At 34.4% G+C, this 72,089-nt stretch overlaps 1 pseudogene; it reads right to left on the bottom strand.

The window, feature by feature from the left end:
• Positions 1-16,076: 16,076 nt before the first annotated feature.
• On the bottom strand, positions 16,077-44,950 carry LOC149563423 (aluminum-activated malate transporter 14-like; annotated as a pseudogene).
• Between the last annotated feature and the right edge of the window lie 27,139 nt (positions 44,951-72,089).

Below are 72,089 nucleotides of genomic sequence, written 5' to 3'. Positions count from 1 at the left end.
AAAGGAATCCCCAAAGAAACAAACACCAATGGGGAAGAGAATTCCCAAATGATGAACAAAAAATGCCTATCCAAGGGGAGCTATCAATAGTAAAACCCTAAAAAATGAAAACCCATCTAGGGAAAATAGCCCATTAATGGAACTAGCACCAAGGACATGGACCATAATTCCCCTACAGACCAGACCATCAACATCCAAGCCCCTACAAACCCTAGGGTTCACATGGGCCCCATGAGCAATAACAGGAGGCTCCAAGGGAAAGAATTATTAATGAAGCCACTACACATAACCCTCCAAACCAAACCCATCTATATTCTCATCTTTGAGAAACTTCAAATGTAAGAGAGTCCATTGGAGGCAGAGACCAACAACACACCTAGGACAAAAGACCCCATACATCCAAAACCCAAAGTGGGGAACAAGGGTTCCAACAAAGAACACCTCCACCCACAAACCCCAACCCCTTATAGAGGTCCGACCAGTGCACAACCCAACATCACCCCAAGTACCAACATGGGACCTTCCATCTCCAATCACCACCCATCAGAGCCAAACCCCTCTGGAGTGTGGAGAAGAGCCATTGTAAGAAAACTATCCTTCAGCAAAAAATAGCCACTAAACAACATAAAAGCCACTTCACCATGCACCACTAAGATCTACACCCAAAACATGACAGCACTCAACAAAGCTAGAGGGAACTAGCACAAAGAAGGCCCCCCATCCATCATCCTCATTCGCTTTAGACTCCTCACCCTCAACATTGTAAGCATCTGAGCTAGAAACCCTAGCCCCTTTGTTTCCCACTCTCTCGCTCATCGTATTATTATATAATTCTTTTGAAGTTAAATAAAAAATGAAATTTTGATCAAATTATGGTATTCATACATGAGAGGTTTTAAAATTTTCCTTTATAGCTCATTAAAAATTAATAATAAAAATATTTTTCAGTAAATAATTAAGGAAAAATATACTTATCAATCTTGGTGTGTTAGGTAACTTCCTTTAAAAGTATTTACAAAAATTCATTTATTTGTTTCAAATTATGTTTTCCATACACGAGTGTGGTATGGTCCTGAAACAAGAATTTTGAAAAGGTGGTTTTTCAAGATCCATCCTAGAAAAAAAATCCTATCATATGGGTACACAAAAAAATTACATATTCAAAAAGTAGTTTCTGGACACTACAATTTTAATTTCTAAAGTTTTTTATATATTCAATCTCTAAATGCCTCAAATTCTGACATCAATTGACAAAAAAATTCAAAAATAGGAAAAATACTTCAACTTTTTGCCCAAAAGTGAGACCCAACTTCTTGCACTTACCAAAGTGTCTCACTTGACTCTAAACCTCTCATCATTTTCCAATGTTGTTATACTAAAGCATGGAATATTGATGGGCTCTCTTAGGTTAGAGACATCTCGATGGACAATTAGTTAGAATCTAGGGAGGAGTTGTGTATTTTGTATGTCTTTCCATTTTCTCAAAAGAAAACATTTACTTTGATCTCCATAGCAGTTAATCCATTCTTTCCTAGTAAAATAATGGAAATTCAAGCTTTTCTTCTACAATTAAAGTCAAACAATGGTATCAAATTTAATGAGATATCCACTAAGGAAATTTACAATTTGATGATGTGGGATGATGAAATTATCTTGGAAATTAACCAAAGATGGGACATTAATTGGCCAATTATTGTACAGAAATTATTTCTTGATAATTTGTCGCATTCTTGTGTTAAAACCTAAGAAGATGTGTTTTAGCTGGATATTTACCTTTTAAAAACTTGCTATTGGCTTTGTGATTATTTTTTTTGGGTTTCCATCCATTTTTTATTGAATGTGTAATTATCTTGAATTTTTTGACCATGTGTTCTTTCGTTTATTGTAATGTTTCCAATTAGATATGGGATATATTTTTTGGTAGCCTTAATGTGCGTAGTAGGTATTCAAGTCTACATTGGAAAGAAGTCTTTGCTATTCATGTAGTTAAATTTGACAATGTGCTTGATAAGTTCTAGTTTTTTCTATCTACTAAAGTGATTTTGTATCTTAAGGAAAAGAGGAATGATGAAGTCTTCCAAAATATCAAGAGGGAACTTACTAGGTTTATGCTTAAACCCACCTTCTTCAATATCATGTCACAAGTATCTATGGTTGTAGAGTTCCTCAAGGACCACTTCATGATCTAGATTAATGAGGGAATAATGATTGTATATAAGGATGGTACACAACCAGTCCATTTCTTTGACATTTATTCAAACATGCTAAATTAGGAAGAATGTGAAGCTTTAAGATAGTTCACTAAAGGGAAAGTCATTGATATCCAGAAAGTGAATGGGGCCATCCAACTGAAGTGGGACAAGGTAGGCCCAAGTTGGGAGACTACCACTTACATTCCTCAAGGTGTAGATCCTCTCATTGGTGCTTTTGAGACAAATAAAGAAAAATCTAGCAAGATTAATGTTGGTGCATTGGACTAGTCCTTCATGTGAAACAATATCATTTTGTTAATTCTTTGTTATTAGCAAGATGTTTTTTTTTTGTATATGATAAGCATTGTAACTTGTCATTATTTATTTTCTGATTCACTCATGAGATTGCATAGCCTGGTTTCAAATTTAATATTCTTACATGATTGTTAGTAATCATTATTTTGATGTTGTACTTCAAGTTTTTTATGCTCTATATGTAGTTTATCCTTTATCTTACTGTTAAAAAAATTAGATCAAAAGTAAGCATGAGTATAACTTTATCAATTTTTGTGAAATTTTTGAAATGAAAATTTGTACTTTTCATTTAGTTGACAATATATAGCTCAACCAATTTGAGGTGGTCCCTAAAATTGGTAACAAAGTACTTCAAATAAGTATTTAGAGTAGACAGTGCATGATTTAGATATCTAATTATATATATAAAAATAAGAATACTATATGATAGTTAAAAATACATATTAATCATTTTTATTATTTCTAGGATAAATATTAAAAATAGGTAAAAGGATAATATATATGTTCTACAACTTTTTGAAGTATATAAAATTTAATTTAATTTAAACACAACTTAATGATTAATTGGAGGAAGTTTATAAACATGTGTGAGTGAAGCGTAGTGGAATTAAACTCTAATAAGTAAGCCTAGATTTAAGGAAAATACCAAAAATAAAAACCAAGAAAACACATTAAACAAAATTTGACTTATGCACAATGTCATTATAGAGAGAAAAAAAAAGACATGTTACATAATTGTATACATGAGGTGGATAGTATTCTTAGTTATTTTAATTTTATTAAATATAGTAAACCTAAAAATAATTCTAACTTATAATCCTAATGGTAAAATCTAAGTGTTGATCATAATTATAAACACTAACCTTTCCACTAATATTTACTATGATGCATCCCTAATAAGAATCATAATTCATGCTATAATCTAAATACAAAACCCTAAATTTTAATTCCAATCTTAAACACTCAAGCAATAATTGTAGTGAGAATATTAAATAAATTTGGGTTACGATTTTTTTATTACACTTACAATTAAAGGTGAAATTTATGTAAGCATAAGGATTAATATTTTTCATTAAAGTTTATGGTTAGAATTTTTATTATAGTTCAATTGTAGTTAGGTTTATGATTAATATATTTTCTTTAAAATTATATATTTAACCTTAACCTAGGTCTAAGTCTCTCCAACCCTAAATCCTATTTGCTAAAACCTAATCCTAATCCGACCCTAAATAATGATCCTAAATCATAAGTCCTAATCATTATTATCAAACACTAATCTGTCATGTCCACTTTTCAAATAATTAAAAATTAATAATCTTTGCTAAGGCAGGCAGGCCCAGGAAAGTGAAGTTTCGAAAAAAGGGGGTTAATCTTTGGAAACCGTTGGAATAATAAATGAAAATTATTATTAAAATATGTTTCATTAACCTCTCTTGGACGTGAGTTAAAGTTATGCCCTCTTTTAAGGGGTTTGGAGGCATTTTGGGCTGATTTCCATAACTTGATTTTTGCTCATTCTTTGTTATTCTTCAGAGGCTGCCAAACCTGTGGAGAAGGAGACCCAAGAATGGGAGTTTGCAGGTTTCCAGGGAGACCCAAGAATGGGAGTTTGCAGGTTTCCAAGAAGGCTAAGGATGGGAGTTTGAAGCCATTCCATGTGCATGCTCATACAGAGTTTGCCTTTGTGCTGAACAGTGCAGATTTGTGGGTTTTCGGGTGTGTTTTTTGTATGAGTTTGGTGTTTCCAGTTGAGTATTTCATATCAGTTTGGGTTTTTGCTGTATTTCAGACTTTAAGGTGTTAAAATAGAGCTGAATATATGTATTGGGATGTCATTAAACTTCTGAGATATATTATTAGTGTTTTTGTGGTGTTTTCGAGCATTTTGTGTTAATTTCGGGAGCCCGATGAGCATAGTTTTTGTCCTACATTTGAGAACTGTTGTGTAAAGGATATATGGATCTGGAAATGTCATTTTGTAGGCTATTATGCTACTGAAATTTCTGTAAAAATTTCCACTTTCAGATTTATTAATAATAGGTGAAGTTGTGAAGCTTTTGGCACAATTTCAGGCATACCCGATTTGGGGTTTCTTAAGAAATTTGGTGGATCTTTGTGATATTAGTTGTTTGATCTTGAAAATCTGATTAGAGGTTGGAAATATAAAAAAAAATTAGAAAAGGGACATTTCAGTGGTATCATAGCCATGATCTTTCCAGCCTGAGAGTTTGTAAAAGTTTGCATGTCAGTTTTGACAACTACCCAGATCTTGCATCTCAGTTTTGAGAACTACCCAAATCTTGCATGTCATAATTTATGGTTGCATGTTGCTTCTAATCAGATGCATGAAAAAATTTATGGTTGCATGATACTTCTAATCATGTTTATATTAGTTCTTGGTGAATTTGGTGGTTGTAAAAGTTTGCATGTCAGTTTTGACAACTACCCAGATCTTGCATGTCAGTTTTTACAACTGCCCAGATCTTGCATATCAGTTTTGACAACTACACAGATCTTGCATGTCATAATTTATGATTCCATGTTGCTTCTAATTAGCTACATGTCAAAATTTATGGTTGCATGCTACTTCTAATCATTTGCATGTTAGTTCTTAGTGAATTTGGTGGTTGCATGTTGCTTCTAATTAGTTGCATGTCAAAATTTATGGTTTCATGCTACTTCTAACCATTTGCATGTTAGTTCTTGGTGTTTGAAGAAGTTATATCCTATTAGGGTTACACTCTACTTTATCCAGAATGGATAGGTATAGTACAGAGTCTCAGAGGACATGATCTTGGGCAATTGATATCCAGAGTCAAAACAGTAGAAAGGATGGTTATTTAGACATTCGAGATAAACTTATGAAAATAAGCGATGACATGTCTGAACAGTTGGTTGAGCACCACCGTATAATGAATGAAATGTTGTCCGGCCCAACTAAGGTGGATAAGTTGACTGGATTTCTATTTGGCAAATTTTCTCACAGGACAGATGACACAATTCCCAAGAACTTGCATGAGGAGTTTGAGAAACTAACTGATAGCCAGGTAGAGGTCTCAAATTCTACTCTGCCACAGGAGGTGGTGGGAAAGGATATTACAAAGATTGATAGTAATGGTCAACCTAATACTCAAATTGAGACAATTGTTTACAGGTCGTCAAAGGGTGATGCCATAGGTATTCAGGATGGTATAGCTACAACAAGAAGTGACTACAATATAGTGGGCTCAGATGATGATTATGAGGATGTTGTTGTGCAGGATGGTGAGATACCTGGTAGAGATGAACAGACATTGAGCATTCATGACTTTGCTGAGAAAGAGTACCAGGCACAGTTAGATGCTTCATCACATGAGATTGAGGTTGGTAGTACTTCACATGATTTGTCCAGCCAGCTGAAGGTGAACAAAGATAGTATTGTGACTTCATTATCTCATCATGAAAGGTATGTGGAGTTAGTTGGTATTGGTCATATTACTCAGGTGAGGAGTTTTCTTGAGTTACCAGTTGATTCTAGTTTACGGATATTGACTCGAGATTGTTATATTGGCATTTGGGATTTAGTTGACTGGAGATCTTTAACACTTTTTGGTAGCAGTGTTTGTTTGGGTGCTATCATGGATTTGATTAGGAGATTACATGGTGTTGTCTTTTCTTGTGCCAGTATCTTGTCTGATGTTGGTATTAGTTTTTATACATCGATGTTGGGTTTTGTTCATATATCCAGTCGACCATACTTGCTGGAATGTGTTGATGATATTTCATATTTGGCAGTGTGTATAGATGAGTCCCAGGATCATATTGGCATTGATGACATCCAGGAGGATGCAGTGGGCAGTTTTGAAGACTTAGTTTCCTTGGGTATAGAGGAGTTGGACAGTAATGCTAATGTTTTTGATACTCTGTATGTTGATATGAGTTTTAGATTTGATTCACAGGATATGGATGGTAATACTCTAGAGACTAGTAACTTTGAGGATACTCCTTTAGACAGTGCATTAGAGGAGGTTTGTAGGAGACAGTCAAGCCAGTGTCATCATGTGTCTAATCAGTTGAGAGTTAGTGACCGAGACATTGCTATCACTTGCCATCATTTCGATGCTTCTCGTTAGTTGTTAGCAGTTTATGGATGGGGTTCTCCTACTAGTGATGAGTAGGGAGGGAGTTATCTTTCCTTGACAGAGTTCCACTCTTTATGGGAGGCTATCCAGATTCTGAGATAGGATTATATGAAGTGTGTAGCCGACAAAGATTATCTTATGAAGTGGGGCAGTACAGCATATTATGCATTGTTGGCCAAGGAAGATGAGGTGAGTGAGCTTACTAAGCATCTTGAGGTGACTTCTGAGATTCTTGAGAGTACACAGTTGGCTTTCAAGGAGTCACAGTTTCATTTGGCTAAGGTGACCATGGAGTTAGAGCGACTACAATCTTTACCTGATTCTATACAGTCACAAGCTGTGGTGTTTGGTGATCCGAGGATGTCCATGGCTAAGATTGTCAGAGATAGTGGAGATGGGGATGCATCCATTCTTGATACTAACATTTTCATATCAGGTTCATTCCCATAGAGTCAGGTTCAGTTGAGTTGGGTGTTGTAGCAGATTGTTGTATGCCTGACATGGTGGTGGTCTCTAGTATTGATGGCATAGAGACTAGAGATGTATCAAAGATCATGTGTGATGTTGGTGAGTCGACAGTTGGCATGGTTCCTGCTAGTAATACTACTCCCTTGGTGATATCTTCGAAGGTAGTAGTCAGTTCCAACATCGTTAATGATCAATTGCAGTTAGTTTCATCTAGATTACAGTCTGAGCCACTAACTGAGATTGGCGCATTCTATTGGCATTACATTGTGAGGTGCGCTCATCAATTTACCTTTGATGACCATGTTGATGAGATAATGATACAGAGATGTACTTTGGTTCCTAGTGTTTATCATCAGTTATGGGAAAATTTGATGCCTCAAGATGAGAGTTTTGATGGGCATGACATGGTGATAGGTTTTGCAGTTGACAGCTTGATAATATGTGACTTAGAGCAGGAGTTTGGGAGTGATGCTTCAGTGGGTGTTGTTATTGATTCTACTCCTTTGGCTATGACATCTCCTGACTTAGCTAGTGATGAGTTACAGTGGGTTGTATCACTTGTTCATGGTGAGCTGTTGACTGAGGTTGGTTTTTTTAATTAGCATTATATTGCAGGGTATGTACATCAGTTAGCATTTGATCCTTGTTTTGAGGAGTTGATGGAAGGAAAATTTGGTTTGGATTCCATTTCTTACTCTTTATCTTGTAATTTCTTTTCACCATCAGTAGTGCATGGGAGTTATGGTTATGAGATAGTGGCTAGTGATTTGAAGAGTTGTGTTGACTGCAGGAGTTGTACAGTGTGTGGATTATCCATACTTGGTACAGTTTCATTCGAGAGTGTTCACCATTATTGCAGAGTTGGATTGTACATTTCGTATAGGCCAGTGGGATTTCGTTGATGGTATTTACTGTGTTGGTAGTTTGATTTGTCCACTTTACTTGGGTTCTAATTTTCTAAGAGTTTGTGTCTCATGGGTTTTTGACTGTGGTAGTGGTGATTTTGGAGTTTGGTTGAGCTATAATTGTTAGTTTGATTATGGATTCCTCTTGGTCATATTGCAGAGGATATTTCAGGAGTCTGTGTTAATTGGTAGTAGTATAGTTCATGACTACATTTGGGATCTAGGTGGATTGATTGGTTTATTGTTCAGCCATTTCTTGAGGACAAGTAATTTTTGGGAGAGGAGGACTTGTCATGTCCCCTTTTCAAATAATTAAAAATTAATAATCTTTGCTAAGGTAGGCAGGCCCAAGAAAGTGAAGTTTCGGAAAAAGGGGGTTAATGTTTGGAAACTGTTGGACTAATAAATAAAAATTATTATTAAAATATGTTTCATTAACCTCTCTTGGACGTGAGTTACAGTTATGCCCTCTTTTAAGGGGTTTGGAGGCATTTTGGGCTGATTTCCAGAACTTGATTTTTGCTCATTCTTTGTTATTCTTCAGAGGCTGCCAAACTTGTGGAGAAGGAGACCCAAGAACGAGAGTTTTCAGGTTTCCAGGGAGACCCAAGAATGAGAGTTTGCAAGTTTCCAAGAAGGCTAAGGATGGGAGTTTGAAACCATTCCATGTGCATGCTCATACAGAGTTTGCCTTTGTGCTGAACAGTGCAGATTTGTGGGTGTTCGGGTGTGTTTTTTGTATGAGTTTGGTGTTTCCAGTTGAGTATTTCATATCAGTTTGGGTTGCTGCTGTATTTCAAACTTTAAGGTGTTAAAATAGAGCTGAATATATGTATTGGGATGTCATTAAACTTCTGAGATAGATTATTAGTGTTTTTGTGGTGTTTTCGGGCATTTTGTGTTAATTTCGGGAGCCCGATGAGCATAGTTTTTGTCCTACATTTGAGAACTGTTGTGTAAAGGATATATGGATCTGTAAATGTCATTTTGTAGGCTTTTATGCTACTGAAATTTTTGTAAAAATTTCCACTTTCAGATTTATTAATAATAGGTGAAGTTGTGAAGCTTTTGACACAATTTCTGGCATACCCGATTTGGGGTTTCTTGAGAAATTTGGTGGATCTTTGTGATATTAGTTGTTTGATCTTGAAAATCTGATTAGAGGTTGGAAATATAAAAAAAAATTAGAAAAGGGACATTTCAGTGGTATCAGAGCCATGATCTTTCCAGCCTGAGAGTTTGTAAAAGTTTGCATGTCAGTTTTGACAACTACCCAGATCTTGCATCTCAGTTTTGAGAACTACCCAAATCTTGCATGTCATAATTTATGGTTGCATGTTGCTTCTAATCAGCTGCATGAAAAAATTTATGGTTGCATGATACTTCTAATCATGTTTATATTAGTTCTTGGTGAATTTGGTGGTTGTAAAAGTTTGCATGTCAGTTTTGACAACTACCCAGATCTTGCATGTCATAATTTATGATTGCATGTTGCTTCTAATCAGCTACATGTCAAAATTTATGGTTGCATGCTACTTCTAATCATTTGCATGTTAGTTCTTGGTGAATTTGGTGGTTGGATTTTGCTTCTAATCAGTTGCATGTCAAAATCTATGGTTTCATGCTACTTCTAATCATTTGCATGTTAGTTCTTGGTGTTTGAAGAAGTTATATCCTATTGGGGTTACACTCTACTTTATCCAGAATGGATAGGTATAGTACAGAGTCTCAGAGGAAACGATCTTGGACAATTGATATCCAGAGTCAAAACGTCGTAGAAAGGATGGTTATTTAGACATTCGAGATAAACTTATGAAAATAAGCCATGACATGTCTGAACAGTTGGTTGAGCACCACCATATAATGAATGACATGTTGTCCGACCTAGCTAAGGTGGATAAGTTGACTGGATTTCTATTTGGAAAATTTTCTCACAGGACAGATGACACAATTCCCAAGAACGTGCATGAGGAGTTTGAGAAACTAACTGATAGCCAGGTACAGGTCTCAGATTCTACTCTGCCACAGGAGGTGGTGGGAAAGGATATTACACAGATTGATAGTAATGGTCAACTTGATACTCAAATTGAGACAATTGTTTACAGGTCATCAAAGGGTGATGCCATAGGTATTCAGGATGGTATAGCTACAATAGGAAGTGACTACAATGTAGTGGGTTCAGATGATGATTATGAGGATGTTGTTGTGTAGGATGGTGAGATACCTGGTAGAGATGAGCAGACACTAAGCATTCATGACTTTGCTGAGAAAGAGTACCAGGAATAGTTAGATGCTTCATCACATGAGATTGAGGATGGTAGTACTTCACATGATTTGTCCAGCCAGTTGAAGGCGAACAAAGATAGTATGGTGACTTCATTATCTCAGCATGATAGGTATGTGGAATTAGTTGGTATTGGTCATATTACTCAGGTGAGGAGTTTTCTTGAGTTACCAGTTGATTCTAGTTTACGGATATTGACTCGAGATTGTTATATTGGCATTTGGGATTCAGTTGACTGGAGATCTTTAACACTTTTTGGTAGCAGTGTTTGTTTGGGTGCTATCATGGATTTGATTAGTAGATTACGTGGTGTTGTCTTTTCTTGTGCCAGTATCTTATCCGATGTTGGTATTATTTTTTATACACTGATGTTGGGTTTTGTTCATGTATCCAGTCGACCATACTTGCTGGAATGTGTTGATGATATTTCATATTTGGCAGTGTGTATAGATGAGTCCCAGGATCATATTGGCAATGATGACATTCAGGAGGATGCAGTGGGCAATTTTGAAGACTTAGTTTCCTTGGGTATAGAGGAGTTGGACAGCAATGCTAATGTTTTTGATACTCTGTATGTTGATATGAGTTTTAGATTTGATTCACAGGATATGGATGGTAATACTCTAGAGACTAGTAACTTTGAGGATACTCCTTTAGACAGTGCATTAGAGGAGGTTTGTAGGAGATAGTCAAGCTAGTGCCATCATCTGTCTAATCAGTTGAGAGTTAGTGACCGAGACATTGCTATCACTTGCCAGCATTTCGATGCTGCTCGTCAGTTGTTAGCAGCTTATGGATGGGGTTCTCCTACTAGTGATGAGCAGGGAGGCAGTTATCTTTCCTTGATAGAGTTCCACTCTTTATGGGAGGCTATCCAAATTTTGAGATAGGATTATATGCAGTTGGTAGCCAATAGAGATTATCTTATGAAGTAGGGCAGTACAGCATATGATGCATTGTTGGCCAAGGAAGATGAGGTGAGTGAGCTTACTCAGCAGCTTGAGGTGACTTCTGAGATTCTTGAGAGTACACAGTTGGCTTTCAAGGAGTCATAGTTTCATTTGGCTAAGGTGACCATGGAGTTAGAGTGACTACAATCTTTACCTGATTCTATACAGTCACAAGCTGTGGTGTTTGGTGATCCGAGGATGTCCATGGCTGAGATTGTCAGAGATAGTGGAGATGGGGATGCATCCATTCTTGATACTAACATTTGCATATTAGGTTCATTCCCACTAGAGTCAGGTTCAGTTCAGTTGGGTGTTGTAGCAGATTGTTGTATGCCTGACATGGTGGTGGTCTCTAGTATTGATGGCATAGAGACTAGAGATGTATCAAAGATCATGTGTGATGTTGGTGAGTCGACAGTTGGCATGGTTCCTGCTAGTAATACTACTCCCTTGGTGATATCTTTGGAGGTAGTAGTCAGTTCCAACATCGTTAATGATCAATTGCAGTTAGTTTCATCTAGATTACAGTCTGAGCCACTAACTGAGATTGGCGCATTCTATTGGCATTACATTGTGAGGTGCGCTCATCAATTTACCTTTGATGACCATGTTGATGAGATAATGATACAGAGATGTACTTTGGTTCCTAGTGCTTATCATCAGTTATGGGACAATTTGATGCCTCAAGATGAGAATTGTGATGGGCATGACATGGTGATAGGTTCTGCAGTTGACAGCTTGATAATATGTGACTTAGAGCAGGAGTTTGGGAGTGATGCTTAAGTGGGTGTTGTTATTGATTCTACTCCTTTGGCTATGACATCTCCTGACTTAGCTAGTGATGGGTCACAGTGGGTTGTATCACTTGTTCATGGTGAGCTGTTGACTGAGGTTGGTTTTTTTAATCAGCATTATATTGCAGGGTATGTACATTAGTTAGCATTTGATCCTTGTTTTGAGGAGTTGATGGCAGGCAAATTTGGTTTGGATTCCATTTCTTACTCTTTATCTTGTAATTTCTTTTCACCATCAGTAGTGCATTGGAGTTATGGTTATGAGATAGTGGCCAGTGATTTGAAGAGTTGTGTTGACTGCAGGAGTTGTACAGTGTGTGGATTATCCATACTTGGTACAGTTTCATTCGAGAGTGTTCACCATTGTTGCAGAGTTGGATTGTACATTCTGTATAGGCCAGTGGGATGCGTTGATGGTATTTACTGTGTTGGTAGTTTGATTTGTCCACTTTACTTGGGTTCTGATGTTCTAAGAGTTTGTGTCTCATGGGTTTTTGACTGTGGTAGTGATGATTTTGGAGTTTGGTTGAGCTATAATTATCATTTTGATTATGGATTCCTCTTGGTCATATTGCAGAGGATATTTCAGGACCCTGTGTTAATTGGTAGTAGTATAGTTCATGACTACATTTGGGATCCAGGTGGATTGATTGGTTTATTGTTCAGCCATTTCTTGAGGACAAGCAATGTTTGGGAGAGGAGGACTTGTCATGTCCCCTTTTCAAATAATTAAAAATTAATAATCTTTGCTAAGGCAGGCAGGCCCAAGAAAGTGAAGTTTCGAAAAAAGGGGGTTAATATTTGGAAACCGTTGGAGTAATAAATGAAAATTATTATTAAAATATGTTTCATTAACCTCTCTTGGATGTGAGTTACAGTTATGCCCTCTTTTAAGGGGTTTGGAGGCATTTTGGGCTGATTTCCTGAACTTGATTTTTGCTCATTCTTTGTTATTCTTCAGAGGCTGCCAAACTTGTGGAGAAGGAGACCCAAGAACGGGAGTTTGTAGGTTTCCAGGGAGACCCAAGAACGGGAGTTTGTAGGTTTCCAAGAAGGCTAAGGATGGGATTTTGAAGCCATTCCATGTGCATGCTCATACAGAGTTTTCCTTTGTGCTGAACAGTGCAGATTTGTGGGTTTTCGGGTGTGTTTTTTGTATGAGTTTGGTGTTTCTAGTTGAGTATTTCATATCAGTTTGGGTTGCTGCTGTATTTCAGACTTTAAGGTGTTAAAATAGAGCTGAATATATGTATTGGTATGTGATTAAACTTCTGAGATAGATTATTAGTGTTTTTGTGGTGTTTCCGGGCATTTTGTGTTAATTTCGGGAGCCCGATGAGCATAGTTTTTGTCCTATATTTGAGAACTGTTGTGTAAAGGATATATGGATCTGGAAATTTCATTTTGTAGGCTGTTATGCTGCTGAAATTTCTGTAAAAATTTCCACTTTCAGATTTATTAATAATAGGTGAAGCTGTGAAGCTTTTGGCACAATTTTTGGCATACCCGATTTGGGGTTTCTTGAGAAATTTGGTGGATCTTTGTGATATTAGTTGTTTGATCTTGAAAATCTGATTAGAGGTTGGAAATATCAAAAAAAATCAGAAAAGGGACATTTTTAGTTAATATATTTTTAGGTTTATGATTAATATATTTTTTCAGAAAATTATATATTTAACCTTAACCTAGGTCTAAGTCTCTCCAACCCTAAATCCTATTTGCTAAAACCTAATCCTAATCCGACCCTAAATTATGATCCTAAATCATAAGTCCTAATCATTATTATCAAACACTAATCCTAGCCCTTATTATTGAATCATAATCCTAAATGTTGAACTTTAACCCAAATTTTATCCTAATTCAAATTCTACTCATAACTATAATACTAAGCAAGATGTAATATCATATCCTATTTCCATAAATGACTAAATAAATCTTAAATTATAAGCCTTAATTGTAATCCTAGTTCTAAATGGTACACCCTAAATAATAAACTCCAATCCTAATCCCAATTACCACATCATAATCCTAAAAATTAAACCCTAAATCTAAATTAAAACTATAATCCTAAATGATAAACCCTAAATCATTATCCAATCCTTATATTAAACCCTAATCGTAATTGCTAATCATCAAGTCTAAATATATAGCCGTAATTCTAAATCCTAGCTCTAACTATTAAACCTAACCTTAATATAAATCTGAATCTTAACTATGATGCATACCCATACCATAACGCTCAACCTAATAATAACCATAAATGTTAAACCCTCATACCAAACGCAAAAGATGAACCTTGAATCCTAAATCTTAAGATAAACACTAAGCCTAAATGGTTAACCCTAATAACTTATTATGAATGTTAAACCATGATCCTAATCCTAAATGTCAAACCCTAATGCTCACCCTAACCCTTAAATCCTTACTTTAACCCTTGTCCCAATAAAAAATAACCCTAACAAAAGTCCTAATAATGTAATTCTAGGTATTAAAATTAAATTTTAATTTATAAAGCCTTCAATAGATTTTAATTAATTAATTAATATAAGATTTAGTATTATAAAAATGAGGTTTGAAGACTTGGAAAATAATTTTAAGAAAAATATTATTTTACATGAAACGTTAATCAATTACAAAGGTATTAAAATAAAAATAATATTTTACTCAAAGAGATTATTATAATTAAAAATAATAATTATGTCTTTCATTTTTTTATGAATATCCTTGTTGAGGAACCTATTCAATTTCTTATAAGTTTCAAATAAAACTATGACATTTTTCAACATTTCAAATATTTTTTTCTTCTTCTTTTGGACCCATGAAATCATTGGCATACACACTAATAATGACTTACTTCAACATTTGTAAATGTGTAAATGTAAATATTTATGTGTGTGCTTTATATAGTTATAAAATATGAATCCCTAAGTCCTTAGAAATCTTTCTATTCAAATCATTCATAATATTTAAAACAATTGGTTTCAAAACTTGAATATTTACTATTTATTTAAGGTTTTCCATTGTCTTGTTTGTAGGTGGATGTAGTTACATTGCAAATCTTTTGTTTGTGCTAAAAAAGTGTGCCCAAGCACTCTACACACCAACTTTCAAGTAAAAGGAAAGTTTTGAGATTCTCTTACTCTTTTCTAAAGCAAAAATAATAACTAATAATAAATATTAAAATAATTAAATTTACTTTTAAATATAGCTAGATATAATCATAAATGAAATATAGAAGTACATATCATGAAACAATGATGATATAAAGCAAACATTTGAAGGAAGAGTGATATTGATATATTTAGAGAAAAGCATATGAAAGAAGAGAACAATGTTTTATAATCTGAAATATTTTCGATAAATATTGTTGATTACTACAAATATTTTTGGTCATGAATTAACATATATTTGATATTTGGAACATAAGAGGTAGTGGTCCCAAAGAGGTAATATCAAGAGTTATAGAGATGTAGATATAGATAGTGGAAACAAATAAAGAATAATCATGATATAAAAGTATGTGATGAGATTATAATTATAATAATAAATAAGAATAGAAGGTATTATAGATTGATATTAGTAAATTAGAAAGAAGTGAATTAAAAATGTTATTTGACATAGAAGAGTAGGGATTGATGAAGGAAAAATCAGCTCCAACAAGATTGGAAGTAGGTGTAACAACTACAGTCTTTAAAAAATTTACAAAAATTTACCAATGTCATAATAGTGTATATTGTTTTTAAATTGATTATTTGGTATAATTATAATATTATTCAATTAGACATGCATAGTGAAGTTAAGATATGTGCTCCTCTCAGATAGATTGGGATTAGGAGTAGCTCATGGTGTCAGCAAGATGATATGACAATTGTGAGAGAGACAAAAATGAGACTAGTGTAAATCATTAATACATAAAATTTAATAATGCAATCATAGCAATATAATAGTGGACGGATTTTGACTTTTTTTTTGGCAAGTTTAATTTTTCCCTTAGTGTGTGATGTTAAAAATTGACTTCTGTATTAGAGTGTGAATTGAAGGGGAAAATCAGTCGACATTGTTGATATGTACACGTCTTTCTGGGATTCTTGCAAGACTGGGTCTCTGGATATAACTACGGGGAGAAGTAGAACTAGTTATGATTAAAGCCTCTTGATCTGACGTCGAAGGATTGTGAGGCTTGAATTTTGCCATTGCCGCGAGCTCTTCCACAGCGTGTACCACGTGCTCAGGCCTCGCTATGATCTCCACCACCAACCATGCAAACGTAGCCAATGGAAGTGCTTCTCCAAATTCAACACCGTGTCTCAGCATTAACCTCTTCTCGTCACTACTTTCTCCATGCCATGATCTTCTTCTCGTCGCCCACCTTACCTCCTCTTCTCTATTTTCATTCTCAAGTACGATTTTTTGACTAGGCGTTCTTCTTGTTGAATGTAGTAAGAGCTTTGGTTGAGAATTCAAGGAAACTTGAAGATCCTCCAGTGCATGTTGAACTTCTTTCAATATTGGCTCGAAGTCGTATATTCTCATTTGTTCAATGCAGCTTGACAGCTCTGCCAGTAATTTGGCTGCTTTATGGGCGACGTTGGTGCATGGCTTCTTCAATAGTGAACGAAGGGAATGAGGGGTCTGAAACGTATGCAAAACAAAAATTCATCAGCTATAGTGCATGCATTGAAGATAATTTGTAAATTGAAGGTAATGATGCCAAATGAGGAAATGTATACGAATATACCTCGATTTCAGATCGAAGGCATCCGTGCAAGGCCACAATAGAATAAGCCAGATAACGAAGCTTCACTCCAATTTTCACATACTGCTTCCATGGATGTCGGCATCGAAATCGACCATGCCTTGGCTCTCACCTAGCAAATGCCTCCTGCAATTAACATGTACAATCACTGCTTTCAGACGATCCATTTAACATTGTTTAATGTCAAAAGTTTTCATGGCTACCACTTGATTAGTTTCTTCTAATAACTATATATTTTTTTGGTTTACCAAAGAATCGTCGGTAGCCTTTGAGTCTAGCACAGACTTGTATCCGCTATATATGATATCTTCTGACTCGTCTTCCACCTTCTCATCAGATCGGAATCCGCTAAAATATTCATCCACGCATCCTGGCATCAAATATATCATGCCGATTACATTAGTTGGATATTTTAACAAGTTAATCTACCGAACTGATAACAAGCCACACCAATCAAAGCGTACTAGTAGTTCATCTGTAACAGCCCATTGGGAAAAACACACATTTTACGCTGAAGAAAACGTTACGTTTTTATCACAATCAAAACAAGGATTTTTAACCTCAATTGTTTTCGTTCGGTTTTCGTACCCTGCAGAGATTTCCCCAAGCCTTGTAACTTCCTGACAGTGGAATTGTGAAGATCCTGGCCAGCCCACGCGGGGAAGATGAGCAGACTTACAACCAAACAAACTCCACATCCGATGAGTATGGTGGCGAAGCGTTCGTATGCCATGCGTGATATATTCTCCACTCGATATCCAGAGACCGTTATCATGCTGAATGTGACCAGGAATATAAGCACTCCATAGTCAAATTTATTCTTGAGGGAAGGAGAGAAACGGGCATACGTGGCAGCCGCTCCTGCAAAATGAGTGTAGTGGAGTACTAATTGAGATTTGATGAATGCAACAAGGTGATTCCAAGAGAGCACAAAAACTCACCCACGATGAAGAGGGAAGATCCCACTACAAACGCCTTTCCTCGCACTACCTTCTCTGACACGTGGCAAACGAGGAAGGCAAGAAATGCAGCCACCGTGGTTCCAATTCCTCTGTTGAGGCCTTTCTTCATGGTAGCCCCTGCTCAAGCAGCAACAACAGCCATTCTAAATGTTAGTCGATTAGGGTGAAAAAGATGGTCGCGTTAGAAACAATCGAACAAGGGGTAAATTAAATTAAACTAACTCATACCCGCAAAGAATTCGAGAATGACAACGACAGTCATGACTACCCAAATTGCATGGTTACCAAATCCCACCCTGCGGAATAAGCGATCCCACAGAAATAACAGCGAAACCGATGACAATGCCAACCCAACTTTTATAGCATGCGTAATCCTTCTGGGATCCTCTCTTCCAACATCCATTATGTTTCTACACCACTCCATCACAACATTGCTTATATTTAACCAAATTTTTAATAGAAATCCCCCGTTTCGAGACTGATTGAATCTAATTTCTTCATTAGACGTACTGATGTTAATTCTGCATTCGCCGCTGCAAGAGATGCCATGGTACACAAAATTCATTCGAACCGAAACCTGAGAAAGAGAGATGGATGACAATTCAATCAGATTTCAGATACAAGAGCTTAAATTTCAATTTGAGGAGATCCAGCCAACCTGATTTATAATGTAATTTAATCTTTGTCTAAACAGTTACACAAGCGCTCAGAAAATCCAAAGAAGAACACCCTGGCTAAAATCTTGGAGCACCTTATAAATGAGCTCAATTGTAGTAAGGAAGCAGATCTTATAAATTCTGAGGATTGGGCAAACCGTTCATTTCTTCTTGCGGTTGCCTTACAAGATGGAAGAGAGAAAACTCGGCTGCTCGAATGAATGAGCCTATGCATTTCTTGTTTTACAAATGGCAGAGATAATACTTGTCATGGAGAGGGAGAGGGAGATGATTGAGTTACTTTATTTTCATAGAATGGAATTAATTTTTTTTATGATTTATCAATTTGATAAGTAGGAGATGATTTCCACAGCTAGTCAAATTGTGATGTGAATATCAGGATTTAACTGTGTGATTTTGAGTCAAACTCGATGACCCATGTTTCATGAGTAGTGATTCAACATGAATCCATCTCTCATGAGAATAAATGGAACACTTAGCACTCATTGGATCTAGGTGATGCTCACAGGGGTGAAGCACCGGGACTTCCCAGGAGGTCACCCATCCCAGTACTACTCCAGCCTGAGCGCGCTTAACTACGGAGTTTCCTCCATAGTTAAACCCAAAGCTTGCAACCCCAGGCTATCAATCTAGTTAAAATACATTACCGCCGACTATCATAAAAAATAAGTACCTACAAGAGTTTATCAATCTAATATCAATACCATTATAGTCTATAGTGCCATACAAGTTACCAACAAGAACACTAATTAGGCTACTAGCATTAAAGTTCATATAAAAAGTTTAACTAAGGGGTTGCAAGCTTTGGGTTTAACTATGGAGGAAACTCCGTAGTTAAGTGCGCTCAGGCTGGAGTAGTAGTGGGATGGGTGACCTCCCGGGAAGTCCCGGTGCTTCACCCCTGTGAGCATCACCTAGATCCAATGAGTGCTAACTGTTCCATTTATTCTCATGAGAGATGGATTCATGTTGAATCACTACTCATGAAACATGGGTCATCGAGTTTGACTCAAAATCACACAGTTAAATCCTGATATTCACATTACAATTTATCAATTTATTTAATTTTATATGCAAATATATAGTCTTATAAAATTTTAAAAGTATAAACAAAAGTTACTTTAGTCTTTAATCTAAATAACGATTGAATATATTCTTATCAATCAAAGATAATAGAGTCTAACTTCATATGATTAATTTAGGAATTATATGATTTATTATGTCTAAGAAGGCGATCATCCCCTTAGCATCAAATATTATTATGTGGCTAAAAGAGTTGCATATTTGATGTTGCATTTATTTTGTATAAAACTAGCAGTCCAAAATGGGTGACTAGCTCAGTAGGAACAACCATAGTGCAAGAAACACTATCACCTAATAGACAACTCACTTACTAGGATCATAAAAAATACATTACTGCCGACTATCATAAAAAATAAGTACCTACAAGAGTTTATCAATCTACTATCAATACCATTATAGTCTATAGTGCCATACAAGTTACCAACAAGAACACTAATTAGGCTACTAGCATTAAAGTTCATATAAAAGGTTTCCGTATTAGCCATGCAAGTCCAAAGTTTAACCATCATAAAATATTAAAAAATTAACATTGAATGAGGCCAAGTCATCATTCTTTCTTCTCATCAGGCGGTTGGTTTCTCTTGCAGGATGTTCAACCTGTCATCTGAGAGGAACCTATAGAGTCTCTTGGTGCTCTCCTCATCTTCCTCCACCTTACCTCTCATCTTCTCCTACTGAAGAAGCTAGAGAATAGCTACTACAGAATGCATAACCTTTATGGAAAAATCCACCTGAGTGGTGAACCTCATGTTCATATCAATTAGCAAGCTCTTTTTCTTTTTCATCTCAATCCACAAATTCTTCAATTCAGCTTCAACATGTTTGAAAGAAGTTTGATCCAAATTGGGGAGTGGGAGGGGGTCCTAAACAAAGGGGTGCATGGGAGGAGTAAAAGGGGTTGGGGTTTCGATAGGGGGTTTCTTAGAGAGAGGGGAAATAAGGGGGACTTCCTTAGGCCTCCTAAGATGGGAAGTAGTAGTCATGGATGAGTTATCATTTATGCTCAAGTTATCATCCTTTCTCATGAGATCCACCATGCCCATACTAAGGGTAGACAAAAAATGGGTGTCTATATTTTGGGAGGCTTATATAGTATCCTGGAGTATATCCTATTGTTCCTTAATATAGAAGTTCCTCCTAACTAGCATCATGGGTTCCTTTTTTCCCACTCTGCTTAGACTTAGAATCTGAGTCTATTTCTTCTAGGCTATCTTGTTTTTCCTCTCGCTTTTCTTCCACATGTCCACATTTCTCTAATGTAATACTAGAACTTTCAATTTTGTTATTTTGGGCATTTTAGGATGTGGATTTGGAGGTTAGGATGGAATTAATTAGGGGTGGGAGACATTCCCATAGAATTAATCCTTTATAAGAAAAAAAGAGTGGAAAAATATGAGAGCCAAAAAGGGTTGGATTCTAACTCATAGAAGTTTAAAGAAAGTGAGGAGAAAGGGAAACATCTGAGACAAGAACAAAAATCTAGGATGATCAAATACATCGATGATGAGGAGGAGGAAAATGTTACTAAGTCCCCAATGAAGATGGACAAAGTTTCTCAAGATAAAGATATATGTCATGTTTAGGCTAGTTTTAGTTTGGACAAGATGGATCTCATAGCCTTTTATATGGGTGGCTAGGTTGGACAAACTGTGAGATCCAACTTGTCCAAACTGAAACTAGTTGAAACATGAGATATACCTTTATAATGGGAAACTTCCTCCATGTAATATTTTTCTCCTCCTCATCATTGATGTACTAGAACCTCCTAGTATTTTATTTTAAATCCTCACATGTTTTCATTTCTCATCACTTTCTTTAGACTTAGAGTACAAATCCAACTCTTCTGGGCTCTAATATTTTTCCACTCTTTTTTTGTTATTAAGGTTTGGGATATTTCTATGAGAACATCTCCTATCCCCAGTTAATTCCATCCTAACCATGTCCACTATAGTCAAAAGTAGATCATTGCTTCTAATTTCTAATTAATAGTTCACAATTAGTGAGGGAAATTTAAAGAAGACATCGAGTTAAAATAATAAATTGTGCATTATGCATTTTTTTTAATAGTGTTGCTCAAAATCTATAACTTGTCTAACATTCTCTAAATTATAATCAAGATATTATTCATTTTCTAATTATAAGTTCAAATTGAACAAATTGAATTAATGATTGACGTTCAATTATCTTTGTATAATTTTTTGACACTTTTTCAATTAAGATTAGATGCAAACCTTTTAAAATTAATCATAATAATAATAAGATTTTTGAAAAAATAAAGATCTATTTTAATTGGTAGAGTTTGATCCTTAGTAAGGAGAGCACCACAAAAAAACTTAACTATCATACAATACCACTATTAAATAAAACACCACCAAAACTTAACCTTCATATATTATTATTGTATACCACTATTGAATATGATAGATCTTAACAAGGGGCGCAAGCACCAAAGTTCCTGCCTCTGGTGTTGTGGGTTTTGGGGTAAGAGTTGAGTCAAATTGTACATGCTAATTTTGAATGTTTAGTGATGGTGACATATTCATAAATTGTAAAGTTTCTTAAAGTAATGTGTGTGTTCAAGTGTTTATCTAAAGAGTCATAGACAAAGAATGTAGAATTATGTTGCATGGGTAGCTTGAAAATAATTATTGAACATAAATATTATGTGCATAATAAATTTTCTTTGATTAAGGAAATATTGCATATTGTTTCTCCTTTGAATGGTTTTTTAGTTCCTTCAAATATTCTATTAAAATAGGTCTTAAGTAATTTTGAATTTATAATAGATAATATTCTAAAATGAATATGTGGCTCAAATTAGAAACTTCTTTGTTGTGTACTTTATACGATGTATAAAATTGATCTTATCTTTATTATTGTTGGTGTGTCTTGAAAATGATTGTACACCTTAGGCATGCTTGATATTTATTGCGCCTCTAAATGAAGTGGTGACAATTATGTATGCCTTTATAAAAATATATTTGATCTCATGAATGTACTACTACCCTTCATATTTTGAAGATGTGTGGATGATTCTAATGATCCTATTTTATTAGTGGCATAATCTAGCTTTACACTTGCAACTGTATTTGCTTTGAAGTTGTTGGTGTTTAAATCTACAAATTTAAAATAATACTAGAATAAAATAATAAGGGATATACCTAGGGATTAGCTACTCCCCATTTTCAAAAAAACCTATTTAGATCTGGACCAACTAATGAAGCAATAGTGCTTCCTACAATTTAGGATCTTCCAACCAAGGCAGGTTTACCTAGGGATTTCAACATGTTTGCATATTTTCACACTACACATCCCTTTAAAGTAAATCTAGTCTCTTAATCCTCTTGGATTTGAAAAAAACTATTGAATTATAGCAACTAACTATAGATTCAGAAGCTATTACAATAAGTGAATGATAGACATATAATTCTCTATTACAAACTTTAGATATTGATTTGATTTAAAATGATTTGTGTTATTAAATGATTACTTCAATTTGTACCCTAAGTGATAACTAGTGCCTTATCCATTATTACACAGAATCATATCAGTAAATTTTTTATCTATTTAATTGACTTGCATCAAAATATATTAGTTGTTAACCCTAAATCCCATTCTTTTGATATCCTTCCATATACTTAGAAACCCTATCAACTCACATAAGCATTTACTAAATTTCTTGAATTAAAAGCAACAATGAATTAACATACTTGACCCATCCAAGCTACATTAAATCAAATGAAATTTGTTCATTTAATCTTGGTATGACAAATATATGAAAATGGAGACATAAATTAAGGACATGGATATCCAATAATTCCCTTTTTCTATTAGTCTTCTTGAGAATGATACATGTATCTAATAAAAGACTCAAAAAATAACTCAAGTTTTAACAAGTATTTCATTCATTCACCATGTTCTTGAAATACAAACTTGAAAAAACATCAAATAAACACAAGAAAAATGGATCAATTGTAAAATGACATTATCACTGAAAGAAAACAAAATTCTGACCATCACTCCACATCTTGGAAATCCTTTTATAGAAAAATGATTGCAACAAGCTTTAGATGGGAGGACACCTGGTCAAAATCTGGTTACAAATCTTTTGCACATGAGATAAAATAGTTAAAAACAAAATATCAAACATAGCCAAAATTTAAATAACCATCAATTTTGATGTTCATGATCAACTCTATGATTTGTAATAGAAACACACTCACAATAGGTGAACCACAAAGATAAGGTGTCTCTATCAGGTTGTTTTCCTCCCTATTGAAGTTCTATGACTTTTTTGCATGATCAGTTGCTATCTCTAGATGGTAAGGCTTTAATCCCAACTATAACCTTCTAGATGGCAATATCAATATCCAACTGGGTGGCATCTCTATTTGTATTTAGGTCATGAAGGGACTTTCTCCATTTTGCATCTATTATTGCCTTTACCTCTATAGTAACCTTTCCCATTTCTATTTCTATTTTGTATAGCATATCATCATGTCATACACCACTATGACATCTATTTCATTATTGCAATATGAAAGAAACCTTACATGTTTCAAAAGTCAAATAAAGAGGAAGACTATTCCTACCATTCCCTTATGCTCCCACTCTCATCAATGATCCTAGGTACAAAATTAGGGGTCCCTCTGGCAATTTCCTTCATTTTATTCTAGACCAATTTTAATTTCCCTATGAAGAAACCATTTAATTCTTCAACTCTGTTAATCAATTTTCTAATAGGGATAATTACTCCCTTAGGTAGCTCCTTTTTCTGTGTCAACATAGGAACAAGGTTGTCAAAAAATTGTGTGTATGGGCCCCATGTATTAAATAAAGGGGATAACAAAGTTAATGCTTATGAGCATTGAAACTTGGCTCACTACAAAGTAATATAATTGCTATGCACATTCTATGAGGAATACATCAAGGAGCCTATCTTATGGATTAACAAATTCTAACTTTTTTTGATCTCTACCTACTTTTCAACATCCACTTCATCAACTTGCATCTCCTAACTCACACCTACATCTGTTACATCAGCCTCAATTTGGGTTTCTTGATCTATGACCACTGTAATAGGCTTGGTCACATTCCTCAGATTCCTCACCTCATCTTCAAGGGCATCCATTCTCCATTCTAGCTCACATATGTCTTCTTGAGACCCTCCTCATATTTCTTTCTTGAATTAATGAACATGTTGTATGTTTGGTAAAATTTCTCTTCAAGAATATCCATTTTGTTTTCCCCCATTAATGATGCAATATTCATTAAATTGTGAATCTAGTCACTTGAAATAGTAGTTATACTCTAGAATATCACACTTTCCTAAGTTGAATCTCTTACATCCGTTAGAGTTTGTTTATTTGACTCAGGGGCCATGCTCCATACTGCCATGGTCTTGGAATCCTCATTGAATCCTAATCCTTTTAGCTCTCCAACAATGTTTGTCTCCTCAAATGAGACAGATTTATGTTGCTTTCTAATCTAGTCAACCATAGAAGATGAGCTAAGCTCTCACTCTGGGAAAAGTTGTTGGAATTCTTTAGAATAATTGAGAGGGGGGGGGGGGGGGGGCGTGGTTGAATCAGTTATCTATGGTCCAAATGTAAAAATAAATTATTTCAATGCTTAGTACACTCATATCCATAAAACCTTAACATGCATGCATCCATTAGATCATAAAATACTTACATTCTGTTGGTTACTATCCTAGGTCAAAAATAAATTTGCAAAAATTTAAACGTGAAACACCATAAGAATATTCACACAATTTCACACAAGGATTTTATGTGGAAACCCAAATTGGGAAAACCCACCAATAATATGGTACTAATTCTCAATCTTCTAAAGTGATGCCCTATGAAAGGCCAACTCTATTAAAGGTTACAATACACACTGCTAAATGTGATCTGGTTAAAGGATTTCAATAACCTTGTTAGGAGTGAGCCCTGTTAGAGGACTTTAGACCATTCCATTATAATGTCACTTGGTTAAGAGATTTACAAATGACTGTTAAGTCAACCTTAATCTAAAAGATTTTATCCACACTAGTATAGTTAATAGAAAGTAATATTAGGACTTTATCTGATAAAAACTTACAACTTAATTGTAGATTATAGATATCTATTTCAATCCTCCATTCTTCTTAGCATTCATACTCTTCAACTTTGATAGCTAGGTATGTGTAGGATCATGGTGTGCCAAAAAGTGGTGATGTCAAAAAAGTGGAGTTTGAAAACATCTAAAAGCATTTTAAATTCCACTCTTAACTTTTTTCCACCCATTTTCATACCGAGGCTAAACAATTTGGACCAAGCCTTTTTGGGTATCTGATCAATAATTGAGTATCTAATTTCATATTAGATATGTGATATTATATCAAGTATCCGATATGAAATTGGATACCTAAAACTTGCAACATAGATTTCAAAAAAATAAAAATATGAGAGATCTTTTTACATTGCATTTTTTTGTTTTATTGTTGAGCTCCATTCGAGTATCAGATTTCCAAACGGGTATCAGATAAAGGTAAGGATTTTTTGTTTTTTTTAGATATTTTGAATGAATATTATTATAAATTTGTTATTTTAAATTGAATTTATTAAAAATTAGTTTTTTTAATAGAAATTATTGAAATTTAGGTTGTTTTTAATAGAAATTATGTTTTGCAAATTAATAGGTATTGCTGACCCAAATGATGATACTGAGGTAGGAAATAATATTCCTCGTAACCCTACACAGTACCCCCTCAAAATTGTCCAACAAATGATCCCCTACCCCCTCAAATCCCTTCTGAAATTGAAGATTTGATATTTGAAAATCTCACCAAATTGAGGGTTTTGTGAACCACATATAACATTATACCCACATTGGCTCCCATGTTATCCAGATTATAAACCATAGTGGATCATGAAACACTTACCAATGAAAAAAATGCTGCTCTTCACTGACATGAGCAAATGCATACCATGTTTGATGATGGGTTGGACTATGATGAGGTTATAGCCCTAAATATAACTAAAGTTGATATAGTTAGCCTTTTTGTGGACCCAAAAATCAATAAACAAGTAGAATGCACAAAGCCCAAACTATCAATTAAATGATGCACAAAGAAGGCTATATGTGTGAACTTTTGGGATCATTGGTGGATGGTTTTTGACATCCCTCCACACAACAATTTAGAGGTGCCATTCTATTTCATTAAAAAATTGTATGCCACATTTGTGTTGCACCTTAAGGTGAACTATTGGAGCATGAGGCTCGACATGGATGTAGGAGGAGGAGCTCCTCATAATAGACCCTTTTCCCAGTGGAAGAAAGCTGACACTTTTGACCCCCCTACTGATGTCTCCACCCCTCCTCTAGTGTGGTATCTTGATATCATTGTAGAGGCTAGCTCTTAGATTATTAGCACCATCCATAGATTGAGTAGCTTATTGGTGTCTTAGGCTAGGTCAGCGTTTCCTCCCCATGTTGATGATGCTAGTGTGAGTTCATCATCAACGAGCTCATCACATGTTTTTGTGCCCCATAATTGCATAACATGCAAGCATATTTGTCTGGGTCCCATAGGTGATCTTTTTGAGTATCGATTTATATTTGTGGAAGATGTACCAAATGCGCGTATAGAAGCTACACACCTTGATTTGAGAGAGGAGGGGCATGCAAAGGCATGGAATCCTTCTATTTTAGTACATGTATACATTTTTTTGACAATATATGCAATTTAAAGTTAATTTTTATAATAGATAATTTTAATTTTTAACCCATACTGACTTATACATTATGTGATCTTCATTCATATTTAGTTGATGACTGACAAGGAGCTCAAATAAGTTGATAATTTCATGCTTATAGCTATTTCATTTGGCCTTGAGACATCTACAGTACATTATGTTGTGTTCTCATTATTTTTTCTATTTGATATTGGATCATATATGGTTTCTAATCTTTCTTTTCTCTTGCAAGCATCACCTATCAGTGGGGGGTAGAGTGCAGGGGATGAGGCACAACCCATTGACAAGGGAAAGGTAATTCAGTGCTTTAAAAGTGATTAAATATCAATGTATTCTTGTAAATTTTTAGTGGTAAGAAGATTAATTAGATTCTTTATTGTACAGGGCATGGCTACTGGTGATGAAACTAGGTAGATTCCATGTCGTAGATCCTCTAGCATTTGCATTCACAGTAAGAGCCCCATCATATGTATGAGTATCATTTTTTTAAAATATTTTCCTTATTTTCATAAATAAATAGAAAACTGATTTCCATGATATTAGCAACTAGTATTTTGTATCTCATAGGAAATACCTAGTGTACAGGAGGCTAGATCCCAAAGTTTTGTATCTTTGCTGATGCAACCATTATATCAAGAGGACGAGTCAACATAGGTAAGTTGTAGTTTATATTCTTGATTATATGTTATATATTTAGCATGTTATGAATTATAATGTTATATTTTAAGTTGTAGATTCATCTAACAAACATACTTGAACCTACATAGGCCGCAATCAACGAGATTCAAGCATTATCGAGGACATATGGGAGGACTCCTGATCAGTGCAGTAGGTCCACAAGAGAGGTATTTATGATGAAATTTTAATGCTATAAATCTTCATTAAAATAGGATCATTATGCATTTGAGTAATTCAATGTTAGATAAATAGAATCATATAAATAGTAGTCTAACTTTGGGTTTTCCCATTTTGTTTATCTAGGAGGCATCTGATCCACCTAGTGCAGCGAAGAGGCTATATTTTGATCATCCACCAACAGCATAGGATAGTATAGTTATCATAGAATGTTCTATGAGACATTTTGAGATGGCATATGCCACATTGTATACAGAAACATTGATATTATACACATTCAGATGGCATGATCAACCACATTTTGTATATTGATCTATGTATTTTGATATATATTTGTGTAATTTGTCTATGGATACATGAATTTTGATATATATATTTGTGTAATTTGTCTATGGATTCATGTATTTTGATATATATTTTTGTCATTTATGTGCACAATGATATACATATTAATTTAGTATAGTATTGTTAAATTTATTGTGGATCATGAGTATTCTTCATGTTTATGGAATATCATTTATTTTGTTCATGTTTGTGTTGAAATTCTTTTAGAATAATTGAGAGGGGGGTTAATTAGTTATTCAAGGTCTAGATATATAAATAAACCATTTCACAATTCAATGAACTCATAAAATATTCTTAACCTTGCATGCATGCATTGTGTGTTAAGTAAAATTGATGTGTTATAGTCAAAACAACTTGCAGAAATGTAAAGCATGAAACACAACATATTCATCAACACATTTGACACAATGATTTAATGTGGAAACCCAATTTGGGAAAAGCCACCAGTAACATGCTACTCCTTTTTCACTCTTCTAAAGTGATGCCTTGTTATAGGCCAACCATATTAAAGGTTACAATACACATTGTTAAATATGACCAGGTTAAGGGATTTCAGTCACCCTATCAAAGGTGAGCCTTGTTAGAGGATTATAGGCCATTCACTTGGAATGCCACCCTGTTAAAGGATTTTCTAATGACTATTAAGTCAGTCTTACTCCAAAGGATTTACCATAGGTTGATACAATTTTTAGAAAGTAACAGTAGAGCTTTGACCTAATACAACTTACAACCTTACATATTATAGATCATTGTTCAGTCCTCAATTCTACTTGGCTTCCAATCTTTGTAGCTCTAAAAACTTGTTCACCCTTTAAGCATTCATCCTCTTTAAGCCTTCTTTCTTACTATGCCATTGTAGACTTCTTTACTTGGGTCACTTGATGAAGCAAAACCCGTTTTCTTCTCCTTATCAGTTTTTTACATCAAAACTCTCTAACACTTTGCTTCATGACTAGGCATTCCTAGATATAGGAAATTAGAACAATTTTCGCACTCATTATCCATCACCAAAACAAGGGTTTTCAATGGATTAGGTAGGATACAATGTATCTACCTCATATCTTGTCTTCTCTAGAAACTTCTCTTAGAATCAATTGATATTCACCTCCAAAATGGTTTACATAAGATTTTGTTTCACTAGCTCATGAATCTTATCTTCCTCTTGATTCACAAGCTGCAAGAAAATAAACTTGTCAACTTTTATTTAGCAAATCTTTGATCTTTTTCAAAATGGAATAGCTCAACATTATCAATCTTCTGATGCTCAACACATACTGTGTTACTCGGCATCTATTGTAAAATCACTCAGCATCATTTGGATTTTACTGGTGGCATCAACATGAAAATTACGCAGCATCTACTAACTTACTTGGCATCCACTAGAATTTTCTTTCACTTGGTTCCAACTAACTTTTTGCTCAGCATGTACTAACGTTTCTTGACACTTACTATCCACTCGGTCAAGCTTGGCAAATGAACTTTGTTTAACTTTATTCTTTTGAACTTTCTAAGTGTAGCTAGTCATTTTGTAACCTCAAGTAGATCATCAATACATTATGTCATCATTGTCTTAACTGATTCTTGCACTTCAATACATAATCATAACTCAACCTTTCCTCTAGGTACTTTTGTTACATCTTGTTGATCAAATCCTCCTCATCAATCAACTAAGTGATAGTACTTGAAACATATAAGCAATTGTCTTACCAACATGTAGTAGGTTTGACATCAGTGACAAAATAATGATTGAAACACATAGTCTTCTTCAACAATCTTTCTACTCAAATGATCTTTTCAATCAGATATCAATAATCTCCCTCTTTGGCATTGATGGCAAACCAAACTAATCAACCATTCAAACAAATGTTGAAAATCTTGTTTCATCAAACTAACAAGGTTAAATCAGTAAGATAATACAAAAAAAGAGAGCTTATAATTGAAAATTTCTCCCTCTATTAGCAGCTCCCTCTTCTGATTAGGTTACAAAATATAACTCCCTCTAAGTTCCTTCTTTATCTATTTCTCTTCTTTCATGGATTAGTAGAATATCAAAATATCTCCCTCCTTTTGTTTTGATCCTTCATCTGATTGCTTTCTGCTTTCTCACTCTTTCTTTCTTTCTTTCAATCTTCTAATCTTCTGATGGTGTACTCTCTCCATTGTTCCTCTTGCACTTGATCATCTTAATGTACTTTCTCCCTCTCTGACAACAATGACAAAGACATATACCCAACATTTGGCATCTTTGATATATGCAGATATAGACTTTTGTAGGTTCTTTAATTTTCTCCCTCTATCACCTTGCTTCTGACTGATTTATAATTCTAGTTCTATGATTACTTTAGGCAATTCCTGAAGTAAGATCCACTACATTAATTTGTATAAAATGAATGTTAACTTGTTTGATGCAACGTACTCCCTCTATCTTTTACATAGACTTTGATAGGGGTATCACCCCTAGTTTACCTCTCATATAGTCATAAGCATCCTTAGGTAATGCTTTTGTGAAAATATCAGCAATTTGCTCCTTTGTGTTAATATATTCCATCTTCACCTCTTTATCTTGAACCAATTCCCTTACATAATGATACTTTATTTTAATGTGCTTTGTCTTTGTATGGATTACAAGATTCTTTGATATATTGATAACACTTGTATTATCACAATGAAGTGTCACTAGCTCTGTGATTTCTTCCTTCATTCCCTTAAGTAGTTGTTTGATCCATACAATGTTTGTGCAATTAATAGTAGTAGCAACATACTCTGCTTTAGTAGTAGATTGGGAAGTACAACTCTGCTTCTTGCTAGTCCATGTAATAAGTCTTTTGCCTAAGAAGAATGCTTCTTCACTGTTGCTCTTTTTGTCATCAATATTTCCAACCCAATCAACATCAATGTAGGCTTTCAGTTCAAACTTTTTATTCTTCTTATAGTATAAACCAAACTCTTTTGTTCCTTTCAAGTATCTCATTATCCTTTTCATAGCCATCAAGTAATTCTCTCTGGGATTGGCAGAGAATCTTGCAACTATCCCCACAATTTGCCAATCATGGATCTGTATAATATTTGATTTACCTCAGCTGAATCATCATTCATTGATAGTTTGTGTGTTGTCACCATAGGTGTACTTACTGGTTTTGAATCCTCTAGTCCAAATGTCTTCAATATCTCTTTGACATATTTTGAATAAGTGATAGATACACCATATTTCATCTGATAAACTTGTAATCCCATAAAGAATTTGATCTAACCAAACATTGACATTTTGAATTCTTGTTTCATCTAATTTGAAAAGTCCTTACACAAAGTATCTTGTCCTCCAAATATGATATCATCAACAAATATTTTAGATAATAGTATGCCCTTTTCTTTATCTATCTTTGTATAAATTGTTCTTATCATCTATCCTCTCAAATCAAATTTTAACAAGATAAGTATGAAGTCTATCATAACATGCTCTTAGTGCTTATTTCAATCCATATAGGGCTTTGTGTAGTCTACATACCATGTTCTTATTATTTTTATCAACAAAATTTTTTGGATATTCTATGTAGACTTCTTCTAATATGCCATTCAGACATGTAGACTTGACATCCATCTAATAAACTTTGAAACCTTTGTATGTAGCACAAGCAAGTAGAATTCTCACTTCTTCCATCCTTGCAATAGGGGAAAATATTTCACCATAGTCAATTCCTTATTCTTGTGCATACCCTTTGCAAACTAATCTTGTTTTATTTCTTGTCACTTCACCATTCTCATCTAAATTATTTTTGAATACCCATTTTGTGTTGATCACATTCTTATCTACTAGTCTAGGAACTAGACTCCAAGTCTTGTATTTTCTATCTATTGAATTTCTTCTTACATAGCCTTGTACCAATCATCATCTTCCAATGCGTCTCTCATTGTCTTAGGTTCCTTTATGCTTAAAAAACATGATTTTCTTCTCAATCTATTTCTTGTCATTGGCCTTGCATCTCTATCTCCAATGATTTGATTTGTAGGGTGGTGTCTTTTGAAATATTTGGATAGTATAGGATCAGTTCTTTTGGTTGCATTCTATCTCTCAGCTTTAGTATCACTATGTACATCTTTGTCAGGTGTTTCAGCATCTCTTTCATGTGTGCTAATCTTAGAGTTAGATTGTGCATTTTCCTCATTTTGCATCTTAGCATCTGAATGTAACTCAACATTCACAGGTTGTAACTCAACAATTATTGAGACTTGTTGTTGGTTTACAACATGATTTGTAGCATCTTCTTCAACATGCATTCCTTCTTAATAGTATACAAATGATTTGTATTCTTCTAGTTCTTTTGTAGGTTCAACCTCATGTACTTTTGTAAACTCATCAAAATTCACATTTGCACTTTCCACAATTTTGCTAGTGTTAGTATTTAAACACTTGTAAGCTTTACTTCTTGTGGAGTAACCAAGGAATATACCTTCTTTACTTTTTGCATCAAACTTTCCACTCCTATCATCTTTAAAAATATAGCATTTTCTTCCAAATACCTTAAAGTATTTTACATTAGGCAGATATCCATACCATAGTTCAAAAAGTGTTGAATGAGTACCTTTCTTGACTTGCACATAGTTTAAGGTGTATACAATAGTACTTATAGGTTCTCTCTAGTATTTCAGAGAAAAATACTAGAGGTGAAGCATCAAATCCGATAATTGAAATCACAGCCAAACTATCATAATATTGTGAAAAGGTGATTGCAATCTAGAAGGCCACATATCCATCCTACAATTACATCATATCAGAATGAACTTAAGATAACTTTTAATCCTATGGTAGAAATATCAGAGCAGGGTAAGAGTTAACACTTGGGTGGGCACGACATTACATATTTTGCCAACATTAACATGCTCTTTTTGACCACATCTTATGACAATGTTTTGGAATGTATTTTTCGATCATAACTAACGCTCTTAAATCAAAGAGATTTCTTCTCCTTGCCCTGTTGCATAAAATAGTTAGGCATGAAGAGCATTTTAGGGTCAAATTCTACATAACTTGATGCTATGAAGGAGATGCTAATAAATATTTTTTTTCACCTCAAAGCATATCAAAGGTGTGAAAGGAACACGATCATAAAAATTATGTTAGGCAATGGCAATATGATTTTTAACAGAAAAGGAATTAAAAAGATCTTTATCACAAGTCAAACAAGACCCTATTGTTCAAGCTTCTCTCCTTTAATGACATTCCTAATATCATCACTAAAGAAATTAAAAATATTATTTTGTCAAATGGTCACCATGAAGGAGCTCAGGGATTTCATTTTGAACATGGCTATAAGACAAGACACTTGAACCTGATGAGATCTCAGACTCTTTCAACCATTATTTTTTGAACTCATTATGGCTAACCTCCAACTGGTTGAAGATGTTCACAAAGTGGTATGCTCATTGAAGCCATCTGTTTTGCCTTAGCATTGGTACCTAAAGAAGAGAACACTCTCGCCTTCAATAGGTTCACGTCTATTTCTCTTTTCAATTCATTTGACAAATTCATAACTAAAATCTTAGCCAACAAAATAAAAAAGATTTAAGTTTTAACATACTTGAGGAGCAAGGATGATTAATTCTAGATAAGTAAATGTATGAAAATATTGTTATTGTTGCACTGGATACCAACATCAAGGTGACAGTCATTTATCTATCCCAATTATCTATCCCAATTCCCAACCTTAAAGTAGATGGTCATTTAGCTCTCCCACTCATATTTATTGTACCTAGGTGGATGTGTACCTAATTATTATTAATTCTTTAGAAATAGACTTTCCCAACTCTTGCAATGGAGTCACCCATGCAAGGGAAACTCTAGACTTCTAATCCTGCATCATATCCTAAGGATGGATCTCATACACAGTGCTATCGAAGAAATTTTTTCACAATTTTATGAACCATGAAAACTAAATATCTTTAAAAGTAGGTATTGTATGACTAGAAAATGAAATAGCCAAAAGGATATTGAGAATAAAATTTGGCACGAAGTGCAAGCTTTTTCAGTCTTCGTTGTTCTTCTGTAGACTTCAAATTTTTACTGTCCTCTAGGCTATCATTAGCTTCATCTCCATATTTATCTCCTGTCTCCAAATCTTCAAAATCTCAATAGGCAGAGTCATCATCTTCATCACTCTCATCCATTGCTTCAGCTTTAAAATAGTGAAAAAGTGTGGCAATAATGCCTATCAAATTGATTTTCCTTGTGATCTTAATTTATCACCCATCTTTAATGTATCTGACTTGTATGCTTTTAAAGGTGTTATTATAGATGATTTAGGTACTATAGTAGACCTCAAGGAAGAGTTGGGGAAAAAAATTCCACCAAAGCCCAAACCAGTTGTGGAAGCCATCCTAGACAAAAGGATCAACAAGCAGACCAGAAGGGGGACTTATTTTGAATATCTTGTATAGTGGAAGGGACAACCAACAGAAAATCCAACATGGATATTAGAAAAGGACCTTAAGGCACATGGTTTTGATCCCTCGCTTCACACCACTCTAGAGACTGGAGTTTCTTTTATGCAGGGGATGGGAGTATATGTTGCATAGATAACAAATGGTTATTAAAATGTTAGGGCCACTAACTCAGCGAAGGCCAGGAATTCCATTAGAACCTGGATTTCTGAAATTTGGTGCTGCTTTTGCATATTTACTCTTACAGGGATCCTTAGTAGCACATTTAAAAAAAATATTTTTCTTGAAATCTATTTGGTGTGGTTCTGATCAATGGTATGTGTCTAGTTGCAGTTGGATTTCCTAATATATTGCAATTTCCAGCACTATGATAATTTATTAAAATTTCAAAAGCATACCTTATTTAAGAAGTTTTTTGAATCATTACTATGAGTTTGTTACATTACATCCTTTCCCAGCTGCACTTCTACTATGTAAAAACATAACATATGGGTAGGTTTTCCTTCTACAACAAACTCATTGTCTTCAGGATCAGTGTGTCTTTAATTAAAATATTCAATAGGATTTAAGACATACTGGGTAATCAAATGTTTTTTTCTTTCTATTGCTGGGAAATAACATATTGACACTCAAGATATGGTTAAAATTGGCTTTGGTTGACAATAGTAACAAAGTTATTTTTGGCCAAGTTGGAAATGCTTCAGTGTCTTTTGGTGTGCAGTGTTAACTATTGGCTCCATTGGGGGGGGGGTGTTAGCTAATCTAGAAGAAATATAGGATCAATGATGGTGATTCCCTGTATTAAATTGCACAAAGGATCCTCCAAGTTGGAAATGCTTTAGTGTCTTTTGGTGTGTAGTGTTAACTAGTGGTTCCATTGGGGGGGTTAGCTAATCTTGAAGAAATATAGGATCAATGATGGTTATTCCCTATACTAAGTTGCACACAAGATCCTCCAATTTTCAATTGATTGATTGCAACAAATAAAATATTGCTCTTTCTATGTATTCATATAAGGAATTTAGTTGAACCAACCAATAAATGTATTCAAGAAACACTTGTGTCCTGCTTCAAATTCCAAGAGAACTCAACCAATGTTGTTCCCGCTTTAGTAGATAGCCCCTTTCACATCCTCCCTTGCCTCTCTAATTAGGTGAATACTCGCAGAAGTTTCCTATCATGAGAAATGGAGCCATGGGGATTACATTACTACCTTAAAATTAAATAATAAACTAGGTGTTCCAACTATTCATATATCTTCTATTGATACAGATTTGGAAATGGTCCTTACTATCAAGATAACTTGAATGGAGATTGGATGTGAACATTGATTATGAAGAAAACACCTGCCTCAATCAACTCATAGTAGCAACCTAATAAGGCACAATAAGCTTGTCTCCCAAAGAGGAATAATAGTTAAGGAAATGCAAGGCTTAATTGATTTGATAGCATTGTGGAAGCATTCGGGCCTATTCAAGCTTCTTATAAGTAATCAACTCAGATCTATTCAAGAAGATAGTATTATGGAATATATCAAACTTAAACACCTAAATGAGTCAACCAAAGCCATTCAGAACTGATTTGATACCAAAGAAAAGAGAATCAAAGAATTACCTTGCAGGAAACTCCAACTAAATGCTTTTCATACCAAACACCAATGCTACAGAAGTATAAAATAAATAACTAGATGAATAATTTTCAAGCGAAAAGACAAAGCTAAGCCCAAACTTAAGCCTTGACGTCCTTCAGAATGCACATATGTGTTGACATGGATTCAAAAGAATTATTTTTTAGTTCTTTGTGATAGTGCATGATGGTAGCTCTAGAATATTAATTATGTCAAGCTAACACTAACACACAGGCCATTGCAATATTTTGAGTCTAACATATTTAAATGACCAGTGATGCCTACGATTATGGTAGAATTGTCAGTGGATATGTTTTACATCTCCAAAGTAGGTTTTTTTTAATGTGTATAACCCCTTACTTTATCTTTGGACATGACTATTTTTGATGTTTAGATGTTGATATTGTTGTAACCCTATTCTGATAACATACAAAATGTTGAAGCTTGAAAGGAATTTGGAAGTTTTTGGAATCCAAAGTCAGCAATTTGTAAGTTGTATCTAAATTTGTCAAGAAGTCAAGCCCTTTGACGAAGCTGTAAATCATTTAGAGTATCTCAATAATCATTAAACCTTGTCCAAAAGCTATTTTTCCCAAATTTTTAGCAAATTAAATTTGAAGCCTTTTGTAGTCCCAAAATGGGCTCCAAAATGTTCATTTTTTTTAGCAGAATACAAAAAGAAATCAATTGTGAGGACTTGCAGGAGAAATGTAGAGACGAACTTACAAATTATAATGATGGTCCAAATCAGAGAAATGAAAGGAATATCAACCAAAGAAAAACAAAATTATTGGTATTCCAGTGCACTTTGAATCCATGGCATGATTTGAAAATCCTAAGCAAAATAGACGGAACAACAATGTCCAGTATAGCCACAAAAATTGGTGCTAAAACAACCAAAAGAGATCCCAGCATTAGCAAAGAAAGCCATCATCTCTACCCTTACTGTATTTTGGCTCATCCACAATGACCATACACAGTAGATTCCCAAGTCTTGAGTGTCCCTCTATAGAAGTTTCTCATAACAATGAAGTAGGGCATGAAATTGACCTTTTTACATTTTAACATATGAAGCTTGTGTTGGTCAAAATTTTGACCAACACAGGCATGGATTTTAAAAAAAAGGCTATTTCTCCTTGCAAATTCCAACCAATGTAAAATATTTTAATAGATGGTCAAAAATTTTGGTCTAAAATTTTTGGTACTTATCAAGATTTTTAATCATGTAGTTTCGAATAGGAGTGATTAAGAATACCCATCTCTCACAAGCTCGAATAATCCACTTAGCACTCACTATATCTAGGTGTTGCTCACAAAAATGAAAGATTATGACTTCTTGAGAGCTCAACTGTGACAGTGCTACTTTGATTCAAGTGTAATTAACAAGCCATCTTACCTTGCTGCCTCATTTGCAAAACCTTCATAAAGTGTTGTGTCCTATGAAACATTGATTATAGAGTTTCTTAGATCATTCATTAACAAGTAGGTGGGTTTTCAAGCTTGTAATTTTTAGATCCCTCAAATATCTAGCAATAGCTCAGAAAGAAAATGGAACTTTTGCTGACCATGTATTTATCGTGCAGGTTAGTGGCTCAAAGTTCTATTACCTAAAAAATGAGGCTATTTAATTGGAGATAGGACTCATTAACTGGGCTCTATCAGAACTCACAAGAAGAGGATATGTGCCTTTGATTACCCCTGATATTGTTCGGGCATCTATTCTTGAAAAGTGTGCCTTTCAACCCTGGGCAAAGAATACCCAGGTGTTAAGTCCTTTTATGATACAAAATTTGATTGACAGAACAATTTCTATCATTAATAATTTATTGTCTTAGTTGTCCTTTTTATATGTTCCAAGGTTCAAGTCATAAATCATTGGAGTTACAGGAAGATCAAAGGTTTAAAGATAAGATGGTGCATTTGAAAATTTTAACCACCATGATACAGATATACTAATTTTGTTTTGAGCAAGTATATTCTATATATGGAACAGATATATGAGTCATTCAATTTTAGGGAAAAAAATTATTTTTGTAATCGGACATACCTATGTTTTATGCCTTCATTCTTATTTCTTTATATACTAAGTTGTGCCCACTATCCACAAATAGAATATTGGTGACATATGATTGAGACTCCAAGCCATAATGATGAAAAGATACCATGGTTGCACACTGCTTTGTTGTTTGAAATGCTTCATAACTAGCAATAATAGATCTGTGTTATATAGATTCCTTAGCTCCTTCTGGTGAGTGATTAGTGAACTGAGTTTTTTTTGAATTTCTATTGCCTAAAGGATAGCTATTTTTTCTGGGTTGTTGGGTAGGGGTTTGTACTGTGTCCATTAGTTTAGAAAGGTTGAAATGTTTGTGATATGTCATCCAAAGGAAAGTGAATTATTCCTTGAGGAGCTAATTAGCATTGAGGAGGATCTCTTTTCTTCACTTGGATTACACTTCAAGTGAGTTGCAAATCTTTGGCTATTTAATTGATTATACAGCATAATTGTTTTGTTTTTTTGTTTTACAATTTTTGATTTTTTGCAAGACTCTAGACATGCCTTCTGAAGACTTAGGTGCACTAGCATACCACAAGCATGATGTGGAGGCATGGATGACATGTATAGGATGGTATGGTGAGGTATACCCTAAACTGTAATGCCATTCAGCAAGGACAATATTTGATTGGTAGATAGGAAAAAAATATATGCCTCTACAAATATTCGTGTAATAATTATACAAATTTTCTTATTTTTAGATATCCAGTGCATCAAACTGGATAGATTACCAAAGTCATTGACTTAATATTCAATTTTGACCTGTAAGTACAAAATTAACTCTTTCAGTGGTTGTCAAGCCCAAGAAAGGGAAATCCCCATTGCCACCATTGCAGTTTGTACATATGTTAAATGCAATAGCTTGTGCTATACCTAGAATGATTATATCCATACTTGAAAATTTTTAGTAGGAAGATGGATTTGTAATTGTTCTAGAAGTTTTGAAACCATTCATGGGTGGTGTTGAAGTCATATATCCGAAGTCAAAACAATAAAGCAATTTCCGAGATGTGAAGATAATTTTGTGATAGTTTTTTGAACCATTGTTTCTGAGAAGGACCTCAGATTTAGCTACTAAGTGTATGAAATGTTTTCCAACTCATACATTTTAGTACTCATCTTTTTTGACCTTATTAATCCTCAAATGGTAGGTTCACTACACATTTATTGGGACAAGTTGTAGGTAGGTGTCTTAAATGCATTTTTGCATTCCTTACTTGATCCCTTGGTAACTTAAAGATCCAAAAAAGTATAAAACGATGTTCTTTGAACATTCATTTTGTTCAAATGAAATTTAAATAGAAGGGATATTATCCCAATACTACAGACTATAAATAAAAGAAGATGTGAATACAATATGTTGTCTACTACATCACACTTTGCAAAGGGAGGGCATTCTTCTTCAAAAGATCATATTGATAATGATATAGTAGATCACACAGACAACATGAGGATATTTGATAGTAGAAAGTTATTATTTATTTTTATTTTTTATTTTTACATGGGGGTGTCATCGTGATCTTAGCCCAGTGATGACCAGTGGTCGATGCAATATTAGGGTGAGACTAGTCCCCCATGGGTGCATAGCAGCTGGAGGTAAGCCACTCCCACCATTTGAACCTGGAGGCAGAATCAAACTCAAGACCATGAGGGTGACCCATGACTTCAAGCCTATCCATCTACCATGTGCACTAGGGGTCGCCCCCTACAAGTTCTCATTTATTATGTAGAAAGTCAGCTGACTGCTTCCATAAATATTCTTGATTCATATGGAAGGCAAAATACTTTGAGAAGGCCATCTTACTGTAATAGTTGTTTGTCAGGTAAGAAATAATTATATTTTGAGACAAAAGAATTTGAAACAAGATCAAGGGAGAGTTGGTAGTATTTTTGTTAAAGAGTCTCATGACAATGCCAAGAATTCTAATGATGTCAAAATGATGGAAGTGAAAGACAACAAAATGTCCAAAGGTGCAATCAAATAATGTCAAATCAAAATAGAAAATTGCTCCTGGAATAAGAGGCAATCCTGTGAATAACACTATATTTGCAAGAATAATGCAGGTGTACATATGTTAAATTCACATTGGAATGGTAAGAATTTTATTTGTGATCTTGATAGTAATTTTTAACAATGGAGTTCAAGAGATTGGACTACTCATTCTCTATTTAGTATGAAAAATATGATAAGAATATGTTTGAAATGAGCTAGATACGTATTTGAAACATTAATAAAAGCAACTGACAACTGTTTGGTATTATGCTAGTGTTTAGGAAATGTATAAAAAAGTATATTTATAAACTATGTTGTAGGATGGTATGTTCACTTGATTATGCAGTTGTAATTAATATGGATGGCTAAAGGAAATCATAAATCAGAAAGTATAAAAAGAGCTCCTTGTCTTCCAACCGTGCATACCTTAGCCAACAAGCCCACATCGAAGCCTCACTTATTTTATGTTGACTAATGATCTTTGATGGCTCACGAATGCTTAACTAGGTCAGTAAGAGTCGTGTGCCTTGAAAATGCAAAATTTCTCCTTTAAGACAAAGGAACCACTTTTCAATATCACCTGGTAAACCCGGGTGAACCCACAAGAGTGGGTTACACTTTTTCAGAGGAAGAAATTCCTCCAAACAAGCGCGGATCAAAAAAATTACCCGTATAGTTTCGATAGAAACTCTTTTTCAAAGTTTCGATCGAAACTAGTTACTTTCGATAGAAAGTAACTGTCGATCGAAACTAACCTGCGTTCATAGTTTCGATCAAAACTTAAGTAAAGTTTTGATCAAAACTTTGAACGCGGGTTCCCCCGTGGTTTAAAAGTTTTGATCAAAACTATGAAACCCGCTAGCATAAGTAGCTGCGCGGTCGAATTCTCTCCTCATTATTTCGATCGAAAGTTGGAGAGAGCCTGGCATCTGCTTTATCGACCATCTGAAAAAGGTATGAAACATTTGTTTTTTCCTTTTTTCTATTGTTTTATTTAAAATTTATATGTTTTTTCGTATATTTTATTGTTTTTTATATATGTTTCTTTGTATATTTTATTTTACTATTCATGCTTAAGCCTCTAATGTTATTATGAATCTCTAAATTAGATCTAAGTATATAATATTGTCTTTTAATTTAAAATTTATTTAAAAATTTATTATTTTAGATGTTCTAAAATGTATTTAATTTATGTATTTATTACAATGTTGAATGATTAGATTAGATGTAAATTTATGGTTTAAGTTACATGTAATTTTACAAATAAATATAATTTTGACTTAGAACCATATAACCTTGACCTAGAACCATATAACCTTGATCTAAAACCATATAACCTCGATCTAAATTCATTATTTAAACTATAATCATGACCTAACCATATAGTTATGTACAATAAAACCCTAAACATATATAAGTAAGTACTTAATCACATAACAACTCGCCAAGGGACCCAAACAAAAAACTTCTAATACTATTTAAAATAATTTTACTTAAATTGTATTGTACTTTGTTTCATGGATCGAAAATGGATGATGTAAACTATTTTATAAATGTATATTCTTTCAGCCTTTCATACCCTGTGACATGTACAGTGGATTATTGCGCATTCCGAATTAATTTGCCAAGTGGCATTCGGAACAAATGTATATAAATTATTTAAATGGATTGAACTGAAGTCTAGTTAATATTATTTCATGTGGATGTGTTACTTTTTTTACTTTTAGTACTTATAATTATTTAAAAATGAAATGTAAATGTGCTCATTAAGGAATTTGCAATCTCTTATGTTTTTTATAATTGTAAATTATTGTATGTATGTTATTGTTTGCTTAGTAAAACTTTTGATTAGTTCTTTGGATCCATTGGCTAGGCCTCATTTAGAATAAACTATAATGTCAGTTTGTAAATTGAATTTAAAAATAATCTAAGTATATAATTAACTATATTATAATTCAATCACATGTCTTAACTTGGGTCCAAATCCTAAATTAAATACATATATAAGAATGTCAGAGATTAATTTGCATCTAGGTAAGAATATAACATACATATACATACATACTTGAAACATATATAACTTAGAATGTGTATGACCTAAAGAATACATGTTACAACCTTTAATTAATAAAAGTTAATTATAAGAACATAAATTGATTAAATAATATACAAGTTACATAAAAAAATGTACATCATATAATCTAATGTTCATGTAAAGATTAAATATATTTAACTTAAATTTTAAGTCTTAAGTTCCTTAATGCTAAATAGTAGCCCTAAATTATACTAAACCTGGTCATAATCCTAACTGCAAAACACTTTAATCATAAATTATAACCCCTAATCTTAGATGCACACTTGAAACCATAAAACTTTTCTAAATCTCAATTTGAACCGTAGAGGTCTAAATGATAAACCCCAACATTAAATAGTAAATCATATTAATACTTGCTCCTAACTTTAATTATATAAATTTATTTAAACTGTGTGTTAAAACCATAATCAAAATTTTTATTTCTAATACAAATCCTAACCCTCAGAATCATACTTCTAGTTCAACATGATGTAAACCCATACCCTAACCCTCTAACCATACTTCTAGCAATGATCATGTACAAACCTATAAGCTATAATTGAATAAATGTTAAACCATGACCCTAAATTATACTAAACCCTAGAATCAAGATGTATGTGTACACTAAGATCCTAAAATTTGTTAAATTTAAATGCTAAACTCTAATTTTAAAAGCTAGCTAGATATAAACTAATTTAGGTACTAAACCATTATTCTAACCCTATTTCATAAATTATAATGGTAAGTTCCCTTATACTAGATGATAAGCCCCAACCCTTATCCTAAATTATAAGCCCTAATCATAATCCTAGATCCATAAATTTAAACCCTGATGTACAAACCATAACCCTAAAAATAATACTAATACCAATGTCAACCCATATCCTAACCCTATAAATAGTACTAATAGAAATTTAAACCCAATGTACCCTAACCCTAGAATCATAACTATAACCCTAAATCCTAAATGCTAACTTGCCTACTTTACTAACCCTAATTGATCTAGACTATAATTTCTACTCAGGTACTTGGGACCTCCGACCACATGATCCTAACCCTTTAATCGTGGTCTCAATCCTAAATCATAGCCCTAACCATAATTCTAACTCTAACCAAGTAAACCTAAAACTAAAATTTAATTATCCAAACCCTAACCTCAAGATCTTAAAATTTAATTTCTAAACCCTTATATTATAAATGATAATTTACGGGCTAAATCATAAGATTATATATATATAATCCATGCATATCATATCAAAAGAATCATATAGAAATTTCATTTATGACATGTCCATCATATCAAAATATCAAAAAATGAGTGATATCATAATTTAGCATTATATCTTAATATTTAACCCTAAAATAAACTAACCCCTGGGTCTTGACCCTAAACCAAATTGAATATATCAAACTAGATTGAAAGGTAACCCTAGCCCTTAACTAATTAATATTATACTTATAAACCAAATTGAATTAAACCATGATCATAAATAGGTAATTATATATCTCAAGTTAATAGTAGAAACCTTGAATTTAACCTTAAATCCTTTCCCCAACCATTAACAAAATTGAACCGTTACCCTAAGATTGAATTGAAATGTTAATTCAATTTATTAACTCTTGTCCTAATTGAAACATAAGCATGTAAACCTAATCAAATAGTACAAACCAAATTGAACCCTAATCCTAAAACTAAATAAACATTGATATCAAGGTCTCAAAATGATACATCAATGTTATATATATGTACACAAATAGATCTATATATGCAAATAGATCTAACAAGTTTATGTGCACACATATGTCTAAAACCTTTGAACATTCAATCTAACTTAGATAGATATATTACTTGCAGACATGTAGTTCTTAAAAGGTCCCTGAGTTAAAAACATTATATATATAACAACATATGTGTTTTAAAATTTAGTTTTCTTTTAAGGTATATGTTCATTTAAGTTTTAGGACTTTTATATATATGTAGACATGTACGTGCATGTTTAATTTTATTAAAACAATTTAGATACAAGTTTTTTAATTTTGTCAAATTGTACATACATATATGTTAATATAAATTTCAAGTTTATTAAATGTCATACATTTTAATTTTAATTTTTAGGTTCACACATTATACACGCACCTACATACATTGACATGGCTGATCAACAACCTTCTATCCCCCCCGAGCAGCCTGTCCCCCTCGAACAGCCTATACCTGGGCCTAAGCAGCCTATCCTGGGCCCTGAGCAACAGCCTATACCCAGGCCCGAGCAGCCTATCCCAGGCCCTGAGCAGCAGCCTATCCCCCCTGAGCAGCATCATGTCCCCTGTGATCAGCTACCTATCCCACCTCAGGAGCTCTATGATCGCACTAACCAGGAGATTCATAGACTCCAGGAATCCCTGACTAGTGGCACATGCTCCAGTGTTTATAGTGGTACATGCCAGACTATCTTACGTAGCCTGACATTTATTCGAGATGAGATTCATGGTGCTGCCCCATATTCTACACATACTATACAAGCTGTCCTTGACAGTAAGAGACAATAGGTCTCCTCTGGTCTTTCACTCTAGGAGGTGCAGGGCTTGGTGCCCAAAGATGTCCTGAAGAGGGAATTTTTCCCTCATTATCTTTCACAAAAGTATGTGAAGGGGCATTCTCCCCTTAAGTGTACAGATCCACAGATGGCTGTATTGATATACCCACGCTTCCTTGCTGCCCATGGTCGTTATCCAAATAATGACCAAATTCCACTCTATTTTGCTCGACAGCTTTATGCAGAGGTTCGCTTACGTAGGGTGGTGAACTACACAGATTTACCAGGACATTTAGGATAGGGGTGTGGTAGATTGGCTGATAGGCAGCCAGGTCGTCCCCCACTGGCACATAGATCGATTGTCAGAGAGAGGGCACCTACTATTTCCCCTGTGTTAGGTCCATCAGCTGATGTGGCCATGCGTACCACTCAGTTACGTGGGGTCCTTCAGGGAGTTGGAGAGATTGCAATAGCTGTTAGATCTATTTTGAGTGATGAGGTTGGTCAGTATTTGATGTCTCATTGGCATTCGAGATCATCATCCTATGCTTCATCTTCAAGAGACTTGTACAGTGCAGCAGGCATCCCTTCAGTGGCTAGCTTAGAGGGTCTCACTGGAGTGTCGGCACGAGATACTATGATTGGTTTGGCTAAGGATTTATTAGATACATATAGATTTGTATCAAAGCATCTTGGCATACCCATATCAGATGTTCGAGGTCGTGTCCATGGTAGTACTAAGACGCATCCTCAGCCATATTCCTCTCATCGATCAGGTAGTGGTCATGGTGGTAGTGCACATGATGATCCATCTACTGACCACTCTTTTGCTCCACAGAGACATATACATACCACAGACCCTTTAGCCAGTGTTACAGTGCAGGCTCAGAGTTCAGATGTGGGCCTTGATGATGTTGATTTGAGCTTGTCGACCATAGGGTGGATGGACTTGTTGACACGTGATGATTCTAATTCTATGCCATCTCATGTACATAGTCCACTTGGCTCATCATTATTAGGACATGTGCCAGTCACCAGCCATGGGGCCCACGTAGATGCAAAGATTGAGCTTGATGTGACACAACAAAATTTGGATGCATTAGTGGACACGATCGATGCTAGGCAGTCCGAGTATTATCAGATGCCACCATCTACACAGGTAAAAAAAATTTCAAGTTCATGTTAAAATTTCAATCATTTCAAACTAATTTAATTTAGACATGTGCATGTGTGCACATGTACATGTATATCATGCACGTAGATTCACATGTAATCATGTAGAGAAATTTTAATTTGATGTGTTGCCTGTGCACGTGTACAATGTAGGGGGACGTGCCTATTTTTACTCCAGCTTTGATGCCAGATTGTGTACGTCATCGAGACTCATTGGATGATGTCAGTAGTGGACACGTAATGTTTATTTATGTTTTGATTAAATGCATGTACATGTATTTCAATATCACTTTCTCTTGATTAAATGTATGTATGTATTGATATCACTTTCTCTTGAATTTATATATAGGGGTCAGCACATCCTAGTGAGCACCTTGATACTAGTCAGTCTTCAAAGCGCATTGTGAGGAGGCGTGGCGATGATAGTCCTGCACGTGATGATCTATAGTTTTTTTTATCTAGATGATTTGTTGTAGACTTTCATCCAGAGAGACATTCATATATGTTAGATCGACACTTTATATACACACATGATGCATGTTATATTTATATTTGATTTGATATAGATGTACCTAGATTTACATGTCTACATGTGTGCACACTATATTTATATTTGATATTATCTTCTGATAGATCTCTAGATAGATACATGTTTTTGTTATTTGTTCTCGAGATGATTGATACATGTTGCATTATGTTGTGGAATCTAATGTACATACTAGATCTAGATCTAGTATATTATAAATTGTTTCTATCTAAGATATGTAAGTAATTTATTTGGATATGTACGTGCATGTTTAATATATTGATTAAATTTAGAGATATATATATATATATATATATATATATATATATATAGTTCATGTAATTTAAATGTTTGGTAATATATTGAACATGTATTAAATGTTAAAGTATCAGGTAATTAGTTGTACATAATTCCTAACTCGAGTAAATCTATAGAACTCATCCCTTTTATTTGTACACATATCCTAGAATTTTATCCCCTTATTGATGTTGTAAAATTCAAGTCCAACTTAAAACATGTACATGTTCAAAATTTAGTTTAAACAAATTGCAATTTGAACTTGAAAGCTCACATGTCCTAAAATTGAAAGCACATGTCCTAATTAGTTAAATTGAAAGTGTACATGTATTCTAAAATTGACAAGTTAAATGAAATAGAAAGTTCAATATAATTTAGAAAGTTAAATGAATTCTTGCATTGAGTTAAAAATGAAAGAGTAAACGTTCAATTTAGAAAATTAGTTATTGGACACCAAATTTCAAATTGTTCAACACAATTTGAAATAGTTTGAACCAAATTTCAAATTGTTCTTGAGTTACATTTCAAATTTTAATCATAGTGAAATTTTAATTCAAGTGCACACATGTATCCTAGGATTTTATCCCCTTAAGCCCAATGTTCTAATTCAAGTCCAACTTAAAACATGTACATGTTCAAAATTCAGTTAAAAAAATCGCAATTTGAACTTGAAAGCTCACATGTCCTAAAATTGAAAGCTCACATGTCAGGTAATTAGTTAAATTGAAAGCTCGCATGTCCTGAAATTGAAAGCACATGTCCTAATTAGTTAAATTGAAAGCATACATGTGTCCAAAAATTGACAAGTTAAGTGAAATAGAAAGTTCAATATAATTAATTTTACAAACTCCTAATTTCATCCTCTTAAGACAAGTGGTGTTCGAATTTCTTTCCCTCAAGGTCCACATGTTAGGTAATTAGTGTACACACATGTACATATAAGTTCATAATTTCTATAATTAGTTACTTTAGAAAATTCAAAATGAAAGAGTAAAATTTCAATTTAGAAAATTAGTTATTCCACGAAATTTCAAATTGATCAAATGATTGTTCAACCAAATTTCAAATTGTTCTTGAGTTACATTTCAAATTAGGAGTTGTTTCTATCTCATATCAAGTGGATCAACTCGTTCTTGGATAACATTTAATATTTTCTCATGATCATCAATATGGAGCCTCCACTTACGTATTCCAGGTCCTTTGACTGGATGAAGAGTTAGACCAGTGGCAATAACATGGTTACTATATTGATATACCTTATTGTTAGGTTGATAATCGGTGAAATGAATCCCACTTCTAAGTACTTTTATTTGCTTCAAATATGTTCCTTGTACAACAACAGAAGCTACACATGCACACATTTAAAAAATACATCAATCTTGAATTCAAGTCAAAGAATTTGAATTCATTAAAAATATAGATACTTGACATACATATATACATAATTCAACTATATACTAACCTGTGGGAAAAACAATTTCATCACTTATTTCAGTCTTTGTTAGCTTCTCCCTTTCCATGGTGCAACGTAATAAATAATAGCTAGCACCTTCTACATTTTCCGATTCTGCTATGACTGCAAAAACATTTCATACACAAACTTATATATGTCAAAATTTTGGATACACGTCATTTACATAAGTACATATATATAATAAAAATTAACCAAAATTATGAAAAATGTATACATGTACATGATCCAGGTATATATATAGTTCATACATACCAACTCTGATCAATCCTAAAATATGGTTATAATCACTAGAAATCAATGGAATATCATCATAGTTCTCGTCCTCAAACTCATTCGTATTAATAACATCTAGTGGCACCAAAGTCCATTCACCCACATATCCACTTTCTTGATTAATGCAACCACCATAGTCTTCATCAATACAATTAGGACAAAAACATGAGTATTCTCTTGTATACAATGACCACACATTACTATTTGTACTCATGACTGAATGCAAAGATGTTGTCTTCTCTACCCTCTTGCATGCATGCATTGATCTTCTATCAACACCTGAATGTGTACACAAGGTCCATAATTTAGTTAGAGATCATCTAAGGTAACATATTAAATATAAATTTAAGATTCAATTTCAAAATATGAACAAATTAATTTATATATACCTGATACCTCCCAAAACACTCTAAATGGTATGACTCGATTCGCTTCTGATGATGTGTTATCTATATTTGTTGGCATCGAAAAATGTGTTTTGCACCACTCAACCACATCATGAGCATTATTAATGTGATATCCTTTATAGTCCATTTGATACTTTCTTAAATCACGTTTGATACAAGCTCCTGCACCATCATGCTCACCCTTTCCATGTCCACTCTCAAAAAAACTCCAAATGTGTGGTATATTAAGGTATCGATGATATCTACATAATGCATAAAATGGTCTAGGCTATTTAAATTGTGCTTCACATCCATCTAATCATACCAAATGTTTTTCTATTTTAATGTTTTTTTTTTTTCAAATATTCAAAAAATGTCTTAAAACAACGTTCCACAAAATGTGCGTCATGTTCTTTGTCATCACTAATATAAAAGTGATACTCTTTTTTAATGACTCGTGCTTGATTTGTAATTTCCACACCATCCAGATCAATTTGTGCATGTCGATAAGATGCTTGAACCATAATAGTAACCTGCTCTGTATAGTAGTATTCTGCTTGAAGTTGTTTTTGAGATATGAAAGAGTAATTCTCTGCAAAGTCAACAACAGATAGAATTGTTCCAAGTGGGAAAGTTTCTCTTAGTGTTTGAAATTGTTCTGCTTGCCACTTAGCAAAAAATGCATGGCGTATATATGGTTGAATCAATTTACAAAAATTTGACATAAATTCTCTAGCCGATATCTCATCCTCTACATATTCTAACCTTGTTGATTCTTTTCTAGCTTTTGTTTCTGACTTTATGTACTTATATCTCTTACATTTTACCATCCTTGTCGTATTAGTATCTTCTTCTCTCAAAGGCAATTTAGTCAAGTTATCACATGTTTCACAAGTTCCTCTTATGCAATCTATTTCATGGACACAATCATTTGGTTTGTTACATAAGATTGATGTTATGAATTGACTCGGTCGTTTAGGAAAAGTATTTTGAGAAGTTTCACCACTTTCTTCTATCATCTTTCAAAACCTTTCATAGTACAGATCAAATTCAACATGATATCAACAACAACATGTTTCAAAAGATTTATTTATCTTCACAAAATAGGGCTTGAATCTTTCAAACATTGTTTGTCCAATCTTTATGTTAGGATTTAAATTACAAAATGAGAGATACAATTCATGTTGAGTGACATCCAACCAATGTTTTGCATGTTGAATATATTCCTTGGGCCCAATCCTATGCTTGATGATATCTCTTCTATTTGGTGAAGGATGAGTATTATCAATCCAAAATTGAATAACTAAGTTCTTAACTATTTCCCCAATCATGTCAGATCGAGGAGCTCTACACATTAGTGCCCAATTGCCTTCTAATGTACTATCATTCAAATGTACTATCATTCAAATTGTTTCTCCTTTTTAGATAATGTAGTATTGTCTTCCGACTATACCCGAAATGAGATGATAATGAAGAGATCTGTCTATTTTGGGATGTTTTCTTATTTAAAATAGATGTTAGTATCACTCTTCATGCAATGGATTTATCTGCAGATCTAGTTTTTTTCCCAATGGAATGTAACCCTTCCTTAACACTTTCAACAATATCTTTTTCTAGTTTAGAAGTCCTCATCTTTTTTATACTTGTATCTATACCCAATAGTCTCAGTGGCTCTTTTAATTCATCTTTGACAAGTGAAATTGATAATAGTTGAGTTTTCTCCACTATTGATAGATTCTCAAATTGTGCAATTATGTCTTTAGACTTTTTATTCAATTTCCTCTTCGTAGTATGTGTAGGTTGATTAGCATATTCTCTCAATGTTTCCACATCCATTTCAATTAAATGATCTATGTTTCTATGATTAATTTTTCTCTTCAATCTTTGAGGTAAATTAACATTCTCATTTGTTGTTTGATCTCGGGCTGCACAAGAAAAAATGAAACAAAGTCTTCAGATACAATCTAGATTTAGGGGACATATATGTATACATATATACATGTTTAACTCAAGAGTGAAATATTATGTACTTGATTAAATTATCTAACCTTCAGATGGTCCTTCTTCAATATCCATTGCTTCATCTTCAATTTCCTCATGTCCAACATTTTCATCATCTACTAGAATTGCATGTGCACGATATAACAAATAAAATCAAGTAAGTTTATAAGGGGAAATATCGCTCACTAAATTTAAAAATTAAAGATATAAAGTTTGATAGAGACCTAGAATTCTAGAAAGATCTATATTATATACTTGCAAGAGATGCACATGTACCTGTTTGAACTTGGGATGAACCTTCTCCAATGTCGATAGGTTGTCCTGGTTGACTACGTCCTAAATAAATTCATTTATTTAATTTTAATCATAATCTAATAAACCTTAATGGACTATAAATTATTAACATAATTGAATAAACAAGGTAATTCCCATGCTAAATAAATTCATAATTTAAATTTATTCATAATGTAATATTCACCCTAAGGACTAATATGGACATAATTGGATAAACCCTAATGGCCTAAATATGAACATAATTTCAAATAAACTCTTAATATTAAGTTAATCTATTAATGCTAATTTAAGATAAATATGATATTCCCAATTGGATTTAAACCCTAATCCTAACTAAATAAACTAATTAAATACATTGGAAAAAAGATTGTGCACGTGTACTTGATCTAAGATAGTATCTTGCTAGCGTTTTTTGACGATTTTCATCTTCTTGTTCCTTAGTTCTTCTTCGTGCATATTTACTTGCTCTTTTATCTTTATTGCCCATGTCGTAAATTCTTCTTCCAAAATTTGAAAATAGGTTGAAGTTTGTCAAATATTTCTGTCTACCCAATTCAGAAGCCAATAACTTGATTTCACATAAATGCAAATTGTAAAAAATGAAACTCATATTTATATAAAAAAAAAAAATTTAAAAAAACCTCTTTATTAGCCGACTAGACAAAAATCCTAAGGAGCCGACTAGAAAAACACCCCTATGGTCTGCTTCTAAGGGGTTAACCGGCTTTCCTAGTAAACTGTAATAATCAATTTACAAACACCCATTAAGTTATGCTCTGCTCAACTACTATTCTAGACTGCTACTTCCAATTTGCGAAAACAATTTTGTTTCTTTGCATCTAATTCAAGAACTTATTGACCAGCTCAACTTTATGAATTATGTTTATACTCTTTGAACTATCTTGAAGCAACTTATCCAGCTTTATATACAATATCGGAAGAGTTTATGTCAGATCTTCTTTAAGCTAAATAGACTGCTTCCAAACAAGGAGTTTGCCCATTAAATGGATGATGAAAACACAACAACTATACTATTTTACCTTTTAATGAAAATGGAAGCAGATGCAATACTCTTGTATGCAGACAGGCAAGGGCCTCTATATGAGAAAAGAATGCCCAATGGCCTAATTCATTCTCATTCGTAAGAAAATGCACTGTAGCTAGAGGACCAGTTATCCTAATCTCATGTGTGCCATGTTGATGAGAATGAGAAACAAGTATCCGATGCAGGCTATGGTCAACCACCCAAATGCTATTCACTCTCACCAGTCGGTCATATCTGGTATTGAAAGAATGGTTCCACACTAGGCCAAGTCAACATAGGGCACCTACAAGAAAATTTGTTCATGGGAAAACCCTATGAGAAATGCCAATCTGATATCTACACTCACCAAACTTCAGAAAATGCGAGCGAAAAAGACACACAATTTTATCTTGCCTTCCCAAACATATCCAAGATCAAAAAATGTGGGCAAACTCATTTGGAATGCACTCACCAAATTTTAGAAAATGTAGGCAAATATTTGGCGTTTCTAGTCTTAGCATCAACTTTGTGTAATTTGATGTTGGTCAAAATTTTGACCAAAGGGGGGGAATTTTTTTTTTTTGCGACCAACACGGGAATGAAAACAAAAAATAAAGAGGATTCATAGTGTTGGTCAAAAATTTTGGTAGAAAAAGGGATGCAAATGTACTAGTGCCACTACACTTTAAAACAATATGAGATTTTAATAAGGAATACTCCAGTGCTACACTTAAAGCTAGATCTTAGGTTGTCTAAAATGGTAGTTTGAAGGAAAAACAGGTCATAGATTAGGTTTGTACATAAAAAAAAGTAGGTTACTTTTAAAAAGAAAAGATAAAATAGAGGTGAGTTAAATAACACAGATTTACATTGCATCCTGAGTAATCCAGATTCAAAAAGGATGAAGAGGAAATATGTGCCTAAATAAAAAAGAAGTCCTAAAAGATCATCAAGAAGGAGTTGAGGATGCTACTAAGGAAAAAAGTGCGAACACCCACAATTTTGCCAATTTGCACTAGAATTCTTCATCTCAAGTCCACTTGATTCTGGAAAACAACTATTAGCTACTCCCTACTAGAGATCATGTTCACCAATTACTACCAAATTAAAAAAAGTTTTGATTTTATTAATGAGGGGCCAAAGCAATGCAAGTTTTTCTTTCTAAACGAGCATTGTTTTATGAAGTTGAATGGCCAGTTACTAATTTACAAAAACAAGATTAGCACCCTAATTAGAATCATTCTAAGGTGCCATCATGCAGATCCATGTTTTCTAGAAGGAAAAGGAAAGCATCAATGGTGCATCCAATTTATGTTGAGCTAGTTTTGTAATTCACCTAAAAATGAAAGAATGGCACAACCTTGGTTGGGAGAAATTTTGTTACCTGTTAGCTAAAAATAAAATCATTTCAGCAGGCAAGGGTGCAAGGCTTTTTAAATTTTTATGTGTTTCTCAAATAGATTATGTGGATTGTCAAGAAAAAGCATCATAGATGAGGTCTGAACATGATAAAAACTATGCTTCTTTTCAAAGAAAATATTTAAATCACACAGATCAATATTATATGCAAGGCAATCCAGATCCTGAAAAGATGAAGACAAAGGATATGTCTAATTAATTAACATAGACCTAAAAGATACTAATAGAGGATTTGAAGATGATTTTCAGAAAAATGGTGCAAATGCACATGATTTTTCTAGTGCACACAATAAATCTTATAGTCAAGTCTGTTTGAAGTCAGAAAACAACTATCAGCTACTAATTGCTGAAGATAATGTTCACCAATTACTACCACATTGAATCACAAGATTTTCTTTTATTAATGAAAAAAACACAAATTTTCCTTTCTAAATTAGTATCCTTTCCTAAATTTGGATATCCTATAACTTTTTGTGAAGACAGAGTTAGTGCCCTTATAGGAACCAATGTGAGTTTCCATCATGCATCCCACTTTGTCTAGAATAAAAGACAAAGCATTTATGCTGCATCCAATTTGTGCTCGACTAGTGAAATAAACCTCTACCATGGATATAAAGCACAATGAGAATGAGAGAAATTTTGTTACCTGTTACTTGAAAATAAAACCAGTTGAGGAGGCAAGGGTGCATGAGTTGTCAAAACTTCATGTGCTTCTCAAATAGTTTCTATGGATAACAGGCAAAGTCTTCACATACCCTCATACATTTTAATATTAAAACACAATCAATATTTTGTTGATAGGGAATGTTTAGGAAAATGAAGCAGAGAAAAAGAAACATAGTTGTAGTAGCACCCTTCTACCAAAAAAACACACCTAGTATACAATAATGGATAAGATCAAGACAACAATAATAATTACTCATTGCTAAAGAATGTGGTATCAAATAGCTGCCAAGAAAATTGGGTTTAGGGTGTACTAACATCTCCTAGTAGCTATATATAAGTGTAATTTATTGGTGACATCATTCTTGCCCAAGATATAGAAAAATTAATGAAAAAGACACTAAAGAGTATGATATGGTTCATGCCAAGTTTTACATCAAAATGCTGCCTAATTAGGTGCCGCAAATCCTATTGCTATTTACTTAGAGTTGTGACTTTTAGGTGTCACAAGGATGGATTGATTCCTCTTCCAATTATGTGTAACCTGGTATTTGGCAAAAAATGCTTGGAGATGCAGAATTCCTCCACAAAAGAATTGCAAATTCAAGCATAAGAATAAAAAGCATGCTCCAAAAGTTATAGCAAATCAAAATATAAAATTTGAAGAAATCCGCAATCAAAGTTTTTGACATAAACATGCTTCATGGTTGACCTTCCCTCATTGCCAGTCTCTTAAATTGCAAATTATTTCTAAGACAAACAAAAAGAACTAAAGCTTTGATTACATATCCAATTGTCAAAAGCATTTTCCTCATCTTCAAATATAAAAGGGCTTAGAAATTAATTCCCCTAGAGTTGAAAGTAAAACTTAATGAATTCTTCCTAGAAACTTTATTGTATTCACTTTTGTACCATAAATCAATGCTATTGGTGCTGCCTCATCCCAGTCCAAGTATTTTTTCCAACAATAGAACCATCAGAATCTACAAAATTTTCTATGTAGCACAATAGTCTGAGTTGCACTCATGCAATGATTCTGATTTCAAAATAAGCTTTACAGAGAAATTGGATACATAATTTTTAAGCAGATTCCACTCTAGCTTCAACATAAGAATTATTAAGTGGGATGCTTGATAATTTTTCAGAGGGTTCAATAACATTAACTAATCAGAAATTGACTCAATCAATTTTTCAAGAGATATATGCACCATGAAGGCCTTGGATACAAGACTCATCATATCTGTTAGTATACTTCACACTTTGCTTTAGCTATGTCATTTTGATAGGTAATCAACCTATTGGTATTCTGTTTCTATTTGTTCTTTGTATGTAAGCTTAAGGGCAATAACAACAATTACCATATCTAGATAAATATTCAAATACGTAAAGAGCTATATTATAAAAAAAAGTTTCTAAAAAAATCTAAACAAAAATTTGAGGATAGAAGCCACCTATTACTTCAAAATTTCCAGAGCAATCCTATCAGACTGAGTGATATGGATCACAAATTTTGACTCTTGTGCTATTTTTTTTGCAACAACCTATTTGTTTTACAATATATGTATTTTTGTATTAACAAAATTTTTATTACCTTAAGCTTGGTTGGGGGGCAATTTGTGAATGTTGATCTGGCTTGAATTCTTAACCCATCCAAGCATCCTCAAATAATAGGAATTTATAATTTCCAATCCTACCAACACAGTGATCAGTGGCCTGCAATTAAGAAAAATGGATTGGATCACAAAACAATAACAAAGCACCATATACTCACTCTATCTAGGAATATATTATATTATTCAGTCATTGCAGCTTTTGTGACAACTTTGTCCCTGTGTTTGTCATGGTAGATACACTCAAGAAATTGAAAAATATGACCTGCATAATGAATTAGTAACTTTTTTTTGGAGGAGCTTTTGAAACCTTGAAAAATGCCTGAATATGCTACTAGAATTCCATTATGCAGCTGATTTGTATACTCAATCAGTTCATCCTCTTGATAAGCAGAATGCACAGACAACTTTGCTGCCCTCTGAGGCATAATCATCACATAACCTAAATATTTTTAAAAATGTTCCCCAATGGCCAGTGCTATATCTCCAAAGCATGAAAGTATTGAGTGTTTTACTGAACGATGCAACCTATCACATTAAAAAAAAACGTATATGCTACTAGAGGTAATGACATGGACTTACCTCACCTCAAAGAGCTCCCACACACAACACACATGCAAAAAAACCCTCCTTTGATTGGCGGCAAAATGACGACAGCTTTTTTCTTTTTTTGTTATGTGAACCTAAGTTGGTTGAAATTTTGACCAACTTAGGCATAAAAATGAGTTATGTGAACCTGAGTTGGTCAAAATTTTGACCAACTCGGGCATAAAAATGATTTTTTTTTAATTCATCAAGAATTTTAAGAGTTACGTCAAAAATAAAGGTCAAAATTTGATCTAAAATGTACTAGTGGGGCTGAATTCAGATTTGTCATTTTAAATCTTTTCAACAAATCAGTAGCATACTTACTTTGACAAATGAAAATGTCTTGATCATTTTTATTTACTTGTATCCCAAGAAAATATCCCATGAGTCCCAAGTTAGTCATATCAAATTCATTTTTCATGGTTGCCTTGAAATTTTTAATTGACATATTACTGGTGAATATCAAATCATCTACATATAAGCAAACTATCTATATTTCTCCTTCATTGTTCACTTTGACATACAAAGTTGGTTCATAGCAACACTTACTAAAACCATCATTCACAAAATAAGAGTCTATTCTGCTGTACCAAGCTCTAGGAGCTTGCTTAAACCATATAGTGCCTTCTTCAGCTTGTATACCTTATGTTCTTCTCCCAAAATTTCATATCCTGGTGGTTTTTTTATATACACTTCTTCTTCTAAAATGCCATTCAAGAATCCTGATTTCACATCCATTTGATAAACCTTGCAATTATTTTGGGCTGCAATGGATAAAATCATTCTAATAGTGTCTAATCTTGCCATAGGTGCAAATGTCTCATTATAGTCTATACCTAGTTGTTGTGTGAAGTCTTTTGCTACTAGTCTTGCCTTGTGTTTCTCTACTTTTCCATTAGCATTATATTTTGTTTTGTATATCCACTTAACTCCAATCACATCCTTGCCTTTAAGAAGATCTACTAAGTCCCAAGTATCATTCTTTTCTATTGACTAAATTTCTTTATCCATGGCTGAAATCCATTTGTCATCTTTAATAGCTTCTTCAAAATAAATTGGATCAGCATGTGCTAAGAGTGCAAAATGAATGCATAAATCATCATTTTCAGCCTCTTTTAATTCATCATATATGTCTCTAAGACTTCGTGTCTTCCTTGAAGTATTTATAGACCTTGATATTAATGATGAAAGTGTTGGATTAGATGATTCACTATTGTTAGTGCTTGCTGGAGGTAATGTTTTGAGTGGTAGGTACCCTTGTAGGTGTTTTAAGAACATTTGTTTGTGTTGTAGAATGCACATCTTGAGTTTCATTTTCTTCATTTTCTTGTGGAACACTAGCTACAACTATAGTTGACTTATCCAAGCTACCATCCCATGCTTCTTCTACAAACTCAACATCACAACTTATTATTAACTTCTTTGTGATAGGATTGTATAGCCTATATACCTTGGATTGATCACTATATCCCACAAATATGCACTTCTTTCCTCTATCATCCAATTTTTGTCTTAATTCTTGAGGTACCAATGAGTATGCCACACAACCAAATATTCTCAAATGTGCTATATTGTGCTTCCTTTTGCTCCAAGCTTCTTCTGGTGTTTTATTTATTACTACTTTCATTGGACATCTATTTAGTATGTATACTGAACATGCAACCGCTTCAACCCAATACTCATTCGGCAAGTGTTTCTCCTTTAACATACTCTTTGTCATCTCCATAATTGTTCTATTTTTTCTTTTTGCTACTCCATTTTGTTGTGGAGTGTACCTTGTTGTAATTTTTTTCCATATACCATTTGTTTGCAAAAATTCAGAAAATCATTTGATATGTACTCTCCACCTTGATCAATTCTTAATGTTTTAATAGAGTATCCACTTTCTTTTTCAACTTTTGCCTTGAATTCTTTAAAGACAACAAATACATCAGATTTATACTTCACAAAATAAACCCAAACTTTTCTGCTGAAATCATCAATAAATGTCAAGAAATAAAGTTTTCCACTTAAGGATTGTGTTTGCATCGGCCCACAAAGATCTGAATGGACTATCTCAAGTGGATGTTTTTCTCTATAAGACTTTCCAACTAAATTTTTTTCCTCTATGTTGCTTTGCCAAAATACAACTCTCACATGTTTTCTTAAGTATCTCTATTGATGGCAACCCATAGACCATTCGTTTCTTATATAAGAGTTGTAACCCTTTAAAGTTTAAATGACCAAACCCTAAATGCCATAGCCAAGATTCATTTTGTGTAAAGCTTTGAATGTAGATTCAGCTACTTTTTGCAATTCATTTGGCTCTAAGAATAATTCACTTTGGATTTTAAGTGGGAACATTCTATTTTGTGTCATTTCAACTTTTGCAATTAGCCTATTGCTTGGTCTTTTATCTAGAATCACACATTGACCATTTTCAAAATGTATTGTATATCCCTTTTGTACTAGTTGTTCAATGCCTATGAGATTCTGTTGCAATCTAGGAACATAATATACATCAAGAATTTCCTTTTCTTCACCTTTCTTAGTTCTTATGCTAATTGAACCTTTTCCCATGACTGAGATTTGATGATCATTCCCCAACTTAACCTCTGATTTTACTGATTCATCTATCGTTGAAAATATCTCCTTAGACCCACTCATATGGTTACTACAACCACTATCTAAGAACCATAGTTCTTTAGAACTCTCTTTTGCAACATTGCATGTTATCAAGATGGTGTTTTGCTCACTAGTGTTGGGTCAACTTTCATTTGTAAAATGTGCTTTTTGCCTATTCATGTCATATTGTCTTTTTCTACACTCAGATGCAAAATGCCCAAATTTATTACAATAATGACATTGGATGTTATATTTTTCATACCTTTCTCCTTGATGATGGTTGCTCCCCCTTCCTCTTTTTGATGTGAAATTGGTTTGTGTGCTTGATGTTGGCCTTCTACTCTCAAATTGTGGATTTTCTCTTCCTCCTCTTGGTGTAAAACATTCTCTACCTCTGCTGCAACTTGATCTTCCTCTTGTTCTTCCAAATGAAAGTTGAGTCTTGAAAGCATTCTCTAATGAAGTTCCTGAATGATTCAACCTTTGTTCATGTGATAAGAGAGAACCCATTAACTCATCTATTGATAGAAAGGAGAGATCCTTAGATTCTTCAATGGCTGCAACTCTTGAATCAAACCTATTTGGTAGACTTCTAAGTACTTTCTCTGCAGCTTGTTGATCCCCAAGGGTTTCTCCATATGATCTAATCTAGTTTACTATCCCCATTGTTTGAGTGAAGAATGAGTCTATTGAATTTGAATCTTTCATTTGTAAATTTTCAAAATCTCTTCTAAGATTTTGGAACTTTGAAGTTTTTACCTTTCTTGTGCCCTATTATGTTGATTGCAAGTTGTCGCATGCTTGCTTTGAGCTTATAGCAATAGCTACCTTTGGAAATATTGCTTCCTCCACTGCCTGCTGAATAAAGAACAGTGTCTTAGAATCCTTTTTCCTATTTTCCTTTAATAAATCTTTTTCAAGTTGTGAAAGAGCTTGATATGCATGCTGGTTTGATGGTTCAGGGAACCCACTTTCAACTAAATCCCAAACATCCTGAGAATGAAAAAGGTGTTTTCATTTTGATGCTCCAATAATCATAATTTTTCCCATTAAAAGTTGGAATTTGTGGCTGTGAAATACTTCCACTAGTTTCTACCATGATTTAATAGTAAAACTTTTTGACTTGTAATAAATACAAACCCTTTCTCTTCCTTCCTCACATAGCAACTATGATCTCTTCCTTAGATCTTTTTTCTCTTATTTGCCCTTCACCCACAATGACATCTGCCTATAAAAATAATGCCCAAATTTTTAATAGCTTTGATACCAATCTGATGGATGGGTAGAGGACAAAAAATAACAAAGACACAAAACAACATGATGTGTTGTGGCACAATAAACTATATTATCTTTTATTCCCCCATAATCTCAAATGAGTACATAGTGCTTTTTATAAGAAAGCATACAATGTTCTAGAAAAATCTACCATTAGCCGAGAAGACAAAACATCTACAAACTTCTGGTAAAATATTACAGCCGACTCAACCTTTGGAACAAACCCTAAACCTAAACCTAATAATCTAGAAGTATAGTTTAAAATGAGAGATCTAGAACTCTTGATGAGAAGACAATAATAAATAAATTAGTTGGAGTAGTTAAATGTAGGGAAGATTAAAAGGATAGCTGGAAGCCTACGTCACCAATAATATCATCCTATATAAGTGGGGAATGAAATCAGATATAGCATTTGCATCGCATTATGTGATATTAGAAACATTTTCAAGTTTATAAAGAATGCTCAAAAATAGCATTCATTACTATAAGTGATGGGAAGATAATATAATATATTCTCCTTTGTCAAATCAGAGAAAATATGGTAAAAGGGATACAAATTAAAGAAAAAATTGTAAATAAATAAATGACCCCCAAAAGGGTTCATTACAAATGGTATTAGAGCCTCAAACCTACCAGCTTGAGGGTATCCTATGCAATTAATTCAAAAACAACAGAGAGCAATCAAGAGGGCAAGGAAGAAAGTAGCTGCTGAGACTTTTGGAACTAAATTGGTTGGCAATAATAGGGAAAAGGATACACAATGTGGAATGAGAAGGTATGTCAATGTTCAAGAAGAATTAGCACTATTGTGTAGATAAACCTAGTCACTAATAGGATCAGTGGTTGATCAAAGGAGCGATAGTAGAAATAAGAATAATAAGCCACCTTTGCAATATCCAAAGATGGTTTGATACCCAATACTAAATTGGCATACTCTCAAGGAAATATAAATTTTCATTTTGGATCAGAAAACCACATTTGAGAATAGGGAAGAGATAATCAAAGAAACAATGGAAAAGACCCAGTCAACGACTGCCTTGAAGGGAATAGATAGCTATTAAATATTATATCTCTTATCATTTTAGACATTGAAAGCATATGAATTATCCAACCATCAAAAATATTTTGGATACTATAAAATTTTTTCTAAGAAAAAGAAATACTTATTATTCACATGAAGTTGATACCATTAGATGTATTGTGAAGAAAGTTTGAATATCATAGTTTCCACGAATGATTATTTAAGCAGATATTGAGAGAAAAATCAAACATGTCTCAGCTAGTTTAGAACTTGTGCATGCATTTGATTGATGGTAGATGGTGTATGTAAACAAAAAGAAGATAACATGTGGTTAACTGGAAAATTGGAAATTGTCATAGAGGACTAGTTAGTGAGTGTGTTTTATTGTACTTTTGAGGCCTATAAATAGAATGATTGATTCTTGGTTTGCAAGACTATGAAATATGACATATTACTTATTAGCTTGCTTTCATAGCATATTTCCTCATGATGGGAAGTTGGCTAATTATACTAATTGAACAAAAGAATCCATTACAGGTATCTCAAAGTTTTTGAACCTATCACTCTTGAGGAAGGCATCCAACAAGAAGCAACCTATTCAAAGATTGATTAGGAGCTTATTTACAAGAGGAAATATCTGGAAAGCTAGTCTGAAAAAGAGGAAGAATCAAAAGATATTCAAAAATAATAATGTTTCCCTAATTTTACTTTCTAGACTGCCCAATTCATAAATACCACTTTCTTTTCAGATTCAAGCTCAGTGGGACATTGTTTCAAGTGTAAAGGGTTATGGTCATATGGACACATGTAAATTACTAAATTTTGGTAAGGATTCACATGATATCATTTGTGGTGGAAGAAGTCAAGGAGATGGTTGAAACTGATCACGAGGAAACTAAGAAATTGAAGAAAACATCCACACAAACGACTCAGTTCAACCTAATGTATGGATAATTTCACTTTCTGCCATAATCAATATCACCACATATTAATCCCATAAGGGTTAGAAGAAAGTGAAAGGAATAATTTGGGTGACTTGTCAATTCTTCGAATATGTATACTTCCATAGATGCAAATTTGGTGACATTGATAGGTCTAAAGGTTGTCAATTCATGTTAGTAGTCAATGAAAATGAGGTGTATTGTGTGATTAAAAGGAATGAAATTATAGTTGGATAACTATGAATTAATTTTGATTTTGTGGGACTCCTTTTAGTATGAATTGATTCGAGTGCAGGTTTACAATGCTTGAAGGGCCAAAGTGAATTTTGAATAATTTTGAAACAAATACACATGGAACATTAATACAACAATTTTGCTTAAATACACTTCACCAAACACCAAACAAAGATAAGGAAGCCGCACAACAAGGTGAAGGAAACTTATAAACATTCCATCACACCTAGCAAAGAAGAAGAATAAATAGCAGGGATAACTTTAAGAAACCCCTCCCCAGAAAAATATGTAAAATGTAGGCGAATTCAACATTTAATATGAAGGAAACTTTTCATATCGAGGGCAATTTTTTTGTTCAAGGCAAGGCATAAAATCATTTTCCATTGGCAAAAATTTCCTTTTCGTATCAAAATTTAATAATAATTATGGCAAATTAAATTATTATTTTTTGCACGCAAATAAATGTAGGCAATTTTTTTTTTGTCATAAACATTTTTGTAATGTAAGAGGTGAATTAATTGTTTTATATAATGCAAAATATTAATATAATTGGCTGAGTTGTTAGTTGCTACAGAGAGATTATTTAATTTTATAGTGATTTTACAAAGTCACGGGTGGGCCATGACCCATATGACAAGTGTACAATGGCCAATGTACTTGTAGTCCGTCATTCCATTAAGATTAAATTAATAAAATGTCATTTCTTGTTTCAAACATTTCTTATTGCCAACTTGGTCAACATGACAACATCATTTTGCATGTTATCATTGTAATTGTAAAAGGAATTGATGTAGACCACTGATGTAAGATAGATCAATGGCCTAAACTCTATTTCGGGCCTAATTTTAAATGTTATAACATAAAATCTAAATCTTCCCAAAATTAAGACACGTGTCCCAAAGTCCACAATATAAAATAGTTGGCTACACTAGGGTAGTTGGAGACATGCGTTGGTAAGATGGTAGGTGACGCTCGGCCCCAAGAAATATATTATTTTATTTTAAGGGTGAAATGTCATTATCCAATAAGAAGAAATAAGGTGAAGGCTGGAAAATAGTTTAAAATAAATATGTTCTAAATGTATATTACATTGGTGATTGAACCAAGATTTGGGACCAATTATGATCAAACTAATCGACGATTAGCCTGGGATTTGGACACAAATTATTTAATATCTTGGTGACCTATTTGACCTTGTATGTAGGTTTTAGTCGCCAAATTGTAATTTCCCAAAGATATAGAATAGGCATTTGGCAAAGATTTGCCACTTAAAAAATCACTGATAAATAGATCATAATTATATTCGTGCACTCTTATAGCAAGAAGTATCCACACTAACGCGGTAAGGAGGCATAACCATGCCCGTAATATACAAACTCATTTCACTGGGATTTCCTAGTTTGTATCACACAGTGAGAAAGGAGGAATTACATCAGACCCTAAACTGTAAGTAGGATTTAGTATTATGATATTATTATATCAAAGATTAAGAAACCATAACTATGAAAGAATAATACTTCATCATACTAATTAATGATGAACCCTAATGGAACGAATACATAATTATTACAACCAATTAATATTATTGATTATAGAATCTTTGGATATGAAGAATAAACCTAAATATATATATTAATGAATCAAGTTTGGTATAAAACAAACCTTCGCATATATGTATATATATACACAAGTATAGATGTGAATATATGAAATATGAAAATTAGATAAATAGTTAGTTAAGGGATACATGTGTGTGTGTGTGTGTGTGTGTGTGTGTGTATGAGAAAATGTTAGTATGCTAATAGAAACCAAATTTAAATAAAGCTTCTACAAACTAAACAAAATTCATAAACTTCAAGATAGACTAAGATGAGCTCTCAATTGAGAATATGAGCCATTAATGGGCTCTCTCAATGAGAAGCTCTCTTGTTGAGTGGCTTTATCTAAATGGATAGGATGTATGCTCAATATGCTTCCAAAGGCTTCAATGGATGATTGTGGATTTTTGGTGTGGATAGATGGATTTAGTATGGATTTGGCTCTCAAAATAGCATTATAACTTTACTTCATGGATTGTGTTATTTTGTAAAGGGGAAGGATCCAATTTATAGGCAAGAGGCTTGAGGGATTGAGGGCTAAGATGCAAGGATGGGAAAAAGCTTATGGAAGGCTCAAATTGCATGAGAGGAGAGCACATGGATTGTGCTTCTTTATAGCCAATCAAGGAGTGACACATGTCACATGGTGAGAGGATGGAGGAAAGGGCAAGGATGAGTCAACAAAGGAGGCTCAAGAGATAAAATCTTCATAAAGATCCTCATAATGACTTGTAAGAGCAATAAAAGGGCTTGGAAGAGTCATTTATGGCCTAGTGGACTTCATAAAGTTTTATGGTTGAGATATTTTGAGGGTGATGAGAGCAATTTTGACTTGGGCTTGATTAGGAAGGTTCTAAGCTTGCTTAGGCTTGTGCAAATGATTAGAGGATGGATTAGGATGGTTTAGGATTAGCTTAGGGATAGGCAAGTGGATGGCATTTAATGAGGGTGGGTGAAGGAGGAGATATTTGTTAACTTTGGCTTGGGTTAGTAAGTCTTAACCCATGTTTAGGGAATGTGACAAGGTTAGGAGGGGATTAGGATTAGGTTTAAAGACATCTTCTAGAAGAGTCTAGATTTTGGAGGAGGATAAAGACTTTCTAGAATAGTCTAGAATTTTCTAGGATGAGGATGAAGACTTTCTAGAATAGTCTAGAACTTCTTAGGATGAGGATAAATTAGATTTTTAGGAAATAAATAAAGTTTTATTTATTTCAAGGGTTTGGGTTGAGGAGATATTTATTAAAACTTTTTTAATAAACATGAGGATTAATATTTAATTTTAATTAAATATTTTGAGTTGGGATTAGGGGTAGGAAATGATGGGATTAGCCTTTAATCAAAATTAAAGAAGGATTAGAAGATTTTGGAAGAGGTTATTGGTCATAAGGAAATTGGCCAACTTTTGGGAAAAAATAAATTTTTTATTTATTTTAGGATTTTTGGTCAATTTATTAATTAAATAATTAATAAATAAGGAAATAATGTTTAAATAAGATTTAAACATTTTTGGGAGGGATTCCTTAATTAAATATTTTTAATTAAGATAAAAGGATTTAATGGCATAAAAATTAATTAATTAATTAATTAAATAATTAATTAATTAATTAATGATGATGTCATCGGGAATTTTTCAGAAAATAAAAATACTTTATTTTCTAAAGGATTTTTAGGTGTCTACATTTTGCCCCTCTTTGATGTGATGCCGCAAGTGGCATGACATCAAAGATAAGAAAATAAGATGCCCAAGGCTAGAGCAGAAGAGGATAGAATGGACTATGAGATGCCCCCTCAAGAAGGCAGCGGGGAGAGAAAGCAAGGCTTGGTGGCTTCTTGAAAAATACAAGAATCTGGGATGAGCAAGGAGACTCAAATTGGATTAAGAGAAGAGGTTTAGTTAGCTCAAACTCTTACTATGAGAGAATGATAAAGGGAGAATCAGAGGCACAAGAGGAAGCAAGCTTAAGATCTTAGGGATTGTAGAGGATGAAGGAGCGGAGCGCTATAAAAAAAGAATCCAGGATAGGGAGATGGATGAGGGGATTATAAAGCTGATGCAACAGGATTTCAAAGATTTAGATTGGCGGAAGATGGGTTTCAAAGATCCCTAGTACTAGGATTGTGGATCTCGAAAGATGAGGCTTGGTGGGTTGATTTGGATTGGTGGATCCCTAAGACTAGGATTGTGGATCAATAAAGCTAAGAGTGATGAGTGATTCAAAGAGATACTGATGCATCAGCTGGGGTAGGAGAGACGGATGCTGGATATGGATGGGGGATAATGGAGATGAAGGAAAACCATTGAAGCTTTTTGAGCGGGGGGATACTTCAAAGAGAAGTACCACCATGTAGTTGAGCACTAGATTTGCTATAGGACTATTGGTTAATTGCCAAGGTTACCAAGAACATCAAGGCCTTTTCACCAACCGTCCAAAGGACTGACAAACTAACTCAAAACAAACACACAAGGATTTCCCCAGCATCACACATGAATCCTAGAGGAAGCAGCGTGGAAACGACACTGGAGAACCCACAAGCAGAAAAGAAAAACAAACGAAAGACCTGATCAAGACCTTACGCTCTAATTGCCCCATTCGCAGCATACCATGATATGGAAGATCATGGCAACCTTGAGGAGGGAACAAGGAGATTGCTTGGAAAAGATACTTCAAGACCCAAAAGGGAAGATCCCAAATCAAAAGAAAGCAAAAATCCAAAAGAGAACCGTTTGCCAATGAGATGGGTAGGACGAGGTACTAACAGACCAAGATCAGACATGAGGAAAGCTATATCCTACAAGGATCTATCGGAGAGCACCTAAGCTGATGGATCTGGATGGGTGATGCGTCTGGAAAGCTGAACTAAGAAGGATAGCACTTTGGTGATAGGAGATCTAGCTAAAGGATGCATTGGAATAGCTAAACAAGGGTTGTGTGATGTGTGCAAGATGCTAATCAAGGAGGAACTGACACAAAAGCTAGATAGATACAATGGTACTAAGCTAAAGAGGATGTACAAGCTGACGGACCAAGATATTTACAAGCTAAAGCTGACCAAGATAGTTACAAGCAGGTAACAGCTCAGGATGATAGGATAGCGAGATGGTTCGATGTTGTGCAAGATGCGAAAGCTAAGGGTGGGGTGATAGAGAAAGATATGGATTTGGCAGGATGCATCCAATGATGAGGAGAGATTTTGTGACCAAGGATAGCTAGAGGAGCAAGATGAGATGGATGGATAGGATGGTAGATAGCTAGGATTATGATGGATATAAAGAGATGACATTGGGTTTGCATGAGGATAGCCTAGAGCTAGATACCAATGACAAGGGAGGATGGACAAGACAAGATCTCCAAGGAATATAGTGCCCCCAATAAGAAGATAACATGCAGAAGGAGGTCTTATGATGGATGTGATTGAAGCTAGGATGGAAAAAGCTGAAAGGGCTAGGGAGATGGATGATAGCTGGGATGATTGGCTGAAGTTGCAGGAGATTAGTGGACGGTGTGAGATGGAAGATGGAGGGTGGAGGATAGGTGGATAGATTGGAAGATGGAGGTGGATGTCAAGAGATGACCAAAAGCACGAGGGTGATAGGCTAAGCTGGGGATGGCAGGATTACGCATGACCCTTGTTTGCCAAGTTTTCATCATGGTACTTGTCCAAGGCGCTTGAATTGCCAAGTTTTCACCAGTGGACGCTTTATTTTTCTTTTCTTTTTTGACTTTTTGACTTTGGACTTAGCTGGAATGATTTTGGCTTTCTTCAGCTATTTTGGCTTTTTTGGAATTTTTCACTGGCTATTGGAATGTTCAATTTTGTTGCTAGCTGTTGGTACACCGGATGTGTGATTTATGCAATAGATCGGATTAGATGGGATTGATGGTAGGAGATGGAGGGATGAAAATGCTGGAAAGGAGCATGAGATGGGGATGCTTGCAAGAGCAACATTGGCACATGTTGGAACGGGTGTGAAAAGAGCATATGGGGGATAGATGGTAGATGTGAGCGTGATGGAGGATTTGTGGAAGCGTGCTTGGGGATATAGGCACCCAAGATGGAGTTAGGAGATGGGGGACATGAGTCACTAGATGGGGGATTAGCAATGGTGGATGCCATTATGCATTGGGTTTCAACTTTTTTCTTGGGGATCCACATGGTTTTGGATTTTCTTTTCATAGGCTTTTGCATTGTTTTGCATTCTTTGATTGGATTTTGCCTTTTTGGAGTATGTCTTTTAGAATAGACATATGATTGCCTAGGATGTGGATTTTTAGCTTTATGCATTTTGAAGTTGGCATTCACATTGCTGTGGTAAGCTTTGGGAAGATGGTTAGGAGAAGCTTTGTGAGATGGAGAGGATATGAAAGAGCATGTAGGGGGATGATGATGGATGATGTGCCCTGATATGTGCCTTTGTTGATCTTGCATAGAAATAGATGGAATAGGATTTTTATGATGGCTGATAGGAGGATGGAGGATGGTAGATTTTGGGACATAGGGACCCAAAATGGATTTAGCAGATGAAGGGGGGATATGGTAGGTTGTTTTGGGTTGCAAAGATGGTGGAGGGGGGATGACATAAGATTTCTTGAAGGAGTGATGGGAGGCTGGTATGGTGGGCTTGGAGATAGGCTTGGTTTGGGGGTGTGGTGTACCAACACCTTTAGATGGTGAGCCTTTGGATACATATCCAAGACCATGAAATCCTAGATTTTTTTGTGCAATAATAGGCTCTCTGATTCCTTGCTCTTGTGGTCCTAAACCTAGACCTTGATAATGCCATCGATTGAGCATTTGAACAAGCTGAGGAAAATTTTTGCTTGCAGAAAATGGTAGAAGTGATTTATTAGGTGTATTGCAATGGGGAGATACTGTTCTTAATTCTTCTGTTGAGAGAGGGCCATCATGGATGAATGTAAGTGAACCAAGAGGGTAGATTATAGATGGTGGAATAGCTTGGATAGTTGGTAAGATGGAACCATGGAGCGGGGGAGATGGAAGGATAGGATCTTGATGTAGCTGGTGGGATGACAAGATATCTTGTAGTGGAGGAGATATGGCTCGAGGTTTTGGAGATGGAGGATATGGTGACTGCACTATGGATGGAAGACATGGTACGATGATATCTTCATTTATGCTTTGGGGGATGTCAACATGCTTTTGGGCAGGATCTTGATAGGATTGGTTTGGAGTGGATGGTGTGATAGGAGGTGAAGGGATGGATTCTTCAAAGGCAGCAGATGGATAGATGGGAGATTCAGTAGTGGAGATGGGTGAGTAGAAGATGGATGCATAAGGGTCATTACGAGAGATTTGGGAAATGCTTGGAGGCGATGTGGATAGGATTTGGAGGGATTTGACAGGTGGTGGGATTTTGATGCTTGCGAGAAGTGGAAGGATTTTAAGCAATTTGATGGATGGTATGGGGATGATAGCTATGGGAGATGGAGGTGATATTATAGATGGGGAAGCTTCATCACTGACTAGTTCACACGGTTGGATTAGATGACATGGCTTATCGACTGTTGGAGGCAACTTTTCTTGTATTTCCTCTAGGAGATTCCTTGGAGACTCGTGTGTCGAAGGTGGAGGTGGATTGACAGGAATAGCTAGTGTGATGGGGGTGGAAGATTGGAAGCTTGGTTGATGGGGTGATGGAGGGGAAGCTGGAATATCAAATGGCATGACTAGATAGTTTGGAATAACTCTTGGATTTTGGGGGATGCTTGGGGGAATGTTTCTAAGGCTTTCAATATACCCGTCATAGTCAACAAGATTTTCATCATCATTGGAATAGGAGGTGGCGGGAGCAAGGAAAATGCGACCAAACACATCATGATAGGATTGGTACTTCATGCTTTGATGGTGAGTTTGATGGGGATGGGGTCTTGCATATGGATGAACACGGAAGCTCATGGTTGGATTTGGATTAAGCACAACTTTTGGATTGGCTGATGAAAGATTTCCTAGGGAGAGTCAAAGCTGCATGACAGACCTAAGGAGGATTGGCTGGAGATTTTTGGCTTTCTAGTGGATGGAAGACTTCAAGGGCATGTTGTCAAAAGGTGAGAGTTTTGCTTTCCTATGCGCTAGATTTGGTGGTGGCTGTGTCAACTTGAGGATAGACTAATGATCCTATGGGCATGACACGAGAGTGACCACTTGTGGATCCCAACCTTTAGCTCAAGGTGATGAGGGATAACAAGTGACAAAGCTAGATTACCCTAGACAAAGCTCTGTCAAAGGGATAACCTTGGTGAGGCTGGTGGATTGGTCGGATTGATTGGATAGCAAATTCTAGTAGAATGACAACAACTCTCTAAAGGCTTGGGTGTGATTTTGGATTGGGTTGTTAGCTGGCTGGGGGGGGGATGATTTGGAGAGACTTTGGATTTGGGATTGTTCTAAAGCAAGGAACTAGATAGATTTGGTTGCAGCGGGGAAGCTTGGATGATTTTCTGATGAGGCAGTGACTATGCTAAGTATGCCTTGAGCTGGGAGATTTCTGCTTTTTTGAGATTTTGACCAAAGTTGGAAAACATTCATTCAAAAGCTATGAACAAACAAGAAGACAAAATTTTGGAGCAAGCACATCAAACACACCAACATCCTAGGAAGTTTTCTACAAGGATGAAATTTGTTATAGCTAGGGAGTCCTCGATATACGCAAGGTACGTGAGGCCCAAATCCATAGATGAAACCAAAAAGATGTCACACAGCCGAGAGGAGCGGTAACCCACTTCTCCTCTTTCACTTCTCAAGGGTATAAAGTTCCTTGAGGCTTAGCCCAAATGACAAAATCTTGATTCCAAGAGAGGTGTCTTTGGATTCACCTCCCAATTTTTATACTCCGCCAGAACGCTGGAGTTGAGGTCGTCCCAAGGGGTGATGAAATCCCCAAGCAGGCCTCCTAAAAAGTGTAAAACAAGACCACATACATGATCTTGGGCTTTAAAAGACACACGTTTATTCCAATTGATGATTTAGATTTTGTAAGCTATGATTGAAGACACTTGTGATTATGGCATACAATGTTCATTCCAATTTGACAGCATCGTCAGCATAATGAAAGTCGAGAGATCGTCAACATAAGAAATGCGAGCGTCATTGAAACTGCGTCCAAACCATGCAATGTTCATTGATTGTTAGGCATTCAAGATTGAGTGTGAGTTTGTTTTAAGCCCAAAACAAAGATGTGTGAAACTCGATTGCCAAGCGCGCGCCCGGAGGCCCTCCACGTCAAGATTTGTCCAATTTTTATGCCCAAATGAAGTGTGAGCGAGATTAATGCGCATTCAAAGAATTTTCTAACTTAGAAAAACCACTAAAGACCCAAGTGAGTGGAGTTTGATCTTTGTGGAGCACTTAACACCCTCTTAGGTAGACCCATCCCCATAGATGGCGTTGAGATTGCAACCAATGGTTAAATTGATTGGTGATTAAAGAGGGTGAGTCCAACTACAAACTTACTCAAAGCGTCTGTATTAGTTTTTATAACTTAGAAGATTTCAAAAATGTGG

The sequence above is a fragment of the Cupressus sempervirens genome, chromosome 4 (assembly GCF_028749045.1).
Source record: "Cupressus sempervirens isolate cs-2001-9-10 chromosome 4, ASM2874904v1, whole genome shotgun sequence".
Classification (NCBI taxonomy): domain Eukaryota; kingdom Viridiplantae; phylum Streptophyta; class Pinopsida; order Cupressales; family Cupressaceae; genus Cupressus; species Cupressus sempervirens.
Note: the sequence above shows the minus strand (reverse complement) of the source record. Positions and strands in the feature narration are given on the sequence as shown.